This window comes from Phocoena phocoena, chromosome 7 (assembly GCF_963924675.1).
Source record: "Phocoena phocoena chromosome 7, mPhoPho1.1, whole genome shotgun sequence".
NCBI classification, from domain to species: Eukaryota; Metazoa; Chordata; class Mammalia; order Artiodactyla; family Phocoenidae; genus Phocoena; species Phocoena phocoena.
In genome coordinates this window covers 53695550-53765910 of record NC_089225.1, presented here as the reverse complement: position 1 = coordinate 53765910, position 70361 = coordinate 53695550, and the positions used below count along the sequence as shown (strand labels likewise).

Genomic DNA, 70361 nt, shown 5'->3' with positions numbered 1-70361 from the left:
GGGGTCCGCCTGCTGATGCGGGGGACGCGGGTTCGTGCCCCGGTTTGGGAGGGTCCCGCATGCCGCGGAGCGGCTGGGCCCGTGGGCCATGGCTGCTGGGCCTGCGCGTCCGGAGCCTGTGCTCCGCAGCAGGAGAGGCCACAACGGTGAGAGGCCCGCGTACCACAAAAAAAAAAAAAAAAACAACTAAATACAGGGGCTTCCCTGGTGGCGCAGTGGGTGAGAGTCCGCCTGCTGATGCAGGGGACACGGGTTCATGCCCCGGTCCGGGAAGATCCCACATGCCATGGAGCAGCTGGGCCCGTGAGACATGGCCACTGAGCCTGTGCACCATGGCCGCTGAGCCTGTGCATCCGGAGCCTGTGCTCTGCAACAGGAGAGGCCACAACAGTGAGAGGCCCGCGTACCACAAAACAAACAAACAAACAAAAAAAAACTAAATACAGAACTACCATATGATCCGGCAATCCCACTCCTGAGCATATATTTGGAGAAAACCATAATTCAAAAAGATACATACACCCCAATGTTCATTGCAGCACTATTTACAATAGCCAAGACGTGGAAGCAACCTAAATGTCCCTTGACAGCACAATGGATAAAAAAGATGTGGTGCATATATACAATGGAATATTACTCATCCATTAAAAATGATGAAATAACATCATTTGCAGCAACGTGGATGGACCTTGAGATTATCATACTAAGTGAAGTAAGTCAGACAGAGAAAGACAAATATCATATGATATCACTTATATGTGTAATCTAAAAAAAGATACAAACGAACTTAGTTACAAAACAGAAACAGACTCACAGACTTCAAAAACAAACTTATGGTTACCAAAGGGGAAAGGAAGGGGAGGGGTAAATCAGGAGTTTGGGATTAACATATACACACTACTCTATATAAAATAAATAATCAATAAGGACCTACTGTATAGCATAAGGAACTCTACTCAATATTCTGTAATAATCTATATGGGAAAAGAATCTGAAAAAGAATGGATATATGGATATATATAACTGAATTACTTTGCCATACACCTGAAACTAACACACTATTTCAAATCAACTATAATATAAAATAAAAATTAAATTTAAAAATCTTATGATCTCAATAGATAGAGAAGAAACATTTGACAAAAATTTAATTTCCATTTATGATTCAAAAAATCTCAACAAAGTAGCCTTGAAGGAACATATTTCAACATAATAAAGGCCATATATGACAAGCTCACAGCTAACATCATACTCAACAGTGAAAACCTGAAAGCTCTTCCTCCAAAATCAGGAACAAGAGAAGGATGCCCACTCTCACAACTTTTATTCAATATAATATTGGAAAGCCTAGCCAGAGCATTTAGGCAAGAAAAATAAATAAAAGGCATCTAAATTCACAAGGAAGAAGTAAAAATGCCACTATTTGCAGATGACATGATATATAGAAACCCCAAAGTCTCCACACACACACAAAACTGTTAAAACTAATCACAAATTAAATAAGTTTTCAGGATTCTGAAACAACACACAAAAATCTACTGTGTTTCTATTCAGTAATAACTATCACAAAGAGAAATTAAGAAAACAATCCAATTTACAATTGCATCAGAAAGAATAAAATACCTAGGAATAACTTTAAGCAGAGAGATGAAAGACATGTACACTGAAAACTATAAGACACTGATGAAAGAAACTGAAGAAGGCACAAATAAATGGAAAGATATTCCATGTTCATGGATTGGAAGAATAGTGCTAAAATGTCCATACTAGTCAAAACAAGCTACAGATTCAATGCAATCCCTATCAAAATTCCGATGGCATTTTTTTCACAAAAATAGAGCAAAAAATCCTAAAATTCATATGGAAACACAAAAGACCCAAATAGCAAAAGCCATCTTGAGAAAGAAGAACAAAGTTTAAGTCCTCATACTTTGTGACTTCAAACTATATTTCAAAGCTATAGTAATCAAAACAAACACAAATATAGATCAATGGAACAGAATAGAGAGTTCAGAAATAAACCCATGCATATATGGTCAATTAATTTATGACAAGGAGCCAAGAATATACAATGGGGAAAGGGCGGTCTCTTCAATAAGTGGTGTTGCAAAAACTAGACAGCCACATACACGAGAATGAAACTGGACCACTATCTTATCTCATACACAAAAAGTAACTCAAAATGGATGACAGTCTTGAACTTAAGGCTTAAAATCATAAAACTCCTAGAAGAACAGGTGGTAAGCTCCTTGACATAGGTCTTGGTGAGGACATTTTTGTATTTGACAACAAAAGCAAAGGCAACAAAAGCGAAAGTAAACAAGTGGGACTACATCAAATAAAAAAGCTTCTGGGGCTTCCCTGGTGGTGCAGTGGTTGAGAGTCTGCCTGCCGATGCAGGGGACACGGGTTCGTGCCCTGGTCCGGGAAGATCCCACATGCCGCGGAGTGGCTAGGCCCATGAGCCGTGGCTGCTGAGCCTGTGCTCTGCAACGGGAGAGGCCACAACAGTGAGAGGCCCGCATACTGCAAAAAAAAAAAAAAAAAAGCTTCTGCACAGCAAAGGAAACCATGAACAAAATGAAAAAACCTACCAAGTGGGAAAAATATTTGCAAATGTCATATATATGATAAGGGGTTAATATCCAAAATATATAAAGAACTCATAAAACTCAATAGCAAAAAACTAAACAATCCAGTTTAAAAAAATGGACAAAAGATCTGAGTAGACTTTTCTCCAAGGAAGACATTCAGATAGCTAACAGGTACATGAAAAGGTGCTCAACATCACTAATCATCACGGAAATGCAAATCAAAACTGTAATATCACCTCATACTTGTAGAGTGGCTATTATCAAAAAGACAATAAATGTGTTGCTGAGATGCAGAGAAAAGGGAACCCTCATGCACTGTTGGTGGGATTGTAAATTGGTGCAGCCATTATGGAAAACAGTATGGAGGTTCCTCCAAAAGTTAAAAATTATTCTAGGACTTCCCTGGTGGTCCAGTGGCTAAGACTCCATGTTCCCAATGCAGGGGCCCCAGGTTCCATCCCTGGTTTTGTAACTAGATCCCACATTCATGCCACAACTAAGAGTTCAAATGCTGCAAGTAAAGATCCTGTGTGCAGCTAGTGGGAAGCAGCCGCATGGCACAGGGATATTGGCTCGGTGCTTTGTGACAGCCTGGAGGGGTGGGATAGGGAGGGTGGGAGGGAGGGAGACGCAAGAGGGAAGACATATGGGAACATATGTATATGTATAACTGATTCACTTTGTTATAAAGCAGAAACTAACTCACCATCGTAAAGCAATTATACCCCAATAAAGATGTTAAAAAAAAAAAAGAATAAAACACCTAGAAATAAATTAAAAAAAAAAAAAACAGATCCTGCATGCTGCAATGAAGACCTGACGCAGCCAAATAAATAAAGAAATAGATAAACATTTTAAAAATTATTCTACCATTATGATCCAGCAATTCTGCTTCTGGATATTTATCTGAAGAAAATGAAAGCACTAACTTGAAGATATTTGCACCTCCATGTTTACTGCGGTATTATTTACAATACCCAAGACATGGAAGGAACCTAAGTGTCCACTGATAGAATGAAACGATAAAGAAAATGGCATAAATATACATATAATGGAATATTATGCAGCCATTAAAAAGAATAAAATCTTGCCATTTGCAACAAAGTGGATGGACCTTGAGGGAATTATGGGAAGTGAAATAAGTCGGACAGGGAAAGACAAATACCATATGACCTCGTTTATGTGCGGAATCTAAACAAATGAACAAAAAAACATGTTCATAGATAGAGGATTGGTGGTTGATGGGTAAGGGGTGAATGAAATGTGTGAAGGGGGTCAAAAGGTACATATTCCAGTTATAAAATAAATAAGTCAAGGGAATGTGACATACAGCATGATGACTATACTTAATACTATTGTATATTTGAAAGTTGCTGAGAGTACATCTTAAAAGTTCTCATCACAAGAAAAAAAATTTCTAATGCTGTATGCTGTCAGATGTTAACGAGACATAGTGGTGATCACTTTGCAATATGTACAAATATGGAATCATTATATTGTACATTTGTAACTAATATACTGTTATATGTCAATTATATCTCAAGAAATATTACTTCACCCCAATCTCTTCATCTTCAAATAAAGGTAAAATGTCATATATTATTTTCTTCAAGGAAAAAAAGTTGCTTGGAAAATCAGACAAGTCAACATATCTAAGTGGTTTCAGTTATGAATAAATTCAAGTAAATCAAGGAAGGATTTTCAAAATGGGAGGGATTTAGCAGCTTATATCTTTTAAATGATATAAACTGCTAAATGAGAATCCCATCCTTTACAAATGCGCTTTGAGCATTTAGAAAATAATACACTCAGGGATGCTGTAAAATGGGTTCTTATCTAGCCTAATCTAAAATTCCTCAAAGATCCTTCCAATTCATCCAACAAGAATTTACAGAGCATGTATTCTATGTCAGACACTCTGGAGTCTGATGATACAGAAGAAAGCAGAAAAGTGTCCTTCTGGAACATAGAATCCAATAGAGGAAACAGACAACAGAGAATCACACACAAAAAAGTGAAATTATATTGCGGTAAGACAATAATGTGATAAGTGCTACTGAAAAAAATAAAAAGAGGTACATAGAAAAGTCAAACGTCTGTGGTACTCTAGCATAAAATAACTAAGATCATTTCACTGTAACAACTCCTCACTTCAGAAATGAAATAACATGACATAGTCACACCCCCCAAACTATCAAAAGTGCCAAAGCATACCCTGGGCTGAAAACTGAGAATACTGGCAATAATAGCTGGCAATACTCCGGGTATTTAGGAAATTCTAATCTGAAGCAGCTCATAGATATACTTTAACGCTATCCATTCCCCTTGACTCTTCAAAAGAGAAACTTTTGGACAAATGTTAGCTGTGAAAAACTGGAAATCACTTAAGCTAAAAATCTTTCCTTGGTAATTCTCCAAAAAGGTACTCTAATAATTTGAGTCATTTTTATTACATGTATGAACTTAAATCCCCCCAAGATTATGTTATTGATACTTTTGCCAATATTTTATATAATGCAGTTCTCTCCAGACACCACTCCATTCTCTTAAGAGAACAAAGAGCTGCTAGTATCTCACGTGTTTCAGATATTTCGAGGTTTTAATTTTTTCTCAGTTAAGAAGTTTTATGGGGACTTCCCTGGTGGCGCAGGGGTTAAGAATCCGCCTGTCAATGCAGGGGACATGGGTTCGAGCCCTGGTCTGGGAAGATCCCACATGGTGCGGACCAACTAAGCCCGTGGGCCACAACTACTGAGCCTGCGCTCTAGTGCCCGTGAGCTGCAACGACTGAGCCCGCGTGCCACAACTATTGAAGCCCGCGTGCCTAGAGCCCATGCTCTGCAACGAGAAGCCACCGCAATGAGAAGCCCGCACACTGCAACCAAGAGTAGCCCCCGCTCGCCGCAACTAGAGGAAGCCAGCGCGCAGCAACGAAGACCCAATGCAGCCATAAATAAATAAATAAATAAAGTTCTATGAATTCTCCCAATCTATTATAAGTAAAAGAATAAATCTCTGAATATCATCTTTTGAGAGCAAGAATCCCATCAGACTCTCTTTAGATTCAATTCCTTCCCACAACTTCCTGTTTCCTCTTCAGCAAAGAGCTAAGCCCCCAATCCTAAAACAAAAACAAACCAACCCACGCCCCTCCCCCACCCCAATTAGATGGGGAATGAGAGAATACAGAGTCTGTGACCTGGGTGTTAGAGCAGTTGTGCGCAGCCCTCACCCTATTGTCACCCTAGGTCACATGCACAGCACACCACCAGATCCCCCTCTCGTCCCCACTGACAACTGTCGCCCCTTGGCGGAGGGACGATTGTGGTCTCCCTCCTGCCGCATTCTGTACTTCCTCCAGGAAGGCGTGCCTCTCCGCCCTCACATCCCTGTTGAGGGTCCCAGGCCTGGGGAAGTTCAGGTGGGGTGGGCGCCCTCTCTGCCGGTCCTACTCTAACCTTCACCGCACGGACTCACTCTCATCTGGGTCCCATGGCTAGACTCCAAGCTAGATGAGGACACATCCTTATGGCCGCTCATTCAGCAGAAGTCAGGTGCCTGCTGTGAGCCAGCGATGTGCTAGGTGTTGCAGAGACGGTTAAACCGGACACTGTCCCTGCCACCAACGAGCGACAACAGAAGGTGCAACCCTAGGGGCGGCCTCCCCTCCTCAAATGTCACATTGCAGCACTTTCCAACCTGAGTCATCCCGTCCGCATGCACTTGTCCACCAGTCTGCAGGGGCAGAAAGACGCCAGTGCCCAGAGAGAGCTGCAGCCCAGACGTGTGGCTCCCCTCCAGCGGCTGAAGCTCCTCCAGGAGCCCGCGGTTAAATGGCCACCGACTGACTAGGCTGCTTCAAATGGGGTTCTTATCTCAGCTAAGAATCCTGATGACTGCACTGTCTCACTGCTGACAAAATCGCTGGCATTTTAAATTCTGATAAAAATGAGGGTACTGTTAGCTCTGGCGTGCGCTAAGACCATCCCCTAGGCGCGGGCACAGGACCTCGAGCTTACCTCTACCCTAGCTCCCCAGCTGCCTCCGTATCTGCGTGTTTCCCACGAGGCTGGGAGCTACCCACCCATCCCATTCCCTCAACCGCACAGGTTGCAGCCAGGCTGAAAGAACAAATGAATGGTTCCTATTTCCACCTGGGTACCAGCCCCAGCTCGACCAGCCCTATAGTTGTGAGCCCAAAGGAGAGTCATTTTACCTCTCTGGATTTCACTCTCTTCATCTGTAACATGAGAAATTGAGGGAGAAGATCTCCAAGGCCTCCCAAGCTCTCTCCCTGAGCCATGTACATCGGTAATGTTTTTAATCCCGCAGGGCTGAGAAAGCACGGGTCCGTCGGTTGCTTTTCTGCACCCAGGTGTAAAGGGTTGCCTTGCCTGGAGAGGGGCTGCAGAAGAGGAAGAGGCCTCACCCCACTGGGTTTCTGGCTCTTCCCAGACCTCTACAGACCAGGAGAAAGTGAAGGGGCTCCCCAGCCACACCGAGAGCAGGGCGCTGGGGATGGGAATGGGTTCTTCCCCCCGCAGGGCAGCTCTGGTGTGACTGAGGCCAGTTCCTCAGGGATGCCTCCCACGCTTTCCCCTCCTGCTTAGAGGGAAGCTGCCAGCAGTTCCACCTTAATTTTTGATTTTTAAGTCTATGTTCCACCTACTTCATTTAAAAAACGCTTGCTAAGGGCTTCCCTGGTGGCGCAGTGGTTGAGAGTCCGCCTGCCGATGCAGGGGATACGGGTTCGTGTCCCAGTCTGGAAAGATCCCACATGCTGCGGAGCGGCTAGGCCCGTGAGCCATGGCTGCTAAGCCTGCGCATCCGGAGCCTGTGCTCCGCAACGGGAGAGGCCACAACAGTTTGAGGCCCAGGTACCGGAAAAAAAAAAAAAAAAGGCTTGCTAAAAGGGAAGATTTTCAAACCTCTGATGTTTGTAAAGGGCAAACTCTTTACTCCCTTGCAAAAACAAAACAAAAAAGCTTCTATCAACTCCCCATTAAGGTACAGTCTGAGCTCCCTGGCACCCAAGGCTCCCCTCCAACCCCCAGCTGCAACTGCTGCTACTCCAGAGGTCGCCCTTCGCTTTCCAGCCACCCAGAGCAATGTGCGGTTCCAGAACATACCGTGTGCCACGTACCTTCTTCGTGTCACTGCGGACGCTGTTGCCTCTGCGGACCATGCGGTTCTACTTTGCCTAAAAGCCTCTCTCCGTCCCGCAAAGCCCTGACGTCACCTCCCCCGGAAGCGTCCTCAGACCTCCTCCCGTGGAAATCATCCCGCTCCCGGGCTCCTCGTGCCTTACACTTAGCACAGTGGATACTAAATTGCTCATTATCAGCAGCGTGGGGGGGGGGGGGGGAAGCCTGTGGATTCAGATCACCTGGGCCCAAACCCAGCTGCCCCAGTAGGTGCTCCCGGGCCTGTGAGGCGGGAGTGTGTGCCCCGCGGAGGTGCGCGGAGGATGAGCGGGGCCTCGAGCCCTTCTGCCTTCGGAGGGTTGGTGGGCGGTGGGAGGTGCACCCATCACAGACAGGCCGTAACCTCAGTGGGGAGCCTGGGGCTGGGGGCCGAGGGTGAGGGAGGATGGGGGCTGGGAATGGTGGGGAGCAAGACCCTGCGCCTCCCCCACCGGGTCCTCAGACTTCTGACGTTTTTCTTGAAGTATCTAAGGGGTTCACAGACAGCCGTAGGGCTTTTCATCTTTATCTTAACGATCCTCAGGTTGATCTATTTACTCTAAAATTATGTTGAAAGAGGACTCCTTTTGGTGAATGCACCCGTGCTTTTCTGCAACCCCACGCAGAGGAACTCGTCTGCGGTGGAAGGGAAGTACGGGACTAAGTCCCCGAGCCCTTTTCCAAAGAACAAAAAAGCGCCTACACCCTTGGGGCCGCTCCCGCGACGCCCCAGCCCCGCCCAGGGGCCCTGCGAGGCCGGCCCGGAGACCCCGCGGCCTCGGACGGGGCGCGGCTTTTCCGGGCTTGCGGCGCCACCTGGTGGCCGAGGCGCACACTGCGGGCCGGGCTCCCGTTCCACGTGGCCTTGGAGACAACAGAAGTCCCTGGGCAGAAGTCAGTGTTGGGCCCTGCGACCAACCCGGTGTGTGGGGACAGAACTGAGGCTTGGGAGCAGACAGACCTACCAGGAGTCAGCTCCTACCCCAAAGTTTCCCGCTGTGTGAACTGGAGGTTTCTTCTCTGGTAAATGGAGAGAGCAGTACCACCTGCTGGGATGCCCGGGAGAATTAGTAGAAAAACGTGCCCAACTCGCCGCTTGGAACCTGTTGTCAACTCAGTGCTTCTCTTTAAACTGATTCCTTTCTCACTAAAGTTTATTTATAAAGGAGGCTACTTTAGCCTCATCTTATGAAGCAGATCTATTTTTTCCAATATATGTTAAAATAAATATATAGGTAATAAAATTAGAAAACAAAAATTTCCTCCACGGACAACGGGCTACACCAGTCCATGGGATCAAGTCTAGAACCTGTGCCTGCCCAGGGGCCCCTCTTCTTTCTCTCTCTCTTCTGCCTCCTTCCATGGCCATAGTCACCCCTCACCTGTCCCCTCCTGCAAGTCCCCAGTGGGTGGGGTTCTCATCTCACGTGACAGCATTTGCCTAGTAGAGATCTGAATTTGGAAAAATAGATTTCACTGTCTCTGACGTTTCATACCCTTTTTATTTCTGGTCATACCAGAAAAAGAAAAACAAAAACTTGGGAGAGACAAGGAGGGTAAATGCTTTATTAAAATCACAACGAGCTCTGAACCACCCCCCCCCCCCCCCGACTCAGGCAATAGGAACCTGCTTCTTCTTGCTTTTATTCAGCTCCCTAACAAGACAGATGGCGTTTGCTCTCACATTTATGTTCCCCATCGCCCCAAAGCACACAGGTTTTTCAGCTGCTGCTCTCAAATGAAACAGTGTTAGAACTGCGAATACTTCATATACCTGACAGCTGGCATCATTTCCGGAGATCTAAATGCCAGAACAATTCCTAGAAACAGTGTGAACTCTTGCCATCGTGTCTCTGTGCTCAGCAGAGCTATCTGAACCACACAGGGCCATTTCTGGCCAAACTGATTTACAGACACAATGTCACAGATCATTACAGTGCAGGTCTATTACGGCAGATGTCTGATAATTCTAATCTAGGGCCAGTGCTAGGGATTTCTTAGTGGCAAGCTTTTAAATGCTGCTGCCAAAGGCCAGCACCTCCCCTCCAGGCTAGGCAGTCCTGGCTCTGTAAGTCTCCCATTTCTCTCCTACGTGAAAATAACCCTATTGTTTTTGTTGACTGAAAAGTAATTCAAATATGTCTTTAAAAATTCTGTTGATGTACAAGTGTATGAGAAGTTCCCATAACCCCACCCCAGGCACCCTAATGAGAGTGTTCCTCGGCGATGTTTTCCTCACCGCCCCCCCCCCCCCCAACCTCAGGCAGACTTACTAATTCCAGTCTCAAACTGGGCCAGCCTGGCCAGAGCTGGGCAATTGTAAGCGGCTTGCCTCTCACCAGGATTCGAGGCCATAGAGCACAGGGCAAGGAAGCCACTCAGGAATTCAGGCAGGACCTCTCATTACCTACTCCTTGGTCCCTAAAAAAGAGAACTGATGGGGCTTCCCTGGTGGCGCAGTGGTTGAGAGTCCGCCTGCCGATGCAGGGGACATGGGTTCGTGCCCCGGTCCGGGAAGATCCCACATGCCACAGAGCGGCTGTGCCCGTGAGCCATGGCCGCTGAGCCTGCGCGTCCGGAGCCTGTGCTCCGCAATGGGAGAGGCCACAACAGTGAGAGGCCCGCATTCCACCAAAAAAAAAAAAAAAGAGAACTGATGATATATTTCAAGAGATTTGGTTGTTAAGATAAATAACTAATGGGTTTTTGGTCCCAGACTTGGCTTCCAGAAGAGGCTGGGGAGACCCAAATTCCTGTCACTGTCCCTGACATTGTGCAGACACCCATTTCTCCCCCAGGTTTATAGTTTAAGGGACTGCTTCAAATTTTGTCAACCTTAGCACCCATTCCACCATGATTCATGGATCCAAAATAATGTCCATGAAAGATCTTGTTTTCTGATCCTGGATCCCCTAGGCTCTGGACTCTCCAACTTTTTGAAGCCCAGGCTTCCCACTCATCCCTACCAGGATAAAACTTCAGACGCCTGTGGACTGGGCAGGTGGAAGAAACCAGTGGGCCAGGTGGCAAACTGGCGGGTGTAGGCTCAAGGGGGCGTTTATTTCCTTGTGGGGCTGAGGAACTAGTGTTGCCAGATGTGGGGTAAGAGAAACCAGAAATCTGGATTTATGTGAAATTTTCTGATTTTAAAATGTTGGCAATTAATTCACATTTAAAAATATACACGGGCTTCCCCGGTGGTGCAGTGGTTGAGAGTCTGCCTGCCGATGCAGGGGACACGGGTTCATGCCCCGGTCCGGGAAGATCCCACATGCCGCGGAGTGGCTGGGCCCGTGAGCCATGGCCGCTGAGCCTGCGCGTCCGGAGCCTGTGCTCCACAACTGGAGAGGCCACAGCAGTGAGAGGCCCACGTACCGCAAAAAAAACAAAACAAACAGAAAAACAAATAAAAATATACAGCGTGGCTCAAAGGAACCAGTCTGGAGGAAGCTACCTCTTGTTCACTGGGTAGACTGTCCTACAAAGGGCTTTGCACAGGGCTGGCTCAGCTCCTCCCTTCAGTATCTACCCCACGAGTCGAGGCCTGTTTCTATCTAGTGCCAGGAAATATGGTGCAACCTTAACTCTAATAACACAAAGTCCCTGAGCCCACGTCCACCAGCAGATGGAGTGTGTTTCCCCATTTTGTTTGAACTGGCGAAGAGTGACCAGAGGGCACGGTGCTCGTGTAACCCCCTGGAGAGGCTGCTTTCCCTGCACTGGTCAGTCCTCAGCTGCTCTTTAACAGACAGTGAACTCTGTCCCCAGCCCTGGAGCTTGTGGGTGCCTCTGCCACTGGCCGCATCCCTGTGAACAGTGCATTCTCTCTCTGTCCCTCTCCAGCTCCCAAAGTGATGCCAGCCTGGGAGTGGTTTCACCTGCCCTTCCGCTGGCCTGTGGTTCTGGTGTTATTTCCCCATTCTTGTAGTTAATCAAATTGGCTCACATGTAAGAAGCTGACAAAGGAACGTGTTGGTTAGCAAGACTGGAAACTGTTTTTCCTAGATCTACTACAAACAGTATCATTGATAAAAGGATCCCTTCTCTGACGTGTGCACTTTGCTAAGTGGTCAAAGTGTCAGCAGACAATGGACTTTCTGTTGCCTTATTACTTCAAGTGACCAGCCTGTCTCAATTATCACCCAGGAGGTGGTGCAGGGCCTCTGCTAACTGGACCTGGGGAGGGGCATGTATAATGAAGGAGACAAATGTGTTTAGTGTCTCTCATTCTCTGAAAAGCTTTCCAGAACTCAGGAACCCAGGAATCCATATTCTCATAGAAGTGGTTCTAATTTGACCCCCCTTGCTGGGTGGTCAGATAATTAAAGGGGAGGCCGTCACCCACAGGCCCTGGCCGAGCCATTCCTGAACATTAGTTGCTGCCTCACAAACGGGGAAGGGCTTTTTCAATTCACTTTCTTTTTCAATTTTCAGGAATTGAGCTAAAGCCAGCTGTTCTAAGGTAAGCGCATTTAGTATGGGACTAAGCATAAAACAGGAACACAAAGTGTAAAGACAAAATCATCCTCACAGACTATCAGCTAGCAAAGTGTCCCTTCAGGTGACAGCAGCCTCCCAAGTCTCCTCCGTCTGCTCTGAAGCTCCTCCCTCCTTTCCACTCTTTTCAGGGCTGACTGCCCCTCCAGCTTCCACTGCTAGACAGACTTCCTCAAATGCAGATGAGCTTGTCCGCACGGAAATCCTCCAGTGACTCCTGTTTTTAAGACAAAGTCCCAACTCCCCAGCCCGGCACTCAAGATCTGGCCCTGTGCGCTCTACTCCTCACCATTCCTCTACCCTCAAATGGTCTCTGCCCCTCCTTTGCCTAAATAATTCTTCATGTCAAATGTCATCTCTCAGAAATCTCCCTGCTCCCACCCCAGCACCCTGGCCAAGCTGCCTCCTCTGGCTCCATCGAATCTTGGGCAAACGGAGGTGCTGTGCGGGGACCACATGAGGGCTCGGCGGGGGCTGCTCACGGTGCCTCACTAGTCACTCTTCTTCCTCCTCAGTACATGACAGCGTAGGCTTCATTCCTCAGCCTCCCGTTCAGCTAGAAGTGGCCATATAACTTCACACTGGCCAGAAGAATGTAAGCCAAGGTGCTGCGTGAAACTTCTCTGAAATGTCCCCCAAAGAGGGGGGCTGGCCCTTCTCTTCTGGCTGGAATGAGGAGGGCATGGCAGGGCCTCTGGCTGCCATCTGGGCCCATGTGACGACCTTGGCAATGGAAACCACACCAGGCAGAACTACAAGGCAGGAGCTGTGGTCTCTGACATTGCCAAGGGCTGGTCCTGCCTCAGCCAGACCACCTCCAACTCTGAACACGGGAGAGAAAATAAACTTGCTTGTTTAAACCACTGTTATTTTCAGAATTGTTCTGATAACTGGGCCTATTCAGACCAGCGCCCTCCCTGTCACTGCCTCATGCCTCTCACATGAACGTAGGCACACTGAGTGACCCAGGGGTTCAAAGCTAATTCTGACTGCCATCCTCACTGCGGGGCACATCTCCATGGTTAGAGCGCTACCCTCGAGTGCCCTGAGCACTGACCACCCGAGCTGTCCCTCTACAAGGCCACAGTGAGTGGCCCACTGGTAGGGACACTATCTTTTACATCCGTGTTTCTGGCCCCTGGTACAGGATATGCTACTCTCTATAAACACCGAAACTGGTTTTTCTGAAGGAAGCAGAGAATATCTAAAGTGTTTTCCACCTCAGCAAGATCCAATGAGCCAATCTAGGCCAAGTCTGTGCCCATCTTCCAAGTGACTACTAAGAATCCCTCTCTCTCCCCAGAGCTTAGTATTTTTTATATGCTTATAGACATTTTACTGGGAAGACATCAGGGCTGCTGTCATCCTCAGATGCGAACTGTGACCTCACAAGAGTTAAGAATCACTGCACTGGAAAAACTACTGTTAAAGAAACTGTCTTTAAAGCTTAAAAATTACTTACTTGCTTTCCATGAAGTATCTCCTTAACATTTAAAAACAATATGAACATCTTTTAGAAAGTAATAACAACTTGCTCAACTTTTCCTATCCTGGAAAGTAAAAAGTTGTAACATTTAAGTATGCTTGTGAATATTTTCCTTACCTGTTATAAGCTCCATTTCAAAAAACAGGATTGTTAACTGCGAGAAATATTCTAGAAATATTTATAACGCAAACAGAAGGAGCTATGATTAGAGGTGGAGCCTTCTTTTATCATTTAGCTTTAAGTATGAACCTGGCTCCAGAAATGGACTTAGCCTAAAAACCGGCTGGCACTGGGTGGGCGCTGATAACTCTAGTTCCCAGCTAGCGATCACAGACCAGTTCCACGCGCTGCTCCCCTGGCAACATTCATGCTAGTGCCAAGTCAATAACCGATCAATCTTTCATCTTATTTAAAAAAGAGATATAATATGCATTTAATTTCATTCAATAAAGCAATTCCACATAACTTACCATCTCTTAGAAAATTCAGGAGACAGCAAACATCAGACATGAAAAATTACATGAACGCAGTGTGATGCACTGGAGAGGAACGAATGCACCATGGCAATCAGGAGTTGTAATTTAAATGTACCACAAGAAGAAAAGCAAAACTACCGTAATTTATTGCTGTATCTATGCTTCCCAGTATAGCTATAATATTATAAGTAGCTACAAAGTGCCACCTTCTGGTTTAAAACTGTGGAACATCATCTTTATTTCTTTTTAAATGCCATTTTTTGGTGGACGTATAACAACGGCAGCAGTTACAAAATGTTGTCTGAGTACTTTTGAGAGCTCAAAACAAAGACCTGTGTATAGGCTGAATAAAAAGATGTTCAATTAATAGTGCACACAGTGTAACTTTAACATCTTTCATTGGAATTTTCATGTAAACCTTAATAGAGATGTGACTCACAGAGACCAAAAAGTAAAATATCTTTTCCTTTCACCGTTTACTGAGGTGCTCTGCATTCTCGCAAATGATTTACAAAATACAAGAAACGCCGCATGTGGGTATTAGGCGTGAAGTATTTCATTTTCTTACAGAAGGGGCAGCAGGAGGACAGGGAACCTAGTGGACACCCTGTCGCCACCTTTCCCAAGGACGCACGCCCTCAAGAATGGCAGCGGAAACCTGGCAGCAAGCCACCCTTACAATTCTTTTTGGTTGTTTTAAAATACAAGCACTTCCTGACATTTCCCTCCCCGGCCCATGAGCCCCACCCCCACTTGGCAGGATACAAACCCACGTCCTCTTGCTTAGTTTTCCCCTCAGAATTATTTACAAGATGCTTACAGATAGGGTACAAACTAGTATGAAATTAACGATAGTTTGCATTTCCAGACACACTCCTGTGGTGAAATAAGCACACCACGCCAATTCCGAAGGCTGGTCCAAAGCTAAGGTGACTCAGAGGCATTTGCATCCGTAACCGCAGAGACGGGCTTCTTGCTGGCTGGGATGGATTCGCCGACTCTGTCCTCAACAGTGGCCGGGGCCTTGGGAGTGGGGGGCGTCACACCCACGGTGAGTGTGGATGCAGCATCTGCCCTTGCAGTGGTCGGGACAGGGTCGGAGGGTGGGCTGCCGGTGGGTGGGAGAGAGGACAGCAGCTCTGTGGAGCCTGCCATGGAAGAGACCTCTGGAACCAAAGGAAATGACGGGAGGAACTCGGATGGCATGGGGAGAGGTGCAATGCCAGGTAAGTTTTGGGGAGGCAGGGAAGGAAGAGGTGGCAAACCTAGGACAAAAACGGCATAGATCACACATCCTCCCAGCACTAGAAGAGCAGCAGTCAGCATCACACGACTATTAATTTGCATTTCGTTAAGGAAACAGAAGCTGAGGAGAGACAATACAAATCACAACTTCTGATTATCCTCAGTTGGAGGCCAGGACAGAGTTAAATATTCACTGCAGGACCAGCTGGCCAGGAGGAAAGGTTCCCTCATGTGACTCAGCCCGGAGCTCAGGGAGGAAATGATTCTCCCAGCCAGGATGGACAGGAGCCCACCCGGCCAGGATGGACAGGAGCCCACCCGGCCAGGATGGACAGGAGCCCACCCGGCCAGGATGGACAGGAGCCCACCCGGCCTGCGATGCAGCTACACCCAGTGCCCAGCAGGAGGGCTCCACTCTCGGGGGCAAGCTGCAGGTGGATTTAAGCTGCCCTCTGGACAGACAAGAGGAAGAGGAGACACAGGGGCCAGGCCTCCTGTGAAGGTTTCGCAAGGGAAGGGCCTGCTGTGTAGCCCCTGGCATTAGCCTCACCAGAAGTACTCAGCCTTTATAACTATATTTATAGTATAACTATTTATAGGACACTTGGCGGGTTCACTGTAATGATTTTTAAATGCAGATGAAGGGAAAGAGTATTACTTCTTTAAGAAACAAAGGAAAAGCAGGTTGTAAAACAGGTTTGGGGCAAGCTGGGGACTGGTGAAACCCTTAATACTCGTAGAGTCTGTCAATCTGGGGAAAGGGCAGAGCCAGAAGCCAAGAATACAGGGCACAAAAGAAAAGACAAAGGGAGCACTGAGACAGTAAACATTAGTTTGAACTTATTGACTTCATTTGTTTTTTAACCCATTGCACTGAAAAGCAAATGGGTTAATGAGGATGGGTAACGAATACATGTAGATGATGAGTGTTACAACAGGGGCCATTAGAAATGTGACAATGCCAGGGTGTAATAAGATCACTCGTTGACATCACTGATGGGCCAAATTCCTGAGATTAGCAATTAAAAGTCAGACCTGACTTGTGGCCATCTCAAAGCTAAAGATAATCTGGGCAATCATTAACCAGAAGAGCAGACTTGTGGGGACATTCTGCTGCTTCATTTTCATCAGTGCACAGAATATGAGTGTAAACACTCCGAATATCTGTGAACTTAACTATTTGTAGCTAAAATCTCTCACAGTTTTTGTTATAAAAAATTTGTTAATAACGAAGAATATTTATCAAGTAGCAAGCCCAGCTAGCCTCGGCCACACAAAACAGGTGTCACTACTTCCCGGGTGGCAGCTGCCCAACACATGAGGAGAATCACAGGGAGTCATCTGCCCCCACTGAGTGAACTGCGTACACCTCCCATCCAACTCAGCCCAGCACGGCCACGCCACTGCTCTTTATTTCTACAGCTGGCCTTTGTGTGCTTGAGCTGTCAGGTGCAGGAGAGGAGAAAGGGGGAGGAGAGGCAGCCAGGCAGGGGAGCAGCACAAAGACATTCCTCCTCCTCTTCTTTTTCAAGCTTTTTAAATAAAAAAGATTGATTTTTATTTGAAGCAGCTGAAATTTGTTAAACTGATCTGCCCTTGCCAGGAAAAGACTGAAATAGAGGACTGCCTTTCCTGGATAAAGCTTTTTATTAGACAGAGTCCTAGGAAGGCAAGATGGGCAACATACCCGGGTTCATGAGTTCCGGTAAGCTGACACCTGGCACGACGTGCGGGGCAGGGAGGTTGAGATTGGGGAGGGCAGGGAGGTTTGGTAGTCCTGCTGGTAAAGGCATCAGACCTGAAAAGAAGGCAGAGAACAAAAGATAAACCATCCAATCCTTGCATATTGAAAAAAATACTACCCACTTCAAAGTGAGAATACCAGAAGTCCGCTTACCGTGTGGCAGTTTTATATCATAACAACAGTAACAATAACAAAATCTCTCCCAAGTGAAGCATCCTTCTATACCTAAGTGATTAGAAGGCTAAGTGGGTAAGGGTTAAAACAAACACACACTTCTGAACCCAAAAGCAAGAATGATGCTGGCCTATGTCTTGGAGAAGGGGCTGACTTATCTCAGCAAATATGGAACTGATTTTCTTTGATGGTTGAAGTTTACAGTCTCTCAGGCTTTTTTTTTCTTTTTCCTTTTTAATTTCAGACTTACAGTTGCTAATTTATATGAAGAATCCCCATGTATATCTTTCACTCTAACTTCTCAAATGTTAACATTTTACCAAACTTGCTGTGTGCACACATTTGGTTAATGGCTTAATATGTCTGTGTAATGACATCTTTAGCCATACAATTAAAGGCTCTCACAATGCAAGTATATTTGATCACTGAAATAATATCTGATCGTTATCTGCTGGATAAAGGGACTTGGTCTTCACTGGGAACAGTAAGTGAAATAAACAAAAATCTAACCTAACATTAGAGCTACTGAAGACTCAAGTAAGGAGTGCCCTCCTCCAGGACACAATGTCTTATTCACTAAACAACAACCAGAAAGCCCTGTGCTGAAGGACGGACAGTCTATATACTCCTTATTCCTGCCTCAGGCTGCACTGGGGGCAGGGAGGATGGTTGGCTGTGGTTAAGGAGCCCAAGGCTCAGCAGGTGACTAGCTGGTGACAGCAGTTCATTGCCACTTGGTCTCACTTAACACAAAGTTACAGCAGAGACAGAATGAGAGTAAAAGACATAAATAGTCACCGCATAGGTAGAAATTTTTTTCATTGTTTTCTAAGATGCAAAATATCAATAAAGCTATTGTTATTACATATATGTCTCCTGCTACTTACCTGGTAATGTAGTAGCTGGGTTCATTGGCGGCACAGAAGTGAGGGACTGGTTTACTTGTGGTGGCAATAATGGTACTGTTGGTACACCTAAAATAAATGCACAACCTTTTAAAAATTTCAGTTGATAAGGAGTGAGCAGACTATCTCGGACAGTCTTCCGTCCCTTCCCTCCTGCCATGGTCAGGTCTTCACTCAGTGTGACTTTAGTCAGTTGGTCTCTAGCTGCATCACTGCCACAGCTCATCCACCTGCTCTGCCCTTGGCCCTTCGCAATGGCTGTTAGCAGACCGTGAGCCAAGAGGGCGGGGGGCTCTGCAAGCCCTCTGCAGCTAAGTAAAACCGGGTAAGAGTTTTACTCCTGACCTAAGCAGGGCTGGATCAGAAAACTGTTTTGGAAGTTTGGAAATGGGATACAAGGATCCTAATCAGTCTCTATTGGGCTCCTGACCTAAAAGGCCACGTACACCTGGGGCTGCTGGGGGGCTATATGCCCCATGAAACAGTGAATTCTGGTCTGTGAAAGAGAATGATGTAGATGGCCTGAAAGAGACAGAAGAGCATGTGGACCTCCAGAGATGGGGAGAATGACCTGGCTTCCTGAATCTTCATTTCCTTTTGACCTTTCCTTGTGACACTCCTTTGAAGTCTAGTACATTCCCACTTTTACTGCTGTTAGCTTGAAGTGGTCATGTTCTTTACATTCAAGTAACTCTTACGATACCACCTAATGAAGATTACCTATTAATGTTTACCACCTACTCATGTGGGAGGTTTCGCTGATGTCCAAACAATAGTAATACTGCACATGGATTCTAGATTTTGTCTTACAGAGATCTGCTTAAATATGGTAGCAAGAATGAATTGTGCCTGAAAGTATGAAGCAACCATTTTCAGATAGCTTTTAAAATTTAGTTAGTCATGTGTTTACTTTTTTGCAGAAATTGGAGCCATGAAAAAATAGGAGAGGGTTCTTTGTTTTATCAGATTCTCAAAGGGGCTGGACGGTTGGTTGGTGTGTTCAGTCTTTAAAGTTTGGGTGGGGGGGGCACCTACTATATGTCAGACATTGTTCTAGGCACTGAGGAAATTTACAGCATAAAGAAAATAGAAATCACTACCTTCTGGAAATTTACATTCTGATAAGGGGCAGAAAAAGAAAGGGAGACAGGAAGTGTGAGAGGATCACATCGATTAATGTCATTTCAAAATGATATATTCATTTTCTGAAAATTTCTTAATCCAAAATTTTCAAATCCACAGAGGTGTTTTTTTAAAGCACATACTTTAATGTTTCTACAGTTACTGTCTGGGCTACTTTGCAGCAATATAATTAAAGCAAAGACAGAAAAATAAATGCCTAACAAAAAGTGGGTCCTCATATGTTATAATGCTAGAACATCTGAGTGTTTTTAAATTTATTTACTCAAAGTGAAAATGCTGATTTCTTTCAGTCTCCTTTGAGCAATTTCTGCTTTATTTATGTCTCTGTCTTTTAATACTCAAGAAACCATTTCTCTACAGTGTAATAAGACCAGGGATCTCAGTGCATGTGCATATATGACAATATAAGTATAACTGTAATGTAATTAGGGAAGATTTAAAATGCCTCTCAAAAGAAACTGGAACTTGAAGAGAGATGTCAGCTATCTCCTAAAGCCAGAACACTTTGCACTGGAACACTCACTGCAAAGCCAGGTGAGAGTTATCAGACACAGATTGGATTGCTGTCTTGGGAAGTCTATCCAGGAATAAACTAAAAAACCATTTCTTACATCTGATGGGATGTAAGAAAAAAATCTTAATATCATAAAAAGAACTCAAACACTGCTTGAATGAAATAAACTTTAAAATCTCTTCCAAATGTATCCATGACTTGATACTGATGACATTAATATTTAATGTCATCCAAGAAATACTCTAAAACTGGACTGTGGTGATGATTGCACAACTCCATAAATTTACTAAAAATCATGAATTCTATACTTGCAGTGAGTTAATTTTATGGTATGCAAATTATACCTCAATAAAGCTGGGGAAAAAACCCAGCAAAGAGCAGGGGGTAGGGAGGTACGTTATCATACTGATAACTGGCGATGCTGGGCGGTGGGGGCTGGTTGTTCTACTTGTTACGCAAATGAATCTTTATTAATAGTCATCTAATTTTGAATATGTTTCAAGTTTTTAATTGTAAAAAATAAAAAATTTAAATTTCATACGTATCTTTGGGAAATAAAACAAAGACTCTGAAAAGATCTGAGATTTGAACCTAGAGGACAAGCTCCAGGGATCATACTGTTGACCTTAACTGCATCTTGATGGGCTGTTTTAAATCCATTCGAGAACAAAGTGGAATATGATCAAATTTGGGATATAAATATTTAAAAAAGAGCTCAAGAATAAAAGGCTATTAATGAAATAAAACTAAACCATGTCACAGTATTTCATCCACTTATTCAACATTAGTTGAGTATATAAAGAAAGAAAACCAGGAAACAGGAGATTTAAAAAAAGGAAAGGATAATTCAGAAAGAGTCATGTACCACAATGTGCACTGCAGCACTATTTACAATAGCCAGGACATGGAAGCAACCTAAGTGTCCACTGACAGATGAATGGATAAAGAAGATGTGGTACATATATACAATGGAATATTACTCAGCCATAAAAAGAAACGAAATTGAGTTATTTGTAGTGAGGTGGATGGACCTAGAATCTGTCATACAGAGTGAAATAAGTCAGAAAGAGAAAAACAAATACTGTATGCTAACACATATAGATGGAATTTTTTAAAAAATGGTTCTGAAGAACCTGGGGGCAGGACAGGAATAAAGATGCAGATGTAGAGAATGGACTTGAGGACACGGGGCAAAGTGAGAGAGTGGCATGGACATATCTACACTACCAAATGTAAAACAGACAGCTAGTGGGAAGCAACCACATAGCACAGGGAGATCAGCTCGGTGCTTTGTGACCACCTAGAGGGGTGGGATAGGGAGGGTGGGAGGGAGACGCAAGACGGGGGAGATACGGGGATGTATGTATATGTATAGCTGATTCACTTTGTTATAAAACAGAAACTAACACACCACTTGTAAAGCAATTATACTCTAATAAAGATGTTAAAAATAAAGAAAGAAAGAAAGAAAAGGAAAGGGAAAAATAAACTCTATCAACATACGAAGTTAAGAACTGTATCATGTGACCAAGCAATTCTAATTTCTGGGTATATAACCAAGAAAAATGAAAACATATGTCCATGCAAAAACTTGTACACAAATGTTCATAGCAGCATTATTCATAATAGTCAAAAAGTAGAAACAATCCAAATGTCCCTCAACCGATGAATGGATAAACAAAATGTGGCATATCCATGCAATGGAACATTATTTAGCCATAAAAAAGATGAAATATTAATATATACTATGACATGAATGAACCTGGATAACACTATTCTAAGGGAAAGAAGCCAGAGAGGAAGGTCACAGAAGACCACACATATTATATGAAATGTCTAGATTAGAAAGAGAAAGTAGATTAGTAATTGCCTAGGCCTGTGGGATTGGGGGAAAACAGGGAGTGACGGGGTACAGGGTGTTTTTGGCGGGTAATGAAATGTTCTAAACTGATTGAGGTGATGGTTGCAAAACCCACTAAATTGTATATTTTAAATGGGTAAACTGAATGCTATGTGAATTACATCTCCAGAAAGCTGTTGAAAAACACCAAAACAAACAAACAAAAAAGGAGTATATTAGGTAGAACAAGGAGTACAGAAAAAGAGGAGATAGGCGTATGTCCCCTGAGCAAGACTGAGTCCCTAGGAAAGGAATGGTAAACTGCTCACTTTTGTATCCCCAGTGTCTACTACTTAGGGGATATGCAAACATTTGTTGAGTAAATAGGGCTATTAAACAGAAATTAAAGGTAGAATCCTGACTCTACAACAAGATAAGCCCAAGATCTAAAATTGTCTGAAAAGAGGTTCAAATGCCTGTGATGATTCAATACCAGCTTTCAGACAGGGCCTGTCAATGCAGAGCACATTTACAGTTTTCAAAGTACACTGGCATCAACTTTTAAAATTCTACAGCTTGGGACAGAAAACAGTATCCTGTAAAACGAAGTCGACTGAAAACAGAATCTATTTTTCTGCACACCTGTACTGAGAACATTACTGACAGCTGGTGGAGTTGAGCTAATAGAAAGTCCAGACAGACTCTGTTCAATTTCTGTAGTTCCTGGTGATGACAAAGACGGGGGATTAACTGAGGACAGCTGGACCTTCCAAAAAAAGAAAGAAAAAAGGAAAATTACTCAAGTTTACTTAAAAGAAAATATAAATATTGGCTCTCACCGGTCCTACAGATACCTTTTTCGATCATGTATTAACTGTCAAAAGTTTTCACCTGGCACTTTGGCTTTCAGACACTCCTTCCTAATTTTCATACATGCCAAGGACCACGCACTGTAAACATCTCCCCCTCCTGTCACTTCCAGTCTTTTAACACATGGCATCTAGCCCATCATACACACTGTTATAGCCACTTCGACACCAGGGGGAGATTCTCTCTCCTCCTTCCTAGCCAGCCAAAAAAGATTATACTCAACCCTTAAAGCACCACTGCTTTCTTCTTCTTTGAATTCTCAGCCAGTTTTGTGTTTTTAATTTTCACTGCTCATGGAAGAAGTCAGCTGAAGTCTTAATACCATGATAGATTCCTTAAAAATTTCTTAAGATGTCTAACCTCATGAGTCCTCCTTACTTTTTCTCATCAATGAATGAATGTGGCAGCCAGATCTCCACCTTCTGGGAGCATGGGGTGGGGGTCGGAATGAATCTATATGGACTTTACAGATGGGTGGATGGGTGATTTCACCTCTGAATCCTCCAACTTATGCCAGCTCCAGTGCCCTCTGGCACATTCCAACATAACTTGTATTCTGGCCCTTCTCCCTAGCTGCCATTTCACCCTCTGGTCTTCTCAGACTGCCCATAGCGCCTCATCTGGGGCAGAGAGCACTGATTGGGGCAGCGGATATGATAGCAGGAGTCTGAACATACAACAACACTGGTTCTGGTTATGAGCCAATGGTGGATGTGGGTGAGGAGAGGTTACACTTCCCCATAGCTCCCCTTCACTTCCTCTAGAATTGGGGATGGCCCAACCATGCACCATAAAACGACAGTGGCAGCAGCCCTTTCTTTACAACTGTAGCATTTTCTTTTTGAACGTTTGGTTTTTATTTAGTCATGCATAAGAGTTAACTGTCCTGTAAGGCCTGCACAGGAAACATTTTAAAAGCCTATAAGCCTGCACAAATACCTCTTATTCCTTAAAAAGCCTCACTTTGATCCTGTAATACTTCCCACACCCCTAGCTCTCTTTGCTTTCCCAGTCAAGTTTCTTGAAATAGGAAGCAGCAGCTATCATCACCTTATCACTCACCACTCACCCTTTATCTCCTGTAAGTTGGTATCTGCATCCCATCAAGCCTTAAGTTGCTCTAGCCCAGGACATGTTTTTTCACTCTTTCTCTCACCTGACTTCTCTGCAGTACCTCACATAGCTGCCTATGCCCCCTTTCCTGAAGCTCTGTTCTCTCCCTTTGGCCTTCTCCTGAGCTTCCTTTGCTGAATGCCCTTTCTGTGCCCATCCATTTAAACACTAGGGATGTTCAAGATTCTGGCCTCGGTCCTCTGACCCACCCAGGCCCAGTCCCTTGATGATTTTTATTCATTTTGATCATTGGATTAAATTACCCTCTCTCTGCTGATTCCCAAATCTGTATCTCTAGCCTTGCCCTCTTTCCTGAAATCTAGAACCAGAAAATATTCATTTGGATATCCTACAGGAACTTCAAATCCAACATGTCAATATTCAACTCATCATCTGCCCAGTCTCAAATAAGTGCTACCACCCCACACATCTATTCATCTGGGTGGAAAGTTATGGTATAATCAGGCAGTAAAGTTATCTTACCTCCATAAATCCATCTTTAAGAGGAGTAATAGGTGTACCAGTCATCTGTCCTGGAAGAGAAATTTTCTTTCCTTCTTCAAATGGGCGTGTAGGTATTCGATGCAAATAACCATATCCAATGCCACATCCTAGGCTATGAAGATATTTTTTTCTTAAAGTTATTGTTATCAATCACAGCTTGCATTTTTGAGGTTTTGAAACAGAAAAACAAATCTCCATTCTTTTAAATACTGTCATCTTATCAGAAGTCTCTTCTGACAACCCTTTATTAAATAGTACCCTTCTTTCCACCACAGACACTAACCGTACTCTCCTTTATTTTTCTTCAAGTATTTATCACCATCCAACACATTGCCTATTTATTTGTTTATTTTGTCTCCCCCAATAAAATGGTAAGGTCCTTGAAGGCAGAGACCTTGTTATGTTTACTGCCTTAACAGTTCCTGGCACATGGCAGACACTAAATAATTATTTGCTCAATGAATGACATATAGCCTTTCCACTGAAGAGCTCCAAGCACTTTTGCATGTTGATGTCATTTACACAACCTATAGGTCTATTTCAGAACCTGACACATTATCAATCCAAATTAATCCAGATTCCTTCTAATTCATCCTCCCAATGACACCAGAGGTATTTTTCTAATAAGATACAATCACTTTCCAGAGTGATCTTCCCATAGTCTGTTGTCTTCTTTCCAGAGTCTGTTGTCTTCCCAACATTCCCTTTTCCTTCTTCCCTTTGGAGAACTACTCCTCTGCCATTCTGTGCAGCACGGGTGGGACTGTCAATCAGGGGGCCTGTCCTGCCCAAAACAAGGAGTGGCTCATGACCAGAGCCAGGCCAATTTACCTCTCTTGCCCAGGGCTGCAAATCTTGGAAGCGACAGAAAAAACCAAAATGGCTTTATCACTTCAGTAGAAAGTGACGAAATTGCCAATTAGTTCTTCCTTTCTAAAACCCTAAGGGTGTCTGAGTCCTGTCCTTTCTCATTCTGAGTCTTTGATTATATGAGTGACTCCATAGCTATAAATTCATGTCTGCTGCAGCTGGTTTCTACTATTTGGAACCAAAGAACCCTCACTGTTACAATATTATAGAACTAACACTGCCCGAAGTATATCCAAACTCCTGACCAGGGTATTTAAGGCTTTTCACAATCAGGTTCCAACTTATGTTTCCGTCACAATTGCCTTTATTTTCCAAACTACTTGCACTTTCTGAGTAGGACATGCACAGGTATCACTGTGCCTCTCTCCTGCCAGGGCATCTGTTATTTCCATGGGTACTACTACCACCAAAAGCGGGGAGAGCAGGCAGTGGCCAACTTCGGCTCTTCCTTATCCAAATGTGATTTCATAACAATGCTTCATATTAAAAAATTACTTGTTCCCTCTTCTCTCACTTTTCCTCCCTATACCATCAAGCTGCAAATTTTGCTGAACTGGATCTCAGATAGATTTAGAGGAAGAAAGAAAGATTAAATAATTTATACTGATCAAATACAAGCCTTTCAGAGGTAGCTACATTTAAAAACAAGGTGCTTATTAATCAAAAGAACTAAGTGGTGGTAGAGGAGGCACTTGAGGCAAGAGGGAGACCTCCATAAATTTAAAGACAGCCCAAGAATGAAGCTAAGAAAAATGTGCTGTAATGAAAGTAATGTGGTCAGCCTCTGAGGAAGGAATGAAAACCAGAGGCACACATATGCCAAATGGGGGCAGACTCAGGAAAGTGGTCTGTATGGGCCTGTCTAAAGCAACGGCTGACCAGTGGTACTAAACCACATCAATAGGAAAAATGTCTTCCATAGAAAAGGAATAACTGCTAAAGTCTAGAAAAGAAGGGCTCTAAGAACAAGAATGTAGCAGTATTTAGTCCGCATAATTAAAAATTAATGAACTAGCAATGTTCTTTGCTGCTAAACTTCACCATCTAGAATCTCTTCCGTAAGACTTTGATTTCATGCTCACCAAGCAATCTTGTGGTAGTAATAGGATCTAAGTATTATTCTAACTGGAGAGGCGTTATTTTTCTATTGTAAACTGAAAATTTGCCTCTCTAATGATGACAGAAGCTTCTTTGCAAATTTAGTTTATATGAGGCAGTCCCTCTGAAATGAAATCAACTTTGAATACCTTAAGAAGATCATCTTTCTGTGTGTTTACAAACCTGGACAAAGGACAATGATAACTTGGTCAAGTATGGCCCCCAGACAGGCCACATTTTCTATCTCATTTTCTCAAATTGCAACAAGTTAGCATTCTGGTGGCAACATACATTTAGCTGTAGAACCTCAGGTAGTGTGGGTAAAGGTACTGTGAGCAAACAGGCTTTCTCCGTCTGCATCAGCTAAGCCATCCTTTTCCCAGCAAGTGCTGGAACTTTTATAAAACACTGGTAGAAGTTTCCAAACTCTAGGCTTTCCTATAATTCTGGTTTACACTCAACAATTCCTCAAATTAAAAAAGGTTCTTAGAACTTTCAAAACAATGAAAAATTTCAATTTAAACAGTAGACAGAAGACCTAAAGATACCATATTAAGTCAGCATGCTTTGCTTTGGTCTGGCCTTTTGAAATTAGGGAACTGACTTGATGAACAGTCCCAGAAAACTGATTTTATAAAGTTTGCTTTTATGCTTGGCTTGATCCTCTTTCTAAATTGCTTTTTATTGCTGTTGCAATTTTGTCTAACTTTTGGTTAAAATCAGCCTGTCCATTTCTAAAAGGTAACAGTTTCCACAAAGTGCTAAGAAATTTCCCCAGCAGCTACAGAAAGTTATACTGTATTGTCCCACTGCTGAGGAGGGAATTTTAGGAAAATAAAATAAAACTGAAAACTATTTTAATAAAATAACAAAACAAGTTTGTTAGATCAGAAAGAAAAGGACTGGGTATGTGTACCATGCTCAATAAATATGTGCTTTAAAAATATGAATTATTGGATTCAATATTCTAGGTCAGCTCTTTCCTTTTCTCAAGAGAAGTCTTACAATAAACCAATAACTTGTTTCAAAATAAAAACAATGTTTACAACACATCTGACTGGTAAATTTAAGTAGTCATAACTTAGTCTAAAAAATGACCTTACCTGCCTTCTCCACCCCATGCAGAATTTGGTGTAATAATCACTTCTCGACAGTTATCAGTGTCTGTATTATACACATAAAGTTTCAATGGTTTTGCTTCATGTGTTTCAATAAGGCTGAACAGATCTTCAGACTGCAAAAGCATTACAGGAGAAAAATGTTTTTGTTACTGAACTTTAGAATAGTAGGTCTCGAACCTGACTAATATCTAAAACAACAAAAACCTAAAACAAACAAACAAAAAACACACCTAAAACAACAAGAATGAAAAAAACGACATACACAAAAACCAGATTCTGGGCCCTGCTGCTGGACATAAAAATCATTTCTTAAAACCAATACTCCAAACGAGGTTTAATTCAATATATTACCTATCTACACAATGCAAGGCCTCATGTCCAGTTCTGTAAGACCTAGTCAGCAATTTTAGTAAAAGTCTTCTATACCCAAATTCTACATATTCTGCTTACTATCCATTATTAAGACCTGGTTCTCTGGGCACCTTATTTTTTCTCTCATTTGTGATTTAGCAATATATACTTCCACTAGCTAACAGACAAGGAAAAGGATCCAGCTAATACAGCTAAGCCAATTTTGTTACCTTAGAAAGGAGAAGAGAAAAGGAAATCAATAATCAAGACGAGGATTCAATTTAATCTTGAGGTACAAGATATTTCTAATATATACCATACACAAAATCTGTGCAATTGCCACAGAGTGTATTTTTTCGTCACAGCTGTACCTAGTAAGACACCTCCCAGATTTCTGTTTAACACCCTGGAGCGTAAGCTATCTTGATCAGCAAAGACCTAAATTTCAACTTTAAATGTGAAGTGTGCAAATATACTTCTGAATTTAACCATTAATGAGAAAATGTTAAATAATTGTTAGTATTAATAAACAAACGAATTACCTCATTCATGACCATATCTGCTCCAATGATATAATCACTATGAGGTCTAAGACCTGCCAGTGCTGCAGGAGAATTTGATTCCACTTCCTAGGATGACACAAAAACAACCCCCCCATCAAATTATTGCATATAAAATAATCTTCCAAATTGTATAGTTCAGTCCTTAATTATAGTAATTTAACCCCCCCTGTATTTTTCTTGTTAGAGATGTCAGATCAGAAACTATAGGATATATATATATTTAATCTCCCAAGCATTAAACAACCCACAATATTTAACAAATATTTAAAACATTTCTGTAGCTATTTGCTTTATTTTATTTTTTAATATTTATTTATTTATTTAGCTGCGCCAGGTCTTAGTTGCAGCACTTGGGATTTTCGTTGCGGCATGCGGGATCTTTAGTTGCGGCACGTGGGATCTAGCTCCCTGACCAGGGATCGAACCCGGGCCCCCTGCATTGGGAATGCAGAGTCTTAACCACTGGACCACCAGGGAAGTTCCTGTAGCTATTTGCTTTAAAATACCTTCTTCTAATGGATAAATCATTAAAAAATAGTTCTTGGGCTTCCCTGGTGGCGCAGTGGTTGAGAGTCTGCCTGCCGATGCAGGGGACACGGGTTCGTGCCCCGGTCTGGGAAGATCCCACATGCCGCGGAGCGGCTGGGCCCGTGAGCCATGGCCGCTGAGCCTGCGCATCTGGAGCCTCTGTTCCACAACGGGAGAGGCTACAACAGTGAGAGGCCCCCGTACCGCAAAAAAAAAAAAAAAAAAAAAAAAAAGAAAAAAAGAAAAATAGTTCTTAGGCATCATATTTGCTTCTCTTCCTCAAGTTGTTTTTCCTTTTCACTAATCCATATTTTAAAAGCAATCAATTCTGATTTTCAGAAACTAAATATAGCCTAATAATACCCCTACAATCTCACCAAATTGGAGAAAACCACTATTAAAACACCTTTCTATACTGTTTCTTAAACTGCAAGTAACAATTCACAGTTGATACCTACCAACACATGCCAAACGTTTTCATTTGCCCCATCAAAGCTGCAGAAACGAATGCTCACTCCCAACAAGCCCTGGCCACCCCACATGTTACTTGGTGTGACTGAGGTCTCTCGCAGCTCCAGTGTTTTACTACTGTAGATAAGCATTTTTACAGGCTTTTCAACATTTGCTTTCAGTAGATCCTTAAGAGTATCATTGTCTTTATTCTGTAAACACATAGAAATTTTTCTTAATAAAAAACATTTACTTAACAGTAAAAATCTAATGTTAATTATCTTACCTTAAGCATCCCATGGCCCTACTGGAATAATATTATTAACATAAATAAAACATTCAATAGGTGGAGGTTTCATTAACATTCAAATACTCCTCAAAGTAAAAGAATGTCAAGAAATTAAGAATTTATGTTAGTGTAACAGAGCAGGACCCTATGGGGCCTTCCTGTGACAGGCCTTTCCCCCTATCCTCTGCTGTAGTACCTCTCTGAAGTACCCACATAATAGTATCTCATGCATATTTCCTGAGTTTTTCAAATACTAAAAACCACCACCAAAAGGAAGAAATTAACTACGTGAAGATCATGAGCAGGTAGCCTCCAGACCTACTGGTGGCTAAGGATTGATCAACATTAACCAGGGAATTGTGCATGAGCTGATCACATACCATGGGACACCCCTCCCCTCCCCTTGCCTTTAAAAATGCTTTGTTGAAACCCTTCGGGGAGTTCAGGTTTTTCTGAACATGAGCCACTCATTCTCCTTGCTTGGCCCTGCAATAAACCTTTCTCTGCTCCAGACTCTGACATTTCGGTACTGTCTGGCCCCACTGTGCATCAGGCACATGAACTTGTGTTCAAATAACATTAGGAACAACTCCATAGCTGACTATGTAATTACAGAATTTGCAAGCTAACATTATTTGAAATGATCCAGGGCTTCAATGATAAAAAACCAAAATAGTCCACAAGAAGACATATTACTAACAGAGTTGGTATGACTTTGATTTTAAAAATCTAAAACATCTGCTAGAGTTGAAGTTTAACTTTAGACTCTACTCCTACATATACACTTTATTTACTACAAACTGGCAGGAAAAGAAAACGGAAACAGCATGTTAAATATTTCATTACTGTTGTGAAAAAATAAGACTGTTGTGAAAAAATAAACTGTTGTGAAAAAATAAACCAACAAAGCAGCCATTGTCATAAGAATTTCCTTTACTGAAATTATAGTTTCCTTCCTATTGGATTTTACTACATGTAAACTGAAAGCAACTTATAAAAAGTGGGTTTTTGTTGTTGTTGTTGTTTTTGCGGTATGCGGGCCTCTCACTGTTGTGCCCTCTCCCGTTGCGGAGCACAGGCTCCGGACGCGCAGGCTCAGCGGCCGTGGCTCACGGGCCCAGCCGCTCCGCGGCATGTGGGATCTTCCCGGACCGGGGCACGAACCCGTGTCCCCTGCATCGGCAGGTGGACTCTCAACCACTGCGCCACCAGGGAAGCCCAGAGAAAGTGGTTTTAATTGTGCACTTCTGGAACACATCTCTGTATAGTTTTGTAACATTATTTCTGTTGATATATCAGGGAATTGAGCAACAAGAAAACTGACAAGTTACTTGAGAATGAGTCTTTACTAATCCATTTGCCAATAACCTACAAAAGTCTGACATCTTTGAAAAAGCAAAAGAGCAACAAAACCACATCTTTCTGCTTAAAAAAATTAAATATTTAACATATAAAGTAAAAGTCTCCAGTGATTTTCTTCTCCTAAGATTATCACTGGAGTGTGAGGTATAGTATTCTATATTTGACATTCTCATGTTTACTAACACAGGGTTATTTTATTGGTATCATACTCTAAATAATGTTTGTAACCAATGAATAAATATCCATCCCAGATAATTTGAAAAATTCCATTTTCAAAAGATTACAAAATACCATAGGCATAACTATAAAAAGCTGAACTTACTAATCTCGAACCATTAATAGAAACAATAAAGTCAAAGAATGGCTCCAGTCCAGCTCTATGTCCTGGGGAATTTTCTTGTACCTGTAAAAACAAAAATGCCAAAAATGAAAAATGCAAAGCTTAATTATGAATCAAAAGCTAAATTTTAATACCCATCACTTTTCAGTAAAAATAGATTAATTTCATTGATACAGGTACCCACTAGTTCTCTTATTTCTCTTTATCTCCCAGATAATGTCCCTGCAGCTCCCTAAATTCTACTCATTCTTTAAATTCATCTCGTACATGAGGTTTTTCCTCTATGGTTCTATTTCACACCACTTTCTGCTTTTTGGGGGGTGGGGGACAATCCTCCCAGCATTTAGCACATGGCATAGCAGACAGTTAATCATTACAACTGAGTGGCAAATTCAAATTAATTTATTCTACTTATTACATGACTACTACTAGCAAGGCACTATTCAATTACAAAACTAATGTAGGAACATAGCCACTGTTATCAAGACATTTATAACCTGTTGAGGAACAGGCAAGAAGAAGGAGAGATGGAGGACACAGACCTCTAATAGCTGTAATACAAGCCCAAAGATGTTAATGGTTATAATGGAGGTACAAAGTTCTAAGGGGAAGATTAAATCTGACTGAAGAAGTCTCACAGAAAAAAAAATGACATTTGAATTGTGCTTTAAAAGGGGGTAGAACTTTCAAAGGTGCAGATGGATAAGGGGATGAGAAAAAACATTTGAAAGTTAAAGACATAATATGAGTAAAAACCCAGGGGGAGCCTGAAAAATGAGGATCATAATATAGTATACCTAGAGCCAACAGGGTGGTATGGGATAGAAATGAATTACATGCAACATTTTGTATGAATCAGCAGTTTTCAGGGTGTAAAGATCCATGGCTTTCCTCAGATTCTCAAAAGGTTTCTCCTCAACCCAAATAAAGTGTTAAAACCATGGATTTTGTGCAATTCTTTTATTTTACAGGTGAAGAAACCATCTTATGACTTGCCTATGGTCTTACAGCTGGGTAGTGGTAGAGGTGAAACTCAAAAGTATATAACTATTAGTCCATTAAGAAGGCTGGAAGGAAAGAATGGAGCTAGACTTACAGAGGATTTTACATTGAAGATTAAGATTACCTAGTTTCTCAACAACTCAAATGTTTAGCATCCCCAATTTGAAATGGATTAAAATAAACTATTAAATTTCCTAAATTTGCAGTAATATAAATATTGGTAGCTAGTTATGGTAGTAATATGACAAAAGAGCAAAAAGTTAATACAGAACATTTTGCATTTCCTCTAAAATATTTTCATAACGTTTTAAGGAATTTTTATTCTGCTTGATGTTACTAAATACGGTCGAAACTATCCCATGAAAAGAGTTTGCATTGATATTTGTAGGCTGAACTTATACAATAGTCTAAACAGCTCTAATAGTCAATTCTGAGGCTAATGCAAGTAACAGATCCACATCCATCCATACATCAATCTGTAGCTATTCACACAGTAACAAATCATTTTAATGCTTTCAAAATGGAACCCAAATTGTTCCCAGAATATGTCCCTCTTATATCAGACTTCTTGGATTAATGAGACTTGATCTTGGATTAATGATACATTCATTACTATTTGGATTAATGTTACCTTTCATTCATTTAAAGCCAAATTATACTATCATTGCCTCTGAAGAAGTAAAACTAGATTTTCTTCATTTGTCACAGTAAGGAATAGTTAGTTGTCCATTATAAAGATAGCTCAATGTTTAACTTGCTAAAACTGTTTGACCTTGTTTTATGTAAAATTTCCTGCAAATGTGGGATTAAATCATTTTTGTAAATTAAACGAGTTAAATATCAAAGGGACTTATTATTTAAAGGTGTTGGCTCGCTAATAAAAATAATCAGTATATACTGTTTATTTTCTTTATACTCAGTTTTCTTAAATGGGGGCTATTTTATATTCCAAAATGGCAGATAGATTTCTCCTCAAATGGCAACTCTGAAAGGAAAATGGTGGCTGCCTGGAGCTATTATGAGAAGAAAAGAGACGTCAAGTCACAGCTAGCTGGCAAAAAAAGTCATAATACTCTAGGTGTAAGATGCCTGCCTATTAGGTTCCTATCAATTAGGTTCGAAATGCCTGAGGTGTAAAAAGAGAATAATTAGCACAGACCCTAGGAGCCCCCTCAGAAGGGAACTTCTCATTTAACGGGGTCCACATCTAATCATCTAATTCTCTGACTGGAAATGTTTCCAAATGACCATTTTATCTAGAAACCAACTAGTCCATTGATCAATTTCAGACTTCTCCACTGAGGCTGCCAACACTTCACCTTTTAGTTAAAAAGGGCTAAAGGCAATACTTTTGTAATATCACCACAAACCAAGAAAGGTGATCCCACACACTGATTCTTATCATGCCACCCTCCAAGTATCAAGTTTTACCACTATTTGTTTGAAATGGAAAGTTTCCAATACCATTAGAATTGTTCTTCCCCATAACTCTAAAAAGATTTAATAGCTAAATTTGGATTCTAAAATAAATAAATAAATAATCCTTTCTCTATTTTCTATTTTCATTTGCTAGAAACATCGATATCTCTGTTTCTAATGGACCCTGAAATTAATTTCTTTCCTAAATTTATTTACATCATTAGTACCAGCACAATTCTGGCATCTAGGTATCTTAATTACTACTAGGAAGCCAGCAGAGGGAGCCCTAGAAAATGCTCTCTTTGACCCTAATTCATTTAAAGAAAATTTCCTATATTTCATAGCATGGAAAATAAATTCTACTACACCACAAATTAAACATCCACAAAGGTAAGTTCCTCTGGCAGTATTACCCACTGACAAGAATCTCTTAGGCACCTAATCTCTCAAGCATCAGATTACCACTTCAATACTTTGTTCCCTATGAGGTCTCATGATTGTTGATTCGTCTGTTTCCTTCAAACCATCTTAATTTAAAAAAAGAAAAAACATATATGCCCGGCTCCATGGGCTATTTTATTATTGGGCCAAATATCACAGCAATTTAAGATGAACAGATTAACTTTGAAAGTTTAATAATTAAGATTTTACATGGGGCTTCCCTGGTGGCGCAGTGGTTGAGAGTCTGCCTGCCGATGAAGGGGACATGGGTTCGTGCCCCGGTCCGGGAAGGTCCCACATGCCGCGGAGCGGCTGGGCCCGTGAGCCATGGCCGTTGAGCCTGCGCGTCCGGAGCCTGTGCTCCGCAATGGGAGAGGCCACAACAGTGAGACGCCAGTGTACCGCAAAAAAAAAAAAAAATGTACAGTGAAAAGAATAGAATTTTAGAGCCAAACTGACTTGATTTTGAGTCATGGTTTGCCTACTTATTAGCTTTTTGAGCTTGGGAAAGTTTATCTTCCTGGGCCTCAATCTTCTCATCTGCAAGGAAGAGAAAATGCCAGCTACTTTACGAGAATATTGTAGAGACTGAATGAATTTAAGTTCATAAAATGCCTAGTGAAGTCTCTGACATATGATAGGAGTCCTACAAATCTTAAACTCCTCTTCCTAACTCCACAATCACCACCTGAGGGCAAAACTTTATAACCAATTAATTCCTGGACACTACATTATTTTTCTAACCATGTATTAATTATCTCTCACCTCTTAAACAAAAAAAGAGAAAAAGACATAGAACGTCAGTCAGCTAGGAAGAGGAGATAAATCATTTTAAAAAATGTTGTCTCTCAAAAATCAATTCTATATGGACGTCAGATCTAAAGGTCAAATGTAAAACAATAAAGCTTTTAGAGAAAAACATAGAATATCTTTGAGATCATCAAGTATGAACACTTTTCTTTTTTTTGGCCACGCTGCATGGCATGCGGGATGGGATCTTAGTTCCCTGACCAGGGATCAAATCCGTGCCTCCTGCACTGGAAGAGCCTTAACCACTGGACCGCCAGGAAGTCCCAAGACTTCTTAAACTGAACACAAAAAGCTAACCATAAATTTTTTAAAAACTGATAAACTTTACTAAAACTATGAACTTCTGCTCATCAAAAGACACAATTAAGGGAGTGAAATGATACAACATAATATCCAACAAAGGAACTGTATTCAGAACAAATTCAGAATTACTGCAAATCATTAAGGAGAGTGAAACCACAATGAGATACCACTTCACATTCACAAAACCTGCTAAAGTAAAAAAGACAACAACAAGGATTGGCAAGGATGTGGAGAAACTGGAACCCTCATACTAAAATGGTGCAGCCTCTGTGGAAAACAGTTTTGCAGATCCTCAAAATGTCAAACAGAGAGTTATTGTATGACCCAGCAATTCCATTCCTAGGTATATAACCAGAAGAAATGAAAACATGGCCATGTAAAAACTTATACACAAATTTCATAGCTGCTGGAAAGTGGAAATGTCCTTCAACTGATGAATGGATAAACAAAATGTGGTACACTTATAGAATGGAATATTATTTGGCAATAAAAAGGAATTAAGTATTGATATATGCTACAACATGAGTGAACCTTGAAAACATTACGCTAAGTGAAAGAAGCCAGTCGCAAAGACCATATATTGTATGATTCCATTTATATGAAATGTCCAGAATAGGCAAATCCATAGAAAGTAGATTAGTGGTGACCAGGGGCTGGGAGAAGGAGGAAAAGGGAGCAACTGCTAATGGGTAGGGAGTTTATTTCTAGGGTGATAAAAAGGTCCTGGATGGCTGCACAGCTTGGTGAATATACTAAACAACCAATGAACTGTAAACTTTAAAAGACTGAATTTAATGGTATGTAAATTACATTTCAATAAAGCTGTTTAAAAAAGAAGACAGACAACGAAATGGAGAAAAGGCTGTAGCAGACACTAAACAAAAGAGGATGCTGAAGTGGTCAATAAATATGAAAATGTGGTCGACTTCAACAGTCATCAGGAAATGCAAATTAAAACCACAATGGGATACCACTACACACCTATCAGAATGGCCAAGATGAAAAAGGGAAAAAGTAAGTGTTATGAAGATATGGAATAATCAGAAACCTTAATTGCTGCTAGTGGGAATGTACGTTAGTAAGCTATTTGGCAATATCTATACTAAAATACACACATCGTTGCAAATATTCCACTATTTAGTATACCCAGTAGGAATGGGAATACATATGTTCTCCAAAGGCATACATAATGTAACATTCATAGCAGCACTATCTGTAACAGCCCCAAGCTAGACTGGAGGAGTTCAAGGCTTACCTGTTAAAACATTCTCTTCACATGTTTTATCAAAATAAATCAAAGAGCATGTTCTCCTGATTCTGACCCAATGCTGTAACTTGTGACATATGAAGAAATTTGAAATAAAATTCTAATGCTAATTAAATGAAATAAAAACCCATCACTACATCATAGCTTCCTAGAAAAGATCTGCATGTTAGAAAAATGATGCTGAAAGAAACTGGTCTGCTTCAGAAGAAACTAAAACTCTGACAACATGCCATCTCATTTTATACTCTTCAAATACCAACTCGGGTATTTGTTTCTTAGGGAAAGAAAACTTGCTGTGTGATCTCAGGCAATAATCTTTCTGTGCTCCTTTTCCTTAGCTGTAAAGTGAGGAGGCTGACTAGATAGTCTCTAAGATTGAATGACTCACCATGAAAGAAGTCTGTTGTTAAGCTATCTATAGATTTTACAGTGTAGATCAAACCCAACAAGATCATTTTTAATTATACAGACTGTAGGTCATTTTAGTTCAGGTGTTTAGTAACACTGTGGCAAAGCAATGAAAAGGACACTGGCACTCACCTATGTTTTAAAATACAGATGTAAAATTTCCTCAAAAATGAGGATCTTTAAAAATTAACAGGGACATTTATAAAATTAATGGGTCAGATTTGATCCAAAACTTAAACAGCAGTGACGTACAGGGTTAGGTACATGGACAAAAAGTAGCTGCCGAATGACTAATTAAATGGAAATATTAATTAAAATGTTTACAACAAGTATATTTTAAGCAGTATTGGCACTATAATAGTTGTTCTCAACAGGTGACACAATAACGTAAATGCTAATAATAATGGTAACAGCTAACATTTATTGAGTTTTTATCATATTCCAGATGCTATGTTAAGTGCTTTACATGGAATATGCCATTTAATCCTCAGAATAACCAATGAAGTAGACAGCATTTTTTAATAAAGAAATTTAATGTGCTCGATTTTTTTCAAAATATTTTCATGTATACTATCTAATGTGGTTTTTAGTAAAAAAAACAAAATCAAAAACAAAAGGTGGAGGAGGCACTACTCTTATCCCCACTTTTCAGATAAAAAGAATGAAGCTCAAAGAAGTCAAAGGTTTGCCCAAGGGAAGACAATGAAGTGATGGAGTGACACTAGAATCTAGTGATTCACAAGGGTGGTCTCCAGTGGTCTACTATGATAGTCTCTCAATGTATCCATGTCCACAAGATGACAAGGTTCCTTACTACGGATAATGTGCTTACATGATCCCTCACTGATGCTTAAAAAAACAAACACACAAGCAAAACCCAAAAAACCCCAGCATTATTCTCTTCATGCTGTAGTAAATTGATATGCGATGCCAAGAAGACCTATACAGTCTCTCAAAGTAACTACTTTGTTTTTGCATATGTTGTTTGGAAAAAAGTCATCTTACTTGATAATCACAACTCCCAAGGCAATCTACAGTCAGATTCTAAAGCACATATCAAATCTTTATGGATATTTTCTAGTTTAGATTGTTAACTGCTTTTTTATTAGTAAATCAATCAATATAATCCTTTTGGTAGAATATTAAATGAATGTACTGATATTAGTGGTTATTCTAAGTTCAATTCTTCTGAAAATTTCAGGGGAATTATTAAAAAGCCCTGTCAGTATCTGACCCAGAAAGGCACTGAAGCCAGTTCTGTGCACTCTACTACTTACTGACCAGAGACAGAAACCATAATTACCCACCAAGAGCAGGTCTCCCCAAATGAGGATCCTGAAGATCCATACATTAAAGCACACTTCATCACAAAAATATATAAGGGTATACAAACAACATGACACTATTAATTTGTTCGAGGCTTATTAATATCAGTTAAAGTTTATGTCTAATTATACTGACAATTCCTAAAAGTGTCCTAAGGTTCACAAACATTGTATTTCATGGCATTAATAAAACATTCATTCATAATAAAATGAAGTATTTTGATTCCTACATTTGAAAGCAATATCAAAGAATGTGTATTAAACAATTTCACAGCCTTTTATTAGAAGAGATCAATTTTGGGAGCAGGTTAGAATCTTCAAATGGTGTTTATAAAGCTTTTTCAATTATAACTTTATATTTGGAAAACATCAAATAACCCAACTATTTTCTTTTTATACCCACTGTTTCAGAATGAGTGAGAAGATAAGGGATAATAGTGAGATTTTTATGTTTTTCAAATGGGGGCATGAGTTTAAAAAGTTAGAGAAACACTGGGTTAGAATAAAAAAAATTATGACTATCAAATAATGGGATTTCACTTTCTCAGAACAAGTACCAAGTTGAAATCTTGCAGGATTTCATGTAGATTACTTAGGTTCCATTAAAAAAAGAGCACATCTAGGGACTTCCCTGGTGGCACAGTGGTTAAGAATCCACCTGCCAATGCAGGGGACATGGGTTCGAGCCCTAGTCTGGGAAGATCCCACATGCCACAGAGCAACTAAGCCCGTGCACCATAACTACTGAGCCTGTGCTCCAGAGCCCATGAGCCACAACTACTGAAGCCCGCACGCTTAGAGCCTGTGCTCCACAACAAGAGAAGCACCGCAATGAGAAGCCCGCACACCGCAACAAAGAGTAGTCCCCACTCACCGCAACTAGAGAAAGCCTGTGCGCAGCAGCAAAGACCCAAACACAGCCAAAAATAAAATTAACTAATTAATCAATTAATTTTTTTAAAAAGTATAGGCAACTCTTTAAAAAAAAGAAAAAGAGCACATCTATATAATAGTAGATACGGTCTAGGTATTCTGTTTTCTACAGAAATAATTCCACTTACTCTCACTTTCTCCTCTAAGGAGAGTACCTAATGCTGCCCAGTCTGCAGCAAATGGCTCAGAAGATAAAAGCCTGTTATTACACTGGAGACACAATTCATCTCAATGGCCTTTCCTTCAAAACATCCATCATCTCAAAATCTCTCTCAGAGGAAATTATAAGGAACAGTGAACATGACATTTTCCATATCCCCATACTGGTGTGAACACTGGTTCCAGAATGTCCTCAGATACCCTCCATTTCAAAGAATATTAAGTGTAGAGTGGAATTAATTTGAATATTTTAATTTAGAAACATCTTATAATGGGCATCCATGAGGCAACTCCAAAAACGTAATTTTGAAAATGGTCTTGTTGGGTTTACTTGATAATTAATAGAAAATCTAGACAAGAATTCCGTATTCAACATACTGCAACTGTAGTAACCTCTAACCAAACTGAGAAGTCCTGGCTAACATTTCTCCTGCCTTATGTTAGGATTAGAGAATGGGAATAAAAGTGGTATGCATGGTGAATGCGGAACCTGACCCAATGCATAAGGGAATCAGAAATACAACGTTCTTTTTCTTTTTCTTTTCTTTTTTGGCCATGCCCTGCGGCTTGTGGAATCCTAGTTCCCCAACCATGGATCCAACCTGTGCCCCCTGCAGAGGAGGCAAGGAATCCCAACCACTGGATGGCCAGGGAATTCCCTATAATGTTATTTTCAAAAGAAAGCTTCTGAACAAATTTTAAAATCTTTCACTAGGAGTCCACTTTCAAAAAATAATTTTTATAACTATATTTTTTGTAAATATACAAATATTTCATAGTCACTGTGAAAATTTGGGGTAATATATTAAAATTTAAAAGGAATAAAAATGTCACCATCCACCAATAATCATTTTAATATCCTGGCTTATTACGTTTCCATTTTATTTCCCTAGGCACTCAAATGTACATGCACACACACAGAGGCATACCTGTGACCACAGAGTGTTTTGAAACATAATTTTCACTGAATGCACAGAATTCCAATCTGTAGTTAGGCCTTGATTTATTTAACAATTCCTCATTTGTTGGATATTTAGGTTGTAAAGCCAACATCCTATGATAACTTTTGGCCATATTGTACTTGATTATATCATATTACTCAAAATCTTTGTGAAACATGGCTAAAGGGCAATGGTAGGCACAGGGAAAAAAAAGACGAGGAAAAATACTTCAACAGTATTTACCTTTAGATGGCAGGATTACAGGTAATTTAGGTTTTTTGTTATACTTTCTGAACTTATCCAAATGCTCTCTAATGAACACGTGCCGATAATCAGAAAACAATGTAGTAATTTACTAAAATGAAGACCAATGTTTATATAAAGACATTACAATTCAATAATATGGGAAAATACATTTTAAGTGAAAACGAAAGGTAGGATTTAAGGTTGTAGATATGTATTTGTAACAGCAAAAGACTAGAAAAACTAAATGTCTAACACCAGGAGGTGGTACTTAACCAAACTATGGTATAAAAGACTTACTATGGAGCTAGGTGAAGGCAAGAGGCAAATCTCTGTGCGCTGCTATGGAAAGACAGACAAGACACTTTGCCAAAAAAGACGACCAGGTTGTTTAACCATATGTAGCATGTTATTCTAACAGTTACAAAAGGAAACAAAAAGAAACAGTGAAAGGTTGGGGGTGGTGGCAGATTCTTTTACACTCATAAAACATTTCTGAAAGGATACATAAACTATGATACATAAACTATGTTGGTTACTTCTAGGGTGAGTATGGGGAGTTGGGTATATAATATGATCACAAAATGAAAATGTGCATTAATACGTAATAGATAAAAAGGTAAGTACACTGTTCATAGCAGAAAATCTGGAAACATTTCAAGGTTGTCCCCTAAATATTTTTTAAAGCAGAATCTAACAATGGATATGAAAAAATAACAGAGGAAACATAAAGGTCAATCTCTGAATTGTAGGAATACAATTTAAAAATAACAGTAATAAAATAGCAGTGTATATGGGTGTCACTATAAATTGGTATTTCAAAACAATCATACAAGTTTTTATCACTAGCAAGGAAATGGCCAGGGAATTGTTAAAGAAAACTAACTTCTAATTAAATCATTCTAGAACTTGTTAAACATGGGTGATTTTATTCCATGATTATCCTGCCATATTTACTCAGGTTTACAAGCTCAGTAATCCAGAGATGAAATATACAACCATAATTTAGGCAATAACAAATGAAAAGAAAATTTTTGTATGTTGAGATTTAACAGAGTACTTTTCCCCTCTAAAAACAAAGATAAAGAAACCAATTACAGAATCAGGGCAGAGTGGGTTAGGAACTCAGAAACATTTTTAAAAATTCTCCTAAACTAGATGATCATTACTATTTTAAAGCTCCCTCTAATAAAATTCAAATGAAAAAAGAATTATTTCATCTTTTGCAACATTTATGCTCCAGATGCAGACTGGAAACTAAGGTTGTCCCTAGTGCTTCTAAAAATCGTATTTATAGAATAACAGCATCTGCACTACTGAATATGTATGAGTGCTGATTTTCGGAGGTGCACCTATGTAAAGAAATACACTTCAACTTGTTTAACAACGAACGTAGTCATTAACAAAAGTCAACAGAAGTCACTGAACTGGAATCCTTTTGATATGTACACCTTTCTTACAGACTTTTAACACTCATTAATACTGTGCTTTACCTAGCGCGTAATTATAAAAATATCACGAATCCCCAAGGATTCATGGCCACAATCAGCAACTGTGAGAATCAGCTAGTAATACTGGATAACATACTGCAAAGCACTCAGAATCAAACCAGAGAATAGAGAAAGTACCGCCACTAACTTTAACTTCACATCTGGGATCTGACAATTCTCCTTCCATTTCCCCTATCAGTGTGGCACTTGGGGGTTGGTTTAGCTAAAGAGAACAGGAAGGTATTATGGTTTATTTATAGATTCCCTTTATTTTCTGGGAAAATCATCCTTTCCCACCAAGCGTATGGCTTCAAGAGGGATTTTTAGCAGAGTGGAGAGACAATTAGACGTGATAATCCTGAAGATCAGAAAGGTGATTGATAACGGCCCTAAGAATGCTGTCTCACCTAAAACATGGGACCTAAGGAAGAAGATGACTAGCACCAGGAAGTGCACTTTCCCACTTTCAGTGAAAATGCTCTTGCCTGTGAGGAGCTATCTATTTACACTATATTATGTCCTGAAATGGTGCTACAGATTGGGGCCACTTTGTTGACAGTCCATCATGTTATCACTCAACGCAGGTGTCACAACACACAACCAACACTGCCTCTTTTAAAGACTCCCAGTTCCTTGGGGAAAGGACCACACGCTCCGTAAAACCCAGGCTGTTCATAACTGGGGCTTAGCTAACACCTTTCGAGATACTATGTTTCTCTGCATCCTGGTGACCGAAGTTGCTTTCCTTTATTTACCTGGATTTTTTTTTTTTTTTAAAAAACGTTCCTCTCCATTACCTCTTTTACACTGTGGAGCTAAACCTTAATCTCCACCACACCCTGAGCAGCCTTAGAAAAAAGAGAACGGAAGTTCCCACCGCCAGAAATGTGGTAAGAGCAGGGTTGGGAAGGTCAGGAGCGACACAGGAGAGAGAAAACCACAGTCAAAATCAAGTAGATTTAAGTCCGTCAAACCTACTTCTAGGCCATTTCGTTTTGTTTGCTTAATTGGCCTTTTCGGACACCCGGACAGCGCGGAGGAGAATCAACACCTGCCGTCGCATCCACCGCCTCTAGTCTGCGGGTTCCAGGCTTCCTTTTCTCGGAAAACTCAAATGCTACCTTCACCATCACCTCTTTTGCAGACTGCGCCTGAGCCTTCCCTAACTTTGGGAGCTAAGAATGAAGGAGTGGGGACAGAGAAGGCCGTGAAGAGGAAAGGAGTCAAGGTTGCCCTCTCGCCTGGGCCGCTCCTGGCCAAGTCGCCGGCTGCCTCCTCTGGTCCCGGGTTGTGAGCGGCCTCCTGAGCCGGCCTCGGCCAAAGCAGCGCCCGCGGTCGCCTCTCCTTCGGGAGAGGCCTGGCTGCCCCGGGAAGAAGCCCGTCGGGGCCTCCGCCTCCCCGCGGCCGGGCCCCGCCTCCAGCCCGCCGCCCCCGGGCCGCCGTCGAAGCCCTTACCCGCAGGACGTGGTAGCCTTCCGTGCCCCCGCCTGGGATCTCGACGCTCTGCGAGGAGCCCATGGCGGCGGGCGATCAAGGCGGCCAGGCCGGGCTCCGCGCTTCTCCCCGCCCCCCCCCCGCGCACCGCCCTCTCCGCTCCTCCGCGTAGCACTTGGGACGTGGCACTCGCAGCCTCAGGAGAGCCGGGCCGCACTGCCCGCTGGGAGATCGTCGCCGCGGCAGCCAGGGCCGCTGCGACGCCGCAGACAGCGCCACCTGCCGCGAGCCACCGGGAGGGGTCTGAGCCCGGGAGGCAGGGCTGGAGTGGCCGGGGTCTGAGCCCGGGAGGCAGGGCTGGAGTGGAGGGCGGGGAGAGGCCTATTCGTGCTCGCGAGAGAGCAGAAATACGGTTCATCCAGTCGCTACACCTTACTACGGGTCCCTGGGCTTGTCAAGATTCATCTAGACGCGTTCCCGCTCTACCGAAAGAACGGTCGCTTGACTGTAGCTCCCCCTGGTGGCCAGAGGCCGGGAAGGGGCTCCTGCTGAAAAGAATAGGGGCGGATGCAAACACAGCGAGCTCCCTAATCTCTGGGTTTCTGAACCTCTAGGTCTTGTCCCCAGGTTGCGCAGAGGATCGTGGTAGTGGCTCTCCGTGGGCGGAGTACCGTGTCCGCTCCGCTTAGCTCAGTTTTATAAAGGAAAATATCCTAAAGATTTATGGAGGACCCACCAAAGTTCTCTTTTTGTTTCCCTAATTGTGAGAACAAGATCAGTCTATCACAACCTGAGCGATGCCCTAGTGGGAAACACAGTTGGATGACCTTGGCGTTGCACCGCCTGCTGCTGGGTTCCCCATTCCACTTCCTTTAGGTAGCCAAGTTGTATTCACACTTTTCCTACTCGGTTGCTCCTTTGGTCCCTTCCCTCCAAAATTCCCAGTTATTGCCCAGGGGTCAATTTGGCCATCACTAACGGTGGATCAACCAGATATCAGAACATGTGTATTCTGATGTGAAGCAACGTGAAGTAACTATTATCACCCATGAAGTATGCCAGACCAAAATGTTTAACTTGCTCTTCTCACACCTTTATTTAGATCTTCCAGTTTACAGGAATACAAAGGAGAGAAGAACAAGTAAAATGACTTCATAAGGAAACAACCAGACAAAAATAAAAGAAATGGGCTGTTCTTTAGAACAGCTGGCCAGTTCTTTTCATCAAGTCAGAATAATAAGAAAGGGTCTGGGCTTCCCTGGTGGTGCAGTGGTTGAGAGTCCGCCTGCCGATGCAGGGGACACGGGTTCGTGCCCTGGTCTGGGAAGATCCCACATGCCGCGGAGCGGCTGGGCCAGTGAGCCATGGCCGCTGAGCATGCGCGTCCGGAGCCTGTGCTCCGCAACGCGAGAGGCCACAACAGTGAGAGGTCCTCGTACCGCAGAAAAAAAAAAAAAGGGTCTGTACTGGATTAAAAGAGATATGAAGGACATAACCAGGAGATGAAATGAAAGGTCTTGAGTTGGGGGCTGATTTGGAGATATTAGCTGTAAAGGACATTCTGGGCTCAATTGGGAAAATATGAATACTGAGCGTTTGAAGAAAAGCATTTACTGTCATGGAAAAGTGGAAAGTATTGGCTAAAAAAAAAAGGTTATAAGACAGGATATGTCTGTAAACAATATGAAAACATTTTTGTAAATAAAATATGTGTTAATACATAGTATGTATATGAAGATGTGGTTAGGGTTACAGTGGTGATCCCTGGGTGGTGACAGAGGTGTTTTGTTTCTGCTGGTTCTACATTCTAAAATGCTCATGGACTGCTTTTGTAACAATAAAAGAGTATTTAAAAATAAAAAATCATTTTTCTTTCTTTGCTGTCAATAAACCAATACAAGGTTTTTAGGAGACCTAGTACATACATAAATGAATTCTCCAGTTATTAGGCTCGTCAAGGACAGAGACTGCAGTGGAGTCAGCTCTGTGTTTCTAATACTCAGCAGAGTGCCTGCCAGCTAATTTAATGAATTTGATGCAAATTAATGAATTTGACACAAAGGAATACGTGTAAGAGCTAGGTTTGATGATAATATTCTTGTTCTGCTTGGCAATTATAATCCTCTTCATGGTGGGGTCATAAGCTGTTGCTATGTTGAGTGGTCAAAATTTTTGTTTCCCAGACGTCTAACACGAGCCATGGTTTGCAGAACCCTGGCTGTGGACCTGAAGTAGCCCATGAGCAACTCCAGCCCTTCCTTAGAGCTATAATGTGTCTCAGCCATTTACTTTCTTACCTTCTTGATTTTATTCAAGCTCATCCATACACCTTGGGATGCTCTTTCCTGCATTTTCTACTTCAGAAAATTCTAACTAATCCCTTAAGGCCTATCTCAAATGTTACTTATTTATCCTTAAATTCAGAATGACTCTCTCCTTACTCTGAGTTCCTGGAATAGTTAATTCTTTCATTTCTGGTAGCATCATCATCCTCACAGGCCTGTCTTCCACCATTTATAGTCCATTCGTTCAGGGTGGGGACCATATTTTTCACCTTTATATTCCCAGTTCCTCGTTGAGAGTTGGGAACATGGTAGTATTGTTTGTTGATTTGAATTGAATGTGTGTGATTGAAGAGTTTCCAAACCTTTCCTTTTTCAGGATCAGTTAATAAGTTACCTCTGCTGTTCCTATTTGTGCCTCATCAAAACCTGTGTTACTTCTTTATCAGCAATTGGTGGGGGGGGGGGGTGAGGTGCAAGGCTCACCTGATTTGGGATTGAGACTATGTGATAACCATTGCTCCTGTTTTTCCTGGTGCCACTCATTTTCCTCTTTTACTTGGGAAATATGCTCAGAGGGAAGAGAACAGAATAAATAAAAGAACAACCAACGATGTTGCCAAAGCTAATATAAATTAATATAACATGATGGAGGGGAACACATGGGAAATTATTGTCCAAGTCAGTCTCAGTTGAAGTTGGAATCTGCTGCAGGCAAGTTGGTATTTTGAAATATCACAGGCAGCAGAAAAATGAAGCCCAGCAAAAGCAAATATCTACAGACTTAAAAAAGTCAAATAGGGGCTTCCCTGGTGGCGCAGTGGTTGAGAGTCCGCCTGCTGATGCAGGGGACACGGGTTCGTGCCCTGGTCCAGGAAGATCCCACATGCTGTGGAGCGGCTGGGCCCGTGAGCCATGGCCTCTGAGCCTGCGCGTCCGGAGCCTGTGCTCCGCAACAGGAGAGGCCACAACAGTGAGAGGTCTGAGTACCAAAAAAAAAAAAAAAAAAAAAAAAAAAAGTCAAATAGATGAAATCTATTTTTCTGGAAGAAGAAGCATCTCATACGCAATTTTGTGTGTCTATTCTGGGTTTCATTAATCCTCCAGATTCTTTTGGCTATGCAGGGCCTTTTGTGTTTCTATACAAGTTTTTGAATTATTTGTTCCAATCCTGTGAAAAATGTCTTTGGTATTTTGATAGGGATTGCATTAAATCTGCAGATTGCTTAGGGTAGTATGCTTGTTTTAACAATATTAATTTTTCCAATCCATAAGCACAGTATCTTTTTCCATTTGTTTGTGTCATCTTCAGTTTCTTTCATCAATGTCTTACAGTTTTCCAAGTACAGGTCTTTCACCTTGGTTAGATCCTAGGTTTTGTTTTTTTTTTTTTTTGATTCAATTGTAAATGGGGTTGGTTTCTTAATTTCTCTTTCTGATAGTTTATTGTTGGTGTGTAGAAATGCAACAGATTTCTGTGTTTAATTTTGTATCATGAAATTTTACTGATTTCACTTATTAGTTCTAATACTTTTTTGGTGGTGTCTTTAGGATTTTCTGTATATAGTGTCATGTCGTCTGCAAACAGTGACAATTTTACTTCCTTTCCAATTCAGATTCCTTTTATTTTTTTGTCTGATTGCTGTGGCTAGGACTTCCAATACTATGTGAATAAAAGTGGCAAGAATGGGCATCCTGGTCTTGTTCCTGACCTTAGAGGAAATGCTTTCAGCTTTTCACTGCTAGGTATATTGGCTGTAGGTCTGTCATATATGGCCTTTATTATGTTGAAGTATGTTCCCTCCAAACCCACTTTCTGGAGAGTTTTATCATAAACGGATGTTGAATTTTATCAAAAGCTTTTTCTGCATCTATTGAGATGATCATACGATATTTATTCTTGAATTTGTTAATGTGCTGTTATCATGTTCATTAATTTGTGGATATTGAACCATTCTTGCATCCCTGGGATAAATCCCACTTGATTAGGGTATAGGAGCCTTTTAATTTACTGTTAAATTCGGTTTGCTAATATTTTGTTGAGAATTTTTTCATCTATGTTTATCAGTGATACTGGCCTTTGATTTTCTTTTTTTGTGGTGTCTTTGTCTCGTTTTGGTATCAGGCTGGTGCTGGCCTCACAGAATGAGTTTGAAAGCATTTCTTCCTTTTTAATAATAGTTTGAGAAGGATAGATGTTAACTCTTCTTTAAATGTTTCGTAGAATTCACCCGTGAAGCCATCTGATCCTTGACTTTTGTTTTTTGGGAGTTTTTAAAATTACCAATTCAATTTCATAAGTGGTAATTGGCTTGTTCATGTTTTCTATTTCTTCCTGATTCAGTCTTGGGAGATTATATGTTTCTAAGAATTTAATCATTTCTTTTAGGTAGTCTATTTTATTGGCATATAATTATTCACAGTAATCTTTTATGAGTCTTTTTATTTCTGTGGGGTTGGTTGTAACTTCTCTTTCATTTTTATTTTATTTATTTGGGTCTTTTTTTTATGAGTCTGGTTTATCAATTTTATTTATCTTTTCAGAGAAACAACTCTTGGTTTCACTGATCTTTCCTATTGTTTTTTAGTCTCTATTTCATTTATTTCTGCTCTGATCTTCATTATTTCTTTCCTTTTACTAACTTTGAGTTTGTTTGTTCTTCTTTCTCTAGTTCCCTTAGGTGTAAGGTTGGATTGTTGTTTTGAGATTTTTCTTGTTTCTTGAGACAGTCTTTTATCCCTATAAGCTTCCCTCTTAGAACTGTTTTTGCTGAGTCCCATAGATTTTGGATTGTTGTGTTTCCATTTTCATTTGTCTCTGATTTCTTCAGTGACCCATTGGTTATTTAGTAGCATATTGTCTAGCCTCCAGGTGTTTGTGTCTTTTGCTGTTTTTCTCTTGTAGTTGATTTCTAGTCCCCTAACATTGTGGTTGGAAAAAATGCTTCATATAACTTTATTCTCCTTAAATTTATTGAGCCTTGTTTTGTGGCCTAGCACATGATCTACCGAGCAGAATATTACATGTTGACTTGAAAGGAATGTGTATTCTGCTGCTTTTGGATAAAATGTTATCTGTATATATTCTAATAGCTGTACGTTTTTACACCTCCCCCTCCCACGTTTAATGTTTTTGAGATCACATTTTACATCTTTTTGTTTTGTGTATTCTTTAACTACTTATTGTGGATATAGATGATTTACTTCTTTTGCCTTTAACCTTCCTACTTGCTTTATAGTTGGTTGATCTACTGCCTTTACTGTATGTTTGCCTTTACCAATGAGACTTTTGCTTTTGTAATGTTGATATTTCTAGTAGTACCCTTTTCTTTTCCACTTATAGAGATCCCTTTAACATTTCTTGTAAATCTGGTTTAGTAGTGCTGAACTCTTTCGGCTTTTGCTTGTCTGTAAAGCTCTTTATCTCTCCTCAAATCTGAATGATAGCCTTGCAGCACCAGTGTCCTCATGGTAGAATGAGTTCCCCAAATGGCTGCCACCAGTATCTCTGTTCCTAGGGGAGCCTCAGTTGCCCCCTACCTCTCTGGAGGTCCCCCAAGATCAGTAGATGGTTCTGACCCAGGCACCTTTCAAATTAACACCTCTGTGCTAGGAGTTGGAGTGTGTGAGGTTTTTCATGTGCCGTTTAAGAGTGGAGTCTCTGTTTCCTACAGGCCTCTGGCTCTCCCATACTCAAGCCCCACTGGTCTCCAAAGCAAGACATTCTGGGGGCTTCTCTTCCCAATGCAGGACCCCCACGCTGGGTAGTCTGATGTGGGGCTTGGACCCCTCACTCTCTGGGGAGAAACTCAGCAATTGTGATTATCCTCCCGTTTGTGGGTTGCGTACCTGGGGGTGTGGGTCTCACCTATACTGTGTCTCTGCCCCTCCTATCTGTCTCATTATGGTTTCTCCTTTATATCTTTAGTGGTAGAAAATCTTTCCTGCTGGTCTTCAAGTGATTCTCATAGATCGCCGCTCTGTAAACAGTTGTAATCTTGGTGTGCCTGTGGGAGGAGGTGAGCCCAGGGTCTTCCTACTCTTCCATCTTAGCCACACCTCTCAAGTCCTTTTTTTAAAAAGTGTATTGAAATCTAAGTGGCTGGGAGTAATATTATTCCAGGAAAACTTTGATCTTACTTTAGTACATATAAAATGTCATTTGCAAATATTGATACTTTAGGAACAGTAACATATTACTGATGTAACCAGGGGCCACAAACTCATTTGTTTATGGAGGGAATGAGTTGGGCTGGATACAGGTGGAGGAAGAGAGAGGCTAAGTAACTTGCCTAAATTGAAGCAGCTAGTGTGTCAGAACCAGATGTGGTACCAAAATCTTTGACCATATGTTCAGAAATCCTTCCATTGCACTAATAATTAGAGCACTAACAATTAGAGCACTAATAGTAGCCCTCATCTATTGAATGACAGCCGTATATATCTTACACCCTTAACAGTTTATAAGCATTATCTTTAATCATCAAAATAACTTTGTTAATGAAAGGTGGTAACTTCATTTTTTTAGAAACTGGGATGCAGAGAAGTTAAGTGATTTGCCCAAGATTCCACAGCTAGTAAATGGTAAATCAGAGTTCAAATCCAGACCTATCGATTTCAAAGTTCATGCCCTTTAGCTACACCATGCTACCTCTTCCTGGAATGGAAGTGGAACTAAAGGGTTGTAGCTGAGTTTACATGCTTACCTCTCTTTCCAAGCTGGAGGAGGGAGAATTCAGCCCAGGGCTACATAGGAGAACACTGAAGGTAGCTGCAGGGTTTGTCCTGTTTCATAGTCCTATGTGCAGCAGGATAGGGAAGTTAAACTAGGGACCTCACTATTAACATTTTCAAAACCTCAGAGCTAGCTGGAGAAGCCCTGTTATTGAAGAATACATTTTATTTTATTTTTTTGGCCACGTGGCTAGTGAGGATCTTAGTTCCCTGACCAGGGATTGAACCCGGGCCCTCGTCAGTGAAAGCATAGAGTCCTAACCACTGGACAGCCGGGGAATTCCCATAGAATACATTTTAGAAAAGTTCAGAGACTACATTTAGGTTTTGGTCAGAACATGTTACTGGCAATATTGCTACACTGATGTTTCTAAGATATTGTGAGAAAAAAACCCTCCACTCTGATCAAGCTTCTGGAAACTAACCACACATTTTCAGTAAATACAGCACACTGAGGAACATGTTAAGCAAGCAAACTCCAGACTGTGGGCAACTACAGGACAACAACCTAGTTTCTTCAGCGAATAAAATGCAAGGAAAAAAAAAAGGTAGGGGAGGGAAAACCTATAGATTAAAAAAAAAAAAAAAGACTTAAGAGGTATATAAACAAAACACAATGCGTGGCTCTTGTTTGGCTCCTGATTTGAACAAACTAACTGGAAAGACATTTATAAGACAACCTGGGAAATCTGAACACTGACTAGCTATTTGATAATATTAAAGAATTATTGTCGGGCTTCCCTGGTGGTGTAGTGGTTGGGAGTCCGCCTGCTGATGCAGGGGACATGGGTTCGTGCCCCGGTCCGCGAAGATCCCACATGCCGCGGAGCGGCTGGGCCCGTGAGCCATGGCCGCTGAGCCTGTGCATCCGGAGCCTGTGCTCCGCAACGGGAGAGGCCACAACAGTGAGAGGCCCGTGTAAAAAAAAAAAAAAAAAAGAAAGAATTATTGTAAATTTTTTAGGTAGATTAATAATTATGCTTTTAGAAATACATACAAAATTGTGAGGGCTTTGGGCTTTCCAACTTCCCTGTGTCATTTGTGATATTTTTAGATCTTATTACTTAAAAAATATAACTTTCACTTATTAATTTTTGAATAGGTAATATGCTCATTTGTAACAAGATTCAACAGATAAAAAGAATGAACAGTGAAAACTAAGTCTCCCTTTGACAACTGTGGCCAAGTCACCCAGGAAGTTCCTTTCCCTGGAGGCAACCAATGTGTATCCTGTCGGAATCACTCGATGTAATTTATTTTGATGAAAGTAGTAACAGATCCAACCTAATTTTTCCCCAAATAGTTACTCAGTTGTTTCAAAACTATTTAGTGCATTATTCACATTTTCCCAGAAGAAATATAACTTGAAATACAACCTTTACCAAATACTAAATTCCCAATATATATTTCATTCTATTTTGTATATAATCTTTCTATTTTGTCCCATTGTCTTTTCATGAACCAGTGTCACATTGCATAAATTACTATAGTTTTCCAATATATTTCAATAGCTGGTAGAGTGGTCACTTTATTATTCTTTCTTTTCAGAATTTTCCTTCTATCCTTGCTTGTTTATTTTTCCATATGAACCTGATCAAGGAGTGGCAAACTTTTTCCATAGAAGGCCAGAGAGCAAATATTTTAGGCTTTGCAGCCACTACATCTCTATAGCGATTAGTCATCTCTGCCATTGTATAGTGAAAGCAGCAATCAGCAATAAGTAAGTCAGTGGATGTGCCTGTGTTCCAACAAAACTTTATTTACAAAACCAGGATGCATTAGACTTGGCCCATAGGCTATAGTTTGCTGGCCCCTGAAGTAGACAAACTCATTTGCCTAGTTAAAAAAAATCTTAGTATTTTTACTGGGATCTTGTTAAATATATAGATCAATTAGAGAGAATTAATCTATACCTTTATGATGTTGAGTCTTTCTATCATAGAGTGGAAATGACTATTTGGTTAATGCTCATTTGGTATCCTTCAGTAATATTTAATTTTTCCTATCTATTCAAATATACATTCAGATTTAATATTTTAGTTCTCATTATTAGAACATTAAATGTCTACGTGTTTAGATATTCCTTGACTATTTTCTATATCTATAATTTTCTCTTGAATCCTCTTTATCATTGTTCATCTCTGTTTCATTTTTCTTGCTTTTCTTTTTTTTTTTTAAATTTGTTTATTATTTATTTTTGGCTGTGTTGGGTCTTCGTTTCTGTGCGAGGGCTTTCTCTAGTTGCGGCAAGCGGGGGCCACTCTTCATCGCGATGCGCGGGCCTCTCACTATCGCGGCCTCTCTTGTTGCGGAGCACAGGCTCCAGACACGCAGGCTCAGTAGTTGTGGCTCACGGGCCTAGTTGCTCCACGGCATGTGGGATCTTCCCAGACCAGTGCTCGAGCCCGTGTCCCCTGCATTGGCAGGCAGACTCTCAACCACTGCGCCACCAGGGAAACCCTCTTGCTTTTCTTAAACCTGTCCTCATGTTTCTTACAATGTTTCCAGTAAAGTATTTCTCCTTTGTGTTGCCCTCAGTGTGGGCTGTGTTGGAATGCTTTCAGTTGCAAGTAACATAAGCCAACTAAAAGTGGCTTATAAGTTGAGGAAATTTTATTTCATATAATAAGAAGTTTGGAGACAGAGAAATTCCAGAGTTGGTTAACACATGGTCTCAGTGATGTCAGGGCACAGGGAAGGTGAGCTTCTCTCTGCTTCTCTTAGTTTTTCACACGTGAAAACAAGACGGTGGTGGCAGCTCCACACCTTACATTGTCATGTGACAGCATATGAGAAGAGAACATATTTTGGCTTTGTATCTTTTTTAAGACCAAGGAACACTTTCTTAGAAGCCATCCAGAACGCATGTTTTATCAGCCAAGGTTGTATCACGCCTGAACCAGACTCTGACAAAGAGAATAGAAATACCAGACTTGATTTAGACAAATTGGTACTTACCCTTGGGACTAGGGAAGGGCCCATGAAGCACTTACTATAAAGCTTTGGCAATCAAGTCACAGTGATGTTGGCTTCAGTATAGACACACATATCAGTGGTATAGAATAGAGAGACCTACATATAAGATTAATTGACTTTTGATAAAGGTACTCAGGAAATTCAATGGAGGAAGGATAGTCTTTTCACAAAATGGTACCGGAACAATTGCACTTCCATATTGGACATCCAAAAAAGAAAGAAAGAAAAAAGAATCTCAACCTATACTTTACATTATGTGCCAAACTTAACTCAAAATAGATAATATACCTAAGTGCAAAACTTTAAAAATTCAAACTTCTAGAAGAAAACATAAGATTTTTTACATAGGACACAAAAAATGTAAACCGTTAAAAAAATGGTACATAACACTTCGTCGAAGTTTAAAGTTTTGGCTTTTCAAAGACACTTAATAAGAAAAAGAAAAGATAAGCCACATAATGGAAGAAAATATTGCAAAACACATACCTAATAAATATACACACAATATATAAAGGACTGTAGTAACTCAGTAATAAGAAAACAACCCAATTTTTTAAAATACCAAAAGGCTTGAACAGATATTACACACACACACACACACACACACACACACACACACACGTACAGATGACAAATCAGAATATGGGAAGATGCTTAACATCATTAGCTTTATGGAAATGAAAACTAAAACCACAGTGAGATACCACTACATACTTATCAGAGTAGCTAAAATAAAAAGAGCTAACAATACCAAGCACTAGCAAGGATGTGGAGTAACTGCAATGCTCAAACATTGCTGGTGGAAATGTAAAGTGGTACAGCCACATTGGAGAACAGTTTGACAGTTTCGTTTGAAGTTAAACGAACACCTTATGATACAGTGATCTCAGTCCTAGATAATCACAGAAGATAAATGTCTAGACAAAATGGGTATAAAATAACCTATATATAAATGTTTACAAAAGCTTTGTTTATAATCATCAAGACTGGAAACAACCCAATGTTCATCAACTGGTGAATGGATGAACAAACTGTGGTGCATCCAAACAGTGGAATATTACTCAGAAATAAAAAGGAACAAACTACTGATACAACCTGGTTGAATCTCAAAAGCATTAAGTGAAAGAAGCCAGATGTAAAACGCTACAAGCTGTAGATTCTATTTATACGTCATTCTGGATAAGATGATTTTACAGGGTCAGAAAACAGATTTGTCCTTGCCAGGGAGTAGGGATAAGGGAAGAAAATTGATTACAATTCCTGCTTAAAGTGTTGGCTTGGCTACAGGCATACTTTTCTCCATCTCATATGAATCTAACTGCATAGGAGGGTATTGTATAAGATATCAGTTGGACTTCTTGAGTGAGACACTGTTTTATTAGAAAATTAGAATTCTTTCATGAAATATATGATTTTTAAAAAATATTGAGAGGCCAACAGTGAGTGAAAAGATGGAATATGGATAGAAAAAAGTCAGAAAACTCTTCACAGAGAAAATAACCAGAGTTGTGATTCAAAACAAACTAAATGTTTTGCTACATATAATTTCAAATGAGTCTTTGTAAGAGGTTGGCTTATGCTAAAGAAAAAGTCTCAGGGCTTCCCTGGTGGCGCAGTGGTTGAGGGTCCGCCTGCCAATGCAGGGGACACAGGTTCGTGCCCTGGTCCGGGAATATCCCACATGCCGCGGAGAGGCTAGGCTCGTGAGCCGTGGCTGCTGAGCCTGCGCGTCCGGAGCCTGTGCTCCGCAACGGGAGAGGCCACCGCAGTGAGAGGCCCGCGTACCGCAAAAAAAAAAAAAAAAAGAAAGAAAAAGAAAGAAAAAGTCTCAATGATTTCCCAAAGCAGGATGGGTTTGGATGTGCAGACTGGGGGAAGGGCTTGGGAAAGGTGAACTGCTCTGTGTAATATAGGCAAAGGATTCGAATATTGGGGAGGGGTGGGGACCAGGAGGAGAGAAGAGAGTGGCACTAGCATGGTGGACATTTGCATGGGTGGAGGGGGAAGAGTTAAGGACCCTCAGGGCAGAGCACCCCAAAGGGTCTCCCTCTGACTTTGAGTGCCACCTTACACAGCCATTAAGCAGACTCTGAGGGATGGAGTTGTCCAAGCAGGGACAGGAGGGTCCATGCCCCCAGAGAGCTTATGTCCTCAGTCAACCCCCTCCAGCATGAGCCAAGGATGCCATGTTCCTTAGGCCACCCCCACCACTGGCCTAGACTCTCTCTTTGTGGGTATGTCTCTGCTGGTCAGCCAGAAAGTGCTTCTCCAGCCCTATCCTGGAGGAAAATTTCTTTCAATGAGAAAGTTCAGTCCAGGTAGAGAAAATCAATGAGTTCTCATGCTAATATATTCCTTGCCTTTGCTTTTGCTGTTTCCTGCTGAGAAAGCCCTTCTTACTATTTCTATCTTCAGTGAATTACTGCTCATCTTTTAAACTGAGCTCAAGCCTCGCTATAGGAAGCCTCCCTTGACTACCTCCCACCTGATAAAACGTTTTGTTTACTTTACCAGATGATAAAAGTGATACATGCTCATTTAAAAATACTACAAAGGTGTATAATTAAAGTAATAAAAAGTTCACTAACTCTCATACTCTAACTCTACCCCTCTGAGATAACCAGTGTTAAGATTTGGGTATGTATAGTACCATTTCTTTCTCTAGACAAATACAAACTCATACAAACCTATGTACATACACATGCATTGTTCTTTTCTTCTCTCTCACACACAAAAGGGTTACATTATACACCAGATTTTGCATTTTGCTTTCCCTCTTCCTTTCATTTAATATGTGATGAACATACTTCTATTTTAATAGCAATATCATAGTTCCCAATTAGATGTTTGTGACAATGTATAATTTTTATTTTCTATAAAACTCCTAGAGGAAAACATAGGCAGAACACTCTTTGACATAAATCACAGCAACATGTTTTTTGGATCTGTCTCCTAGAATAATGGAAATAAAAACAAAAATAAACATATGAAACCTAATTAAACTTAAAAGCTTTTGCACAGCAAAGGAAACCATAAACAAAATGAAAAGACAACCTATGGACTGGGAGAAAATATTTGCAAACGATGTGACCAACAAGGGCTTAATTTCCAAAATATACAAACAGCTCATACAACTCAATAACAAAAAAACAAACAACCCAGTCAAAAAAATAGGCAGAAGACCTAAGTAGACATTTCTCCAAAGAAGACATACAGATGGCCAATAGGCTCATGAAAAGATGCTCAATATCGCTAATTATTACAGAAATGCAAATCAAAACTACAATGAGGTATCACCTCACATCGGTCAGAATGGCCATCATTAAAAAGTCTACAAATAATAAATGCTAGAGAGGGTGTGGAGAAAAGGGGACCTTCCTACACTGTTTGTGGGAATGTAAGTTGGTACAGCCACTATAGAGGACAGTACGGATGTTCCTTAAAAAACTAAAAATAGAGTTGCCATATGATCCAGCAATCACACTCCTGGGCATATATCTGGAGAAAACTCTAATTTGAAAAGATCTATGCACCCCAATGTTCACAGCAGCACTATTTACAACAGCCAAAACATGGAAGCAACCTAAGTGTCCATCAACAGATGAATGGATAAAGAAGATGTGGCACATATATACAATGAAATATTACTAAGCCATAAAAAAAAACGAAATTGAGTTATTTGTAGTGAGGTGGATGGACCTAGAATCTGTCATACAGAGTGAAGTAAGTCAGAAAGAGAAAGACAAATACCATATGCTAACACATATATATGGAATCTAAGAAAAAAAATGTCATGAAGAACCTAGGGGTAAGACGGGAATGAAGACACAGACCTACTAGAGAATGGACTTGAGGATATGGGGAGGGGGAAGGGTAAGCTGTGACACAGTGAGAGAGTGGCATGGACATATATACACTACCAAACGTAAAATAGATAGCTAGTGGGAAGCAGCCGCATAGCACAGGGAGATCAGCTTGGTGCTTTGTGACCATCTAGAGGGGTGGGATAGGGAGGGTGGGAGGGAGGGAGATGCGAGGGGGAAGGGATATGGGAACATATGTGTGTGTGTGACTGATTCACTTTGTTATGAAGCAGAAACTAGCACACCATTGTAAAGCAATTATACTCCAATAAATATGTAAAAGAAAAAAGAACTTAAAAAAAAGATGTCATATATATACATGCAATGGAATACTACTCAGCCATAAAAAAGAATAAAATAATGCCATTTGCAGCAACATGGATGGACCTAGAGATTATCATCCTAAGTGAAGTAAATCAAACAAACATCATATGTTATCACTTCTATGTGGAATCTAAAAAATGATACAAATGAACTTATTTACAAAACAGAAATAGACTCACAGACATAGAAAAGAAATTTATGGTTACCAAAGGGGAAATAAATTACAGTGGGGGAGATAAATTAGGAGTTTTGGACAATGCCGTGTTTCTATCTTCACTTGTTCCCTTGCAGAAATACCATTATTGAATGCAATATTGCAGTTGAAATGAATAAACTAGAGCCACATATATCAACATGGATAGATCTCAAAAGTATAAGGTTAAACAAAAAAGCAAGTATATCGGGGCTTCCCTGGTGGCGCAGTGGTTGAGAGTCCGCCTGCCGATGCAGGGGACATGGGTTCGTGTCCCGGTCTGGGAAGATCCCACATGCCGCGGAGCGGCTGGGCCCGTGAGCCATAGCCGCTGAGCCTGCACGTCCGGAGCCTGTGCTCCGCAACGGGAGAGGCCACAATAGTGAGAGGCCCTCGTACCAAAAAAAAAAAAAAAAAAAGCAAGTATATGAATAGCATAACACTCTCTACATAAAGTTTTAAAAATGTAAACAATATTGTGCACTTGTGCTGTTGGCTCTCAACCCCACTCCAGCCCTTTCTGTGCACCCTTCTGTATTGCAAAGGGCTGGAAACCTGTGAACTCCATGTTGCAGGTTCCCTTGCCACCTGGCTTCTAGTTAGGTTTTGCCAGTGCCAGGCAAAACCAAAGAAAGGGAGATGCCATTTTCCTTTCCATTCCTGGCAGTGCTTCCAGCACACGTGGCAGCAGCAATAGCAGGGGATGACTGAAAATGAGCATTTCAGTAGTATCGGTGGCTATTTTAGCAGTGGCAGTGCCAACCTGTAGCACCCCAACAGGGAAGAAGGCAGGTAAGTAGATACTCTGATCTCATTTTCCTCTTTACCTCTACTTCTGGCCAGCACTTTCCATTGTCCAAAACTGACTGGAAATCCGGTTAAGAGTCCAGTGGGGCAGTCTGTACAGCTCAGCTTTCTGAATTCAAAGAAAGGTGCGGAATTGACCTGGAGGGGCAAGTGGATGAAACTGATCATAGCCTCCTCATTCCGTTTACATCTCCAGCCCTTTCTATACTTCTATAACCAATTCTCTGTATTAAACCTCCCTTGTGTCTACTACATAGTTTCTGTTTTCCTGACTGGACAGTGACTGATTCAGTATAGTTTATGGATATACACATATGTAGCAAAGGAACAATAACTTGCATGGGAACGATAAAGTCCATGTTCAGGATAGTGGTTCCCTCTGGATAGAAAAGAACAGAATGGAATTAGGGATAAGTACATAGGCATCATCTTCTGTATCTAAAATATTTAACTTCTTAAGCTGGGAAGTGAATATATGGATATTTTAAATTATTCTCTATGTTTGTTATATGATTATCTATTTTTTCATATGCCAGAACTATTTTAGCCATCCTCATAATTATATATGTGTGTTTATATATATGTGTGAGTGTATATATATACATATATACACACACACATATATATGAATACGTCAATGAATGAATATGAATGAGACCTGACTCTGAATTCTGACTGTCAGTTAGATTTCAAAAGTATAAAGTTAAACAAAAAAGCAAGGAAATGTATAGGATGACACTATCTATACAAAGTTTTTAAAATGTAAACAATATGGTGCCCTTGTGCTATTGGCTCTCAACCAACTGAGAGCCAACTGAGTTAAGTTAAGCTACCTAAGTTCTCTCAGACTTTGCATCCTCACCCATAAGGATAAAGATAACAGCGTCTACCTTTCAAGACTATCGTGATGATTAAGTGGGATAATATGCAAAATGTCCTAGCACAGTGCCAAGAACATGGCCAATCATAGTTCCCTCCCTCCTGAACTTTCAGGAAGAATAAGGACTTGACTTTGATAAACTTTGAATTACAATAATTGTGCTCTGCCTCGAGGAGTTGTTTGCTTTCTTTTTTAAAGCCTTTAATGTTTCTTTTCTGATTACAAGAGTGGTAGTTGTTCAATGTAGAAAGTTTGAAAAATATAGAAACTTATGGAGACGAAAATTTAAATATATGGTAATTCTACCCCTCATAAGTGCTACAAATGTATACAAATCTTAAAAATTAGAATAACACTATATAGTTCTGTGACATAGTTCTTTCACTTTATATATTTCACTCTATAATTAACGCTGTGATGAACTTCCTTGTTGATAAGTCTTTGCTCACATTTCTTATTATTTCCTTGGACAAAGTACTTGTCGGAATCTTGGTCAAGTTGCATGTGCATTTGATGGCATCTTATGCCTTTGGCTATCTTGCTTTCAAGAAAGATTGTACAAAAAGAAAGAAAGGAAGATTGTACCAATTTACACTGCCTTTAGCAGTGTTGGAGAGTACTACTTTGCCACATCAGGAAATTACTTTTAAAAAGAGAAATTAGAACAGACATGAACTTAATAGTGAAATCTACCACAATCGATTCTAACTAGTTTGCTGTTTAAAGAATAACAGCAAAGTACCACATCTTCACAGAGAAGAGGACTTCCATGGGCCACTGAAATCTAGTTTTAACAGGCTGCCATGCAGAGGGATTCCAGTCATGCTTTCAAGGGTTAACTTCTATCTGGAATCAACTAAACATTGACACCAGCTAGAGGTGATTTGAACCCAACTGACCTGTGTATTTTCTAAATCCAGACTAGATAGTGATACACTAGTTGGAAAATGGTGAAAAGACAAGCCAAGTACTCTACTCTGTTCCTGGCCGAGGCCTGAGACTTGGGTTTCTTGGGTCTTGAACATTCAGTTCTTAACTTTTATCTACCTCCAGATTGAAGGGTCTTAGATCCACTCTAAACTGGTTAAATGAGAAAAAGGAAGATAGCAAAAAACATCAGCTAATAAGATCTTTCATTCTTTGTTAATTAATTTGTGCAACTCTAACCCTCTGGCACCTGCTAGCTTCACTGTACTGGAGCCAAAGGATTTCAAAAATAATTAAAGTTAATGAGCTGCTCTTTGTGATAGGATGCTGAAAACTTAACAGCCATAATTAGTAGGAAGTGCAAAGTGGGGAAAGTGTCACTTGCTGATAAATAGAATTTCCTCATCTTGTAGATACAAGAATTCTGCCCATATGTGAAAGAGATGCTCTATTGAGTCAAAGAAGATGTATGACTGGGTTTAGTTGAAGAACAAGTACCAACCTTGAAAATGATATCCCTAGGCTAAAATCAGACTCCTCCCCCAAAGTAGCAAAATTAATGTGTCAAAACGTTGGTAACAATTCATGGCAAAGTCTCAGGCAACCTTAGAGAGTCGGTCATTACAGTAGACGGCCCAAAGTAGGGCATCGACTTTCCATCCCTTGGTTAACAAAAATAAACATGGGAATTATGGGTACTGAGGAGTCAAACACTAAATTGGCAGCCGCTCTCTGTGAGTTCAGACTGGGCATGATTTTTCAGTGTGGAGTTCTTGGAAGCAAATGCAAATGAAGTCTGGCAATGGCTCAGTGGCTGGGAGGAAGTGACGAATCTGAGCAGGTGGAATCTCATCTAAATGTGGGGTTTCCCCCAAGGGATCCTGCATTCTATTTTAAGATGATTTTAGGTGGTAAAAAGTCAAATGTGTCTTTTTCATTTTAATGTTTATGGATTTATTGTAATTCATATTTAAACCATTTGACTAGCACATCAAAACCTTCACTTCATATTTATAAGAATTTTTTTTTTCAAAATAATGTATTCAGGTTTAAAAAATGAGATGAGTTTAAAAATTAAATAGTAATATAGGTGGAATTTCGGTTCTGTCCCAAATTGAAAATTTGGAATGTTGGGGAAAATTTCAAGGTAACTATTTTAGGAGCTTCTATTTCCAGGGCTTTGAAATGTACTACATTTCATCAAATCTAAGAAGCTTTTAATTGTACAATGAACCGTTATATAATATATCATGAAGAAACAGAGAATGCTGCTAACTAAACTATGGCCCATTCTTTCTTAGCACTTAGAATTTTGTTTTGTATTCAGTGAAAGCTCTCTTTTATTCTCACTAGGTACAATTTTTTTTTTTATCATATACTGCAGTATTCTGTTTCTGTGCCTTCCCGTTTGTATAGTAACTTTAAAAAAATATATATTTATTTACTTGGCTCCGTCACATCTTTGTTGCGGCACGCAGGCTCTCTAGTTATGGCGTGTGGGTTCTAGAGCGCAGGCTCAGTAGTTGCCGAGCGTGGGCTTAGTAGCCCCGTGGCATCTTAGTTCCCTGATCAGGGATCGAACCCGCATCTGCTGCATTGGAAGGCAGATTCTTAACCACTAGACCACCAGGGAAGTCCCTGTACAGTAACTTTTGATCTAAATCATAGTGTAATCTTTCTGAAGACATTTTAACAATGATCAATTTCAAGTCTCATGGTACTGACAACGTACCTAACTGAACTGAAGTGACAGCCGAGCTCCTTTGATCACGGTTGCTCATGAGAAGGCAATGGCAAAGCTTTCTAGCTGCATCCAATTTCAGAGGTGAAAAAGGTGAAAAAAAATGTGTGCCTTAGAATCAGTGACATACAATAACACCTTTTAAAAGGTCACTAGGAATTGTTTCTTTTCTTGTGCCCCAGGCTTTTTTTCCCCAAGAGCAGAGATCACGAACAAAGGTAAGGTAATCTATAAAGCCTTAAAGGAAATAATGAGTTAGATATCAGAGCCCTGTGACACTTCATATTATCGTGTGATGTACAGGGTCCTGACTCAGTCATAGCCCAGCTGGTGCGAGGCAGCGACTTCCTCACGCAGCAACTCATTACACAATTGTGATGTACATGCAAGATTCCCAGCCAACTTGAGGGTAGAATTTATGTAGGATTCACCTCTGGCTTCATGCCTTGCACAAAACAGGTAATAGACGAATGATAGTTGACAGGACAATTAGTTGTAGACAATTTACAATTTCCCTTCTCAATGAAATAATGATCTTTCAGTAGTGATATTCTTTAATAAATGCTCACTATGAGTGAGCATTATGAAGACATACTATAAGCCAGAGCACTGTTCTAACTGCTTTACATTTATCAACTAATTTACTACTTCACAACCCCAAGGTAGATCCTGTTATTATCCCTATTTCACATATGAGGAAACTGAGGCACAGAGCCATCAATTAACTTGCCCAGGATCACACACCTTTGAAATGTCAGAGCTACATTTGAACGCAGGCAATTCGACTTCGCATTCATGCACCTAACCATTATACTTTATTGCCTCTACCATATAATACTGAAGAGCTATACTAAAAGAATAAAAATGCATATGATTGTCTAAATACACAGCTACTCAGTAAATGTACAAAGTAAACCATGCTCCCTGGATTCTCAATAAACATTTGTTTATTGATAGTTCAAAGAATGAGGTAGAAAAAAGTACCCCACAGTGTTTTAAAATGAACAATAACAAAACCCACGCTGGCAGCGAATGCGTTGGAGAGGGTTGGAAGACTGATCTTAAAGCTTTGGGGACTTCCCTGGTTTCCAGTGGTTAAGGCTCCAAGCTCCCAATGCAGGGGGCCTGGGTTCAATCTCTGGTCAGGGAACTAGATCCCGCATGCCGCAACTAAGACCCCACATGCCGCAACTAAATATCCCGCACATGGCAATGAAGATCCCACATGCTAAAACTAAGACCCACCATACAAACAAACCAATAAATAAATATTTAAAAAAAAAAAAAAGCTTTGACCATGAAGTCAAGGTAAAATGTCAAACCAAGACAAAAAGTTTCAGGCTCTCCAAAAATCACCTACAATGGATGCACTACTCAGGAGTCCTCACATGGGCCAGCCACAAGTTAAGTCCAGGCCTGATCTTGACCACACAGCCTTGAGACAATATTTGGAATTTAGCAAACTACAGCAACCATATACCTTGAACTGAAATCAAGTATTATGAAGTCTCTCAAGTTATCATCTGAATTCTGGCAGGCTGTGGTGAATACTGCATTAGGAAAGTTAATTAAACTGAGGAATTGAATTTTTCTTTTTTAAAGAAATGGCCATTGGGTGTTAATCAGCTGTAAAGAAGAAAGCAGAAAGCTTCTTTTAAGGGAATCCATAAAAGAGCTTTGCCCTGTAAGCACGGTTGCCTCACCTCTGACCTCCATAACTGAGAAAGAATTTGGCTCCTGCAATATTCTCTGTGAAGTTAGCAGCTTGAATCACTGCCACCAGCAAATGAGTTTTCCCTACTGAGAATGAATTCTCCTGAACCGATGAAACAAAGGTCTATGCTCCTGAATAGCTATTATTTATTTGGAAGATTGCTACAGATACTGCAAAATCTGCTTCCCACCTCCACCCACCTCCTCCCACCTCCTGCAAGCTGTGGTATTTAGCCGCTGGTCCTATGGAACAAAACACACAGAAAGGAAAATCTGGTCAGGCAAGTGATATGCCCGGGGTGAAACGTGAAACTTGCCTTACAAATACAGAGACACACAAAATGAGGGACTTACTTATTGTACTACTTCATACCTTGGAGATAATCCACATAACTGAATTATTGATTTTGGATTGTGCCAGATATTTGGGGGCAGGCAAGGAAGAGGGGCTGAACTCTACTGATTTTGAAATCTGAGTCAGTCGTAGTGAATTACTAGACAGCTGCCACAGGGAACATCCGGAAGTTTCCATTTCTCTCATGTCAGCAGTCTGGAGATTTTCACATTAAAAAGTTGTAACACACATCACTGTAAAAACGGATAGATGTTCCATTACCACTGTTAGTACTATTTCCATCACTACCCAGCACAAACTCTTGATAAGTTTGCCTTTTGTGAAAGCATATTCCCCTCTGGTGAGTTGGCTGGGAATAAGGTAATATCACTTCTTCCCGCTCCAAGGAAACCATTTAAGGCATGTCATCTCCAGGTCCTGTCTAATCACATGGTTCTACAAAAACAATGTATCAATCAGAGGAGTCCATTTCCATCCATTCAGATCCTATTCCCTTTAGTGTTCTGATTATGTTTTCTAACTATTTCAAATGAAATAGCCCTAGTCTCCTGAATGCTGAAAATCAAATCTTTTTGAAGAAACAAAAACCAAATAGTTATATACATAACAATATTTCTGTTGTGTATTTATTTATTTTGGCAAGTGCAGTCCCTGGCTCATAGTAAATACTCAATAAATATTTATCAAATAACCAAAGCAGAAATGTGTGGTGGATATCAGCGATGCAGCTACATATTTTGGAGATGCCGCAAGCCCAAGGCATCACTCATTGTCTTCTGGTGACTTTTTCTCAATGATGCCTCCTGGACTGCTCTGGATCCTTCTGTGCCCTGATCCTGCTACGACAGCCAAGGTTCCATTAGTCACGTGGAGAGCTGCTTCAGTTCCCCCCACATCGTCAGGAGCCTAAGCTCTGCATCTCCTCCTCTGTGCTCTGCTGTGGGTCACCCAGGTGCTAGGGGTACAGGGTGGGGCTGTGGGGGGCACATGGGCCTATCCGTTAGCCCCAGGTACCCTAGAAACCTTCCATGGTGACTCCCTCCCTCTTCACCCCTTCACCTGTCACGTCTCATCCATCTGTCACTTTTAAGGTGGCAGCAGCTAGGCCTATACAAGAGCATCCAGAGACAGCCCCAATGGAAAAACGGACATAGGACACAGACAGTTTTCTAGGGGAAAATACACAAATCTCCAAGAAAAATAAACAGAGGGAACAGATTCCACTGGTTATCAAAGAATGCAAAATTAAAAGTAATAGGATACCTACAAAAGACAAAAAGTAAAACAATTGAGGGAGAGGATGGGGAAAATGCAAAATCATGTTTGAGGAATGTAAATTTATACAACTTACTGAAGGACAATTTTATGTATAATATCCCTAAAAGAAGTTTACTGTTAAATTCAGGAATTTCACTTCTAGGAATTTTCCTAAGGAAAAAGAAATGAGATGAAGTGTATATCCATGGATGTTCAATACAACAATATTTATAATAGCAAAAATGGGAATTTGGTTAAATAAATTTTGCTACATTCTTAGAATACTATGTAATCCTTAGCATATAAATACATTTTTTTTTTGACATGGAAAGATGTTTTATATATTGTACTCAGTGAAAAAGCAGACCACAGAACAGTTGGTTGGATAGAATCATATTTTTGCAGAAAGATTTCTAGCATGTTTTGGTTAGGTAAAAGTCTGGAAGGATATATACAAAATATTAAGGGTGGTGAGAGTATGGAAGATTTACAGTTTAATCTTTCTGCTAATATGTATTTCTACTTTCTGGCAAAATATGTGTGCTATTTGAGTAATAAAAAATAACTGCTCACGTGTAGTGAAAAATATAGATGTTTTCATTTTTCTATTTCTAATAAGAAAACCCACAAAATTATAGTATTTTAAAGCTGAAAGCTTTCTTAAAGAATACTTTTTCTTATTTTACAAATAAGTGGACCGAGGCCCTGGGAAATTAACTGACTTGCCCAAAAGTGTCACCTAGAGGCCAAGTCAGAGTGAGGGGCTGAAAAGGAAAAACCCACCCAATTTTCCCCTCTTAGGAACTGGGAAAAGTCCAGTTCTCCCCTACTTTTTTTTTTTTTTTAAGTAGAAAAGGATAGCTTTATTACTTTGCCAGGCAAAGGGAGACAAAGAGGGTTCCTGCCTCAAAAAAATATGTCTCTCCTCTACTCTTGTGTCCTTCTTTACTCTCACCCAGAATACCTTACTTCTGGTCACCAAATATGTGGAAGTTTTTCTCCACACCAGGCAATTCTCTGTGACACCAGCTGGGTATCCTACAACTTAACTAAATTCTGACACTAGCATCAGATCCCACAGGTTAAGGGCACGGTCCCCCAAGCCTGCTCCCACCCCACTTCAGATGTCAATTGCAAGTAGTAGGTCCCCAGATCATTCACAACTTCTGTCCAATTTGGCTACAAAACAGAGGTTCTCACAACCCTCTCCTCAGGTTCGATTAATTTGCTAGAGGTGCTCACAGAACTCAGGGAAACACATTTACCAGCTTATTAAAGGAGACGATAAAGGATACAGTAGAACAGCCAGATGAAGAGATACATAAGGGTAAAGTCTGGGGTGGGGGGCATCCTGAACACAGGAGCTTCCGTCCCCATGGTGTTGGAGTACGTCACCCTCCTTGTGTGGTTGTGTTCGCCAATTTGGAAGCCCTTCGAACTCCATACTTTGGGGATTTTATGGTGGCCTCATCCCATAGGCATGATCAATCATTAACTCCATTTTCAGCCCTTTTCTCTTCTCAAGAGAATGGAGGTGGGGCTGATAATGCCAAGCTTCTAATCATGGGCTTGGTCTTTCTGGTAACCAGCCCTCATCCAGGAGCCCACCCAGAGCTGCCTGATTGCGGGGTGGGGGTGGGGGAGGCGGGGCAGAGACCAATACATATTTCTACTACACATCACAACCGCACAGGGGCAGAGTCAGAATCTGAACCCAGTGGCAGCTCATCGCTCTTTCTAAAGCGACATGGTATCTCTGAAGGGGGCCCGAGCACACGTGTGTTGCCAGGAGGGCTTGTGTGGCTTGTGTGTCTGTAGGCACAGCCACTCACTGGCTCTCAGTAGATCTTGAAAATGACCCAGACCACAGGCTGCTGAACAGCTGAAAGAAAACTCTCAGAGCATGAAAAATGCTCCGCCAGTCTGCCTGACAAGCTGTATTTTCCCACTTGGCAGATGAAATCCTCTCCCGAAAAATGCTATATTATAAAGAACTCCTTTCTCTGAGGTGTCAATGACATCTTTCATAAGGAAGGCTCAAAGGTGATAAAGTGGATGGCAAGAATAATTAAGCAAGCCCCTCAGCCAGGAGGAGACTAAATGGACCAGCCTCCATTCAGTGCAGGTTGGATCACATGAACAGATCAGCTAAGATCAATAAAAGAAAAAAGTATTAGAGATTCTTACTGATGTGTGCCGCCCCTGCCATAAGGTTAGTTCTTGAGGTGACATCGAGAGGCCTCACTGATTCAGCTTTGGGATCTGGGTGACACTTTGAATTGATCCCTGCATCTTTACACCTATATAGGGGGCAATTAGCCTACATGTGGTGGAGCTCTTAGGCAGGGCACTCTCCCCTCATCCCTCCACCCAGCCTCCCCCTTCCTGTTACTCCCAGCCCCCTTAGGCTTCCTCCAGGGACTTGGACCAAAAATCCAGTAAGATTTAAAATCATCTTCCTCTGGTCAGGCAAAGAGCCATCTTAACATCTTTGCGCTGGTTAGAGGAATATTTTCAGCTCAATAACGATAAAACCTTCAGTTACTGAGTTGATCTGGCAGCTATATATTTTTCCTGAACTGGTCTTTTGTACTTTTTCCTTGAATTGATCGTTTCTCCTTGCTTTCCAGGGGACCTTGGGCTAGGAGGGCTCAAGGATGTCTGGGGAACTTATCCAAATGGTGAGCCCTACTTGCATTAGTTTGGGTTAGGTTAGGCTGCATTTACAGAAGAATACGCATACCTGGCTTAAATTGACAACAGCTTCTCATCAGTGGTTCTCCGTCCTGGATGTATCTGAGCGCTACCTGGGGGGCTTAAAACTATGGATGCCTGTGCCTCAGGCATGGGCCCTGGGCGCTAGATTAAAAGAAACCACTCTGTTCAATTGCTTTTAACCCTGGTGACACATTAGAATTACCTGGGGGTGCTTAAAAAAGCAAAGCCCTGCTGGGGCTCCCCCCTGCGACGCTGATTCAATTGGCCTGTTGAGAGGTCCAAGTGCCGGTCGTTTTAAAGCTATCTCAGGTGACACTTATGTGCAGCCAGGGTTGAAATCCACTGACCTGATGCTCTAAATTAGCTTGAATGACCTGACTCAGAGGAGTTCCAGAATATTGAAAACACTTGCTAATGAAATCACTGAACTCCATTGATCATCTTTAAGGAACTGTGAAGAATGTGTTGGAAGAATAGTAGGAGTGGTTTTGGAAAGCCTTGAGATGGGCAAATACGATCCCAATTTTCAAAAAGTCAAAAAAAAGAAGGTGCTCTAATCTGTAGTTCTGGCATTTTGGCATTAAGCCTCAGCAATATTTCTTTTCATTAAAATTATGGTTTAACAGCAGGGACCCATATGTACTTGCACAGGTTCAGCAAGAAAAAGATGCACCAAACTAATTATATTCCTTATTGCAACAGAGTTGCCTGATTTTTAGATAAAGGGTGTGTGTGTATAATAAGTTCATTAAATTTCAGGAGACATACGGCAAAAGTGTGTATGTGTGTTTGTGTTAAGGTAAGGATCCTTAGGTAAGGAAGATCCATGCTTCTCAAGCTTTATTGTGCAGTGAATCCCCTGAGGATCTTGTTAAAATGCAGATTCTGAAGGTCTGGAGTAGGGCCTGAGAGTCTGCCTTTTCACAGGCTCCAGGTTGTTGCCCAAGTCCAGCCTCCACACTTTGAATAGCAAGGGTGTAGACTGCACAACAGTACAATTCGTGGGTTAGTAAGCAATTAAACAGCTGTATCAAAAGATGGGTTGGAGAGGGTGTGGAGAAAAGGGAACCCTCTCGCACTGTTGGTGGGAATGTAAATTGATACAGCCACTATGGAGAACAGTATGGAGGTTCCTTAAAAAACTAAAAATAGAACCACCATATGACCCAGCAATCCCACTCCTGGGCATATACCCTGAGAAAACCATAATTCAAAAAGAGTCATGTACCACAATGTTCACTGCAGCTCTATTTACAATAGCCAGGACATGGAAACAATCTAAGTGTCCATTGACAGATGAATGGATAAAGAAGATGTGGCACATATATACAATGGAATATTACTCAGCCATAAAAAGAAACAAAATTTGAGTTATTTGTAGTGAGGTGGATGGACCTAGAGTCTGTCACACAGAGTGAAGTAAGTCAGAAAGGGAAAACCAAATACTGTATGCTAACACATATATATGGAATCTAAAAAAAAATGGTTATGAAGAACGTAGGGGCAGGACAGGAATAAAGATGCAGACGTACAGAATGGAGTTGAGGACATGCGGAGGGGGAAGGGTAAGCTGGGATGAAGTGAGAGAGTGGCACGGACATATATACACTACCAAACGTAAAATAGATAGCTAGTGGGAAGCAGCCGCATAGCACAGGGAGATCAGCTTGGTGCTTTGTGACCACCTAGAGTGGTGGGATAGGGAGGGTGGGAGGGAGACGCAAGAGGGAGGAGATATGGGGATATATGTATAGCTGATTCACTTTGTTGTACAGCAGAAACTAACACACCATTGTAAAGCAATTATACTCCAATAAAGATGTTAAAAAAATAGGATAAAAGAATTTCATTAAAAAATGGGGAAAATGTCATTTTTTAAGGGAGCAGAAAAGAACAAAACAAACTTAATTCAGTGTTTGTAGACCCAAAGGTTAGAAATACAGTGGAAAATCTTGTGTCTGGATTTCTATGTAGGTGTCAGGTTTGCTAGAAGAATCAAGAAAGAGCTCTAACACCGAAAATGGAAAAAAAAAAAAAAAGATTGGTCAGTGGGTCACTGTCATAATGGGGGGAGGTTTCTGTGGTTAGGACCTAGTGTTGTTTAAGAATATTAATAGTAGCTTAGACATTTATAGGATGTTTATCAAATTTTCCAA

The 70361-nt window shown here is 41.0% G+C and overlaps 1 protein-coding gene and 1 non-coding gene across 2 annotated transcripts; both read right to left on the bottom strand.

The window, feature by feature from the left end:
- Positions 1-14449: 14449 nt before the first annotated feature.
- On the bottom strand, positions 14450-43688 carry GORASP2 (golgi reassembly stacking protein 2). The gene is made up of 10 exons (XM_065880623.1): positions 43457-43688; positions 31243-31323; positions 29278-29481; positions 28271-28357; positions 27360-27490; positions 24268-24400; positions 22444-22567; positions 18287-18373; positions 17169-17279; positions 14450-15501 (listed from the first exon to the last, which is right to left on the bottom strand). The coding sequence occupies exons 1-10, from the start codon at positions 43517-43519 to the stop codon at positions 15161-15163; spliced, it is 1362 nt and encodes a 453-aa protein (XP_065736695.1). The 5' UTR covers positions 43520-43688; the 3' UTR covers positions 14450-15160.
- Positions 28696-28768, bottom strand: TRNAG-CCC (transfer RNA glycine (anticodon CCC)). Its single transcript has one exon. It is a non-coding gene; the product is annotated as a tRNA-Gly (tRNA).
- Positions 43689-70361: the final 26673 nt, after the last annotated feature.

Coding starts and splice junctions, on each gene's coding strand:
- GORASP2 (XM_065880623.1), bottom strand. CDS start 43,519: ATGGGCTCCTCGCAGAGCGTCGAGATCCCAGGCGGGGGCACGGAAGGC. Junction 22,568..24,267: donor TTAAAGATGGATTTATGGAG/GTAAGATAACTT, acceptor TTTTTTTGGAAG/GTCCAGCTGTCCTCAGTTAA. Junction 15,502..17,168: donor ACCGGAACTCATGAACCCGG/GTATGTTGCCCA, acceptor TTTTTGTCCTAG/GTTTGCCACCTCTTCCTTCC.